The sequence below is a fragment of the Ptychodera flava genome, chromosome 15 (assembly GCF_041260155.1).
Source record: "Ptychodera flava strain L36383 chromosome 15, AS_Pfla_20210202, whole genome shotgun sequence".
Lineage (NCBI taxonomy): Eukaryota > Metazoa > Hemichordata > Enteropneusta > Ptychoderidae > Ptychodera > Ptychodera flava.
The window spans coordinates 22,996,863-23,068,951 of NC_091942.1; the positions used below are offsets into that span (position 1 = coordinate 22,996,863).

Sequence of the window (72,089 nt, forward strand, 5' to 3'; positions counted from 1 at the left end):
ACTTGAAAATTATGAAATTATAGAGCCTGTTTTCTACTTGTTTCCTGCGTACAAACCAAGCAGGTACACTAGGTAAAACATTGAAACTATGGTATGGTTGTCAAGACAGAAAGTTGTATTTGCCTTTTAAGATCAAGGTAAACAGATGCAGGCCACATCAGTTTCATTTTTTTCACAGCATTTTATTGCAATGATGAATGCAAGAATGGGTGAACAAGTAGAAACACGTCAATAATGATAAGACAACATATCAAGTCATTATGTATTATTTTGCTTTTAAAAAGGCATTTTCAATTCTTTTTTCTCAAAAAACAGCCTCAAAAAACAACAGCAACACATGTTTTAACATTCAACAATACACTACGTAGAATGCCATCTATCCAACAAATCCCAACACAAAAACACACAAAAGGGGTTGAACTTTGAAAGTTTCTCGATAGCAAATACTGAATAAATCTGCATGAATAATCGTTTTTGTGTAGCAAATTTCAAAGAAATTGGACAAGCCCTTTCAGAGAATACAGATTTTTTGACCATGAATGGCATAAATTGCCCTAAAAAGACAAATATTGAAATTTCAACACATCTATACACATCCAATCAATTTGGACATGCTGCTACAGAGAAATAGATGTTTTGATCAAAAAAGGGCAACAATTGCTCTAAAAACACAAATATGCAAATTTAACAATATTATTTAGCTTATTTTAGCTTCTCAGCTTGTCAAAATCAATTGTAAATCATGAGATATGCATGATGTTTGGTGGGGTGAATGTAGCCATTTCACCACGCAGTAGAAAGGGAAGCCAGGAAACCAAAATAGTCATTTTCAAAACTATAGGAAGCTACTGAGGAGCAAGAAGACCATGTTTCAGAGGAAGATGTGTAATCCGAAAGAATGCTCCCAAAGTGCCACCAAATAACACCATTTTTATCTCTATTTTTCAAAAGCTCCAACAGCAGGAGGGGGGACACCCCCCTCCTGACCACCCCCCGCAAAAATACTCCCCAAGTGCCACCAAATAACACCATGTTAATCTCTATTTTCAAAAGCTCCACGGCAGGAGGGGACACCCCCTCCTGACCACCCCCCGCAAAAATACTCCCCAAGTGCCACCAAATAACACCATTTTAATCTCTATTTTTCAAAAGCTCCAACGGCAGCAGGGGACACCCCTCTCCGAATCCCCCCCCCCCCGTGACCACTTGCGTGGCCGCTTGTGGTGCTTGGCACCACATCTTTGCCCTCTTTATCTTCAGACAGCGATGAACTAAAAAAAAATTATAAATCTGAAAATTTACTCTGAAAAAAAAAATGCACAGCTAATCTCAATTGGAAAAAAAAATTCAGAAATTTACAATAGTAAAAAAAATTTCACAATTTCATTGTGACCACCCCCCTCCCAAGGTCTAATGGTCCATCCCTTATGGTCTCCATGTTGGAATAAAACAGCAGCTATGGCGCTACTTACGAATACATGCTGGTTGTAGGGTACAGGCTGGCCAAAGGTTGCTGGCTGACCATAGGGTATTGGCTGAGCGTTGGCTGCATGCTGACCATAGGGTGGAGCGTTGGCTGCGTGCTGACCATAGAGTGCAGGCTGGCCTTTGACTTCAGCTTGGTCAAAGGGTGCAGGCTGGCCGTACGATGGGGGCTGGTCGTTGGCTTCAGGCTGATGAGAGGGTGCAGACTGGCCGTTGGCGGCAGGTTGGCCGTATTGTGTGGACTGACCATCGGCTTGTGACTGTTCGGGCAAATCTAAAACCGAACGAAATATGACGATCTCTTTTTAAGTTTGGAATATACTAGTACTAGAGTTGAATACTACTATGCAAAAAATAGTGTATTCCAACCTGCTGAATACAATGGGGTAAATGACCGTGTTTTGCAATGACTAAACAAGCCAGTACTATAATGATGTCAATGTACTTTCTAAGTTACATTCGAGCCGCTTGAGGAGTACATACATTTTTTCCAAAGTGTTTCGGCGTCGAGTGACGTCTACGGCACAATAAAATTTTAATATTGTGTGTGTTTGTGTTTATGCGTGTTTGTTGACAAATATGGCCTTCACTCTCATTTCTCAGGGGCCTTCGGAAAGAGAGTACAAAGAGTTTGCCTTTTTGGGGATACTTGATCAAGTCTTGATATCCACCCTAAGACCCTATATCAAACGGTCCTAAAGCTACAGGTAACTCTTTTCTCCTTAAAAAAGCGTATTCATGAAATGAAACTTCAATAGCAGATATGTCCACCATCAGCATAAAGTACACGATCAAATATATCTAAATAGATGAAGAACACACAGAGAATTTACGAATGAATGAGCTGAAAACAGAAAGAGTGAAAAGAAGTGGAAATGATTCGGACAATTTGACTAGCAGAAAGAGTTCAACACGCGTCCTCTGCGAGGCACCGTGGACCAGTGGTTAGGGTAACGGACTCACTATCGAAGGATGGTAAGTTCGAGACCCGGTTCAAGTCCCGATAGATCCAGAATAGCGGATTCACTGTCGGAGGACGGTGAATTCGAGACTCCAGCTAAGGTGAGTGTGTTTTCACACCACTTTTGGCCACTTACACTTTTCGCTTTATGCCATTTGATATATTACTACAGAAGCGTTTGGTATTAGGAAGTGTTTACCTTCTCCATATCGCTTGAATCCAGCGTTATATATTTCATTCTATCCAAACCCTCATGTGGGCGTTGCTTAAATGTTTGCCGAGTCATTCATTGCCAAGTTTTGGAAAAAGGGAACCAATCTAACAGAACGTTTTCAGCATTTATTTGCGTTAATCTAGGGTAGGTTTACTCATAGAACGACAATTCTCCATGTATATTTGATTACATTTTGACCATGACGATTCAGCAACCGGTGAAACCCAACAGAGATAAGCGTGTGTTCCAAGCTATTTTCAAAATTCAATATGATTGTAGATTGTACATTTCCAAACGCTTAAAAGGAACGATGGATGTAACTTATGATTGTGTTTTTATCATGTTTGTTTTATTATAAAGCAAACACATTTTCCTGTTTCTCTTCCTAAGGTATGTTGAAGTAAGCATATACGAGTTGGCGTCAAAGGGCATTGTTTACACAATATGTCATGTTATTCTTGATAAATGACTTCAAGTCAAGACTTAACACTTGACATTTTGACACGATTCTTTTGGGTATTACAAGGAACTAAATTTTACAAAAATACAGGGAAATCATCAACAAGCACATGTAATTTACTATTACAATTAAAACAAATCTAATATACAAAAATTATAAATTTTTCTACGCTGAATTAAATTTGTTAAGCATTTCATACAGAACTTATTTGTGATTCTTTTTTACTAATCCGATCATTTGTTTTATGACTACAAGTCAAGATAATTTCAAGTGTTGATCTGATTATATGCCTTATAATCAAATTAAATCGGTGAACCGGACCATTTTTCAACGGAGTAGATAATGTCAACTATAAAACATTTGACGGAGCTCCTTTTCCACGCTCATTCTACACATGTGACTACAGAGCGATCAACGTAGAAGCTAAAACTTAGGGCACTAACTCAATTTCATTGAAATCAGTTGTGGAAACGTTCGCGACATTCGCCTTCATTTGATCAGTGCCCTATGCATTCTCCCAAAGACAATCAGTCGAGGTATCGGTGAACAGCTGGCTTAAAGTGAGGTAGATAGATACTAAACCATTTCATGGAAATATTTCTTTGCGTTGGTAATCTCGCGCTGTCTCGCAGTTGTTCTTCGGTCTTGTTCATTAAAATACATAAGTTATCCCTTGTACAAACACAGAGGGCTCTCCTTGGCAGTTATTTTCTCTTCAGGTAGTACGCGCCTCGAAAGGGAACGGCTACAACTTTTGCTGAAACTTTTCTAAAAGAAACCCTCTACCTTTGTCTTTCAAAATCAAGAATAAAATCCATGGGTAGCCCTGCAAATGTTGATACCAGAGAAACAAAATGAAATCACCGATATTTGAATTCAAAATGGCCGTCATAATTGTGTTAAACTCTATTGGGAATGTCTTTACACATGATCTTCAAAATGATCCCAACAAGAGGTACACGTATACCAAACAGTAATGTACAAGTTTGAGACTCCGAATATCCGTCCCCGAGGTTCGTTCAACTTAAAAAAAATGTTTGCAGCAATATAATGCGTGAATACCAAGTGGTTTTTGTCAGAACGTGTACATACATTCTTTCTCTAGATAACGTAGCAAGCGTCATGAGAATCTAGCAACCGATTTGCGTTGTCATTAGGACATAAGTATTTCAATATCTTATTTGAAATATTCACTGTGATCAATTCTACTTTCTTGGAAGATCCAGTTTTCATTCTCCTTCTTTTTCTTGGTTGAATAACTATAGCAAGAATAACTTGGAAAGCAAGTGACTTGTATATTTCTGTTCGTATTTTGCCCATCTCATCATGTGTTATTGTGTATTTACCTCATGCTGACAGCTAAATCTCCATTTCTCAAGCGTTTCGAAAACAGTTTAGACGGAAGTTACTTACATTTTGCGGCGTCAGTCATTTTGAAGTGACTGTAGATATCAGAAACCGTCACGGTGTTGAAATCTTGGTGATAACCAAAGTTGCGGCAATGTACGTGGACAACATTCAACTGGCAATTTTCCGTTTATGAATGCCTTTCTCTATCGCCCTGACTATTTTCGTTATCTACTTCCCGGTAACAATGTCACAAAGCGGTAAAGTTAAGAGCCGTGAGGGGTAGGTGAGAAGGGCCTAGGGTATTGTGAGTGCCAGAGGTACGTATTTGCATATCATATATAAGCCGCTGACAACTTCAACAGAGGTGCTAACACACGTCCTCAGCGTTATATCGAGGTAAACTAGTAGTCATGACAAGATACCTACCCTATGGCCGTCTTTATAACTCTCATTTTTTAAAACAAGACTTACTTACATTGCTGACGATACACGTTCAGTTGCGACATTTGACTGCTCCTTGCACCAAAGCACACATTGTGGGACTCGCTCTTGTTAGTCGATGCAGTGTGGGCACCGTCAACGAAGCCGTAACCGGCCTTAGAAATCTAGGTCACATCAACAGTTGAGGATTTTTCTCGATAAATTTTGAAGATGCAACGCAGCACAGGTGTCTTCAATCGCATTTGTTGATGTGCGAAGCGAATTCATGAAGTTCATCAATGTTAACAATGCGAAATTGGTAGAGTGCTAACACGCTTTTCCTAATAATTGTACGTAATGAAAATATTATTCAGATATGCCATGTTGTCAACAAAAGTAAATACCTCTGTGACCTCGAGCTGAACTCTAAGACTCATGGTAGTCTGAATATCATTATTCGTTGAGACAGTTGCCTATCAGACAGTTTCACCGTCATTAAAGTGAGGAGTGTTATATCCGAAGCTCTTCAATGTGCATGATAATAATATAAGACTACCAAGACACGTCGAATTCAAAAGTTTATCTTCATAAATCACTCACTGTATACTGATACAGAGAGGTGAAGTGTCGTTGGTCTTTAATGTAAGATAAATTAAGAGAGAGGCTGTACTATGACATCAACTTAGTGATAACAATGACATGGGCTCTCGGAGGCATAGAGTCTGCTTCATTAGATGCTACGGTCGAATGAAAGAGCGAAGCAACAATCCGAAAGTGAAAAGTGGTTGAGACAGGTGTGAAATGAAAACTTACAAGGAACGGAGAGGTGTGAGCTTCCAGTGAATTCTCGATCTTCAGCAATTTGATGAATAGAATGTCCAACACTGAAAACAGTCTTGTAGGAATGGCAAGTGGTGTCCTGTAATTAAGCAATAAAGCACAACCGGCGACGGTATACCATGAGATTTTGACCAGTTCACGACATATATGCACGAGCGAGCGATGGCGAGTGCATATATGGAGTGAACTGGTCAACATCGAGTGGTATACCGTTGCGGGGTGTGCTTTATTGCCATTATATCATAACAGTATATTGAAAATTCGGCGAGGAACGACAAAAACAGATTTTTGCTCAAGCTGAGAGCGCATTCGATGCACGCCACAAGTACCACTGCGATATCACAGCCAGTCCTGTATATACAGTTCTGACGCGTCGTCTGTGGAGGAAGTCAGTCTTTCATTGATGTAAAGTAAATATGTATGGCTTGTCCATCAGTGCACAGCTATAACTTTCTTCCTCTTTTCACCATTTTCCTTATGTATGATTTATATGAACAAATATAGTCTAAATACAACAACAGAACAACAGATGTCACAATAATAAATCACTGGTGCAGAAGTAATTTCTCGAGCTCGCTATAAATGCATGATAGAAAACTTCGAATGGACTGACTGCGTTGTACACCTAGTACTCTTAATTTTTTAGAACAGATAGTAAATATTCTATTTCATAAATATTACATTTAAAAGGTTCCACAGATCGTTCACGAGAAAAGTACCACCAAAGACAACAGACTGTTCCCTCCTCTCTGGTTATGTGCAGCGTCTTGGAAACTTATAGAAGCTTCAGAGATGCTTCACGTTAAGCCCGTCAACTACATGCTTGCAGAAGTTGGTCTGACTGCCCTGTGATATTTCATATGAAATGCCGACGGTTCTTTGGAAAGCTCTTTGGTCGTTCAGTTGCATTGACGACACAGCAAACACTCGACATTGTACAGTCAATCAACGAAACATCAAGTCATTGCAAGATGAATGAGTCAGCCAAATATTACGAGTTTATCAAATCGCCAAAGCTTGGCAGTTCACTTATAAGGCTTATCAAAGTTGTTGAAAACCACCCATCTTATCGCTTATAGAGCAGCTGTCTCATTTAGGTCTGAAGTGGTAACCACGGTGTTTCACTTCCTACAATGGCGTCAATTACTCTACTGGATATATTGCCACTTGTCAGTCTCACTTGATTTCTATATTTTCCACACAAAACACCGTTGTCAGTCAACCTTTTTATTTTATTTTTGTTTTTGTTTTTGTTTTGTTTTGTTTTTGGGGGGTTGTTTACTTATTTAGGATTTGCTTCGGTATCCTGATTGTACCCAACGTCTCCACACAGGTAATGCAACAATCAAAGCGAATCTAATATGGCTGACTGTTGCGGAGGAACGCCTTCCTCTAGAATTTTCTCAATATACACGATACCAATTACAAGCCAGTGTGCATAATTTGATGCGGCATTCACAGAGACACCAAATGTATGTCTACATAGAGGCACCAGATGCACGTTTCGATGGTCGTCGTCGACACCATGTGAAGCGACTATACTCTTATAATTTCAATTGTTTTCGAAAGTGGTCAGTTATGAATAATTGTTACATTACATGTATATTGTAGCTCGCATGACCACTTTTTTAAAGTAATCCCTGTCCTCTGTTCGAGTTCAATTTTTATAAGATAGATATTTTTAATCATTTTTGTCTGAGAAGTTACTTCTGTAAATAGGATAAAACTCGAGTGTAGGTTGAAGTAGGAATTCAATCAGATGTACTAAGAGTATATAGAAAATGAAATCCAATCCCTTTGAAAGAATTTCCTCTGTTAAATCATCTCTTCCCATAGTTAACACGATTGGAACTAATTTGGGATAATTGGATTTTCATATTTTCAAATTTCTCAAAAGTGTTAGGTGCCATATAGCAGAATGTTGCAATATTGCAAATTACTCATAAAACAAGTGTGTAATGTAAAAAGAAAAGCAGATGAGATTACATTTGTACATGAAATCGACATTACTTCAACATCCAATTATCTCAGATTAGTTCGAATCGTGTTACTTGCAATGTTTAAAATTGTTTATTTCGTGACAGTGTATATGAAAAGACTTTTTTGTGACACGAATAAAGATGAAAGTTAACCGAAGATGTGTGTTTTGTTTGTTTGTATATATATATATATATATTATATATATATATATATATATATATATATATATATATATATATATATATATATATATATATATATATATATATATATATGGAACTTTAATACTCACTTGATTACAAGAATGTGATGGTATACTATAACACTGTATTGGCCAGCCTGCCTTAGGTAGTACTCGCCTTGAAATCAAAACACCTTTATCTTTTGCTCAAACTTTCCCCAAAGAAACTTTCAACCATTCTCTTCGAAAATCAAGAATAAAAATCGGGGATCATCGTGCAAATTTTGTGTTCTATGGTAACAAATTATCCGTTTGATATTTGAAGTTCTAATGGCCGCCATCCCTGTGTTAACGCTATAACGCACAAAAACAAGCCTAGTGAAAATTAAGTACTAGTAAGTCAATGAGCTTCAAAGTGACTCCCTCGCCACAATGGTGGACCAGAAATTTATTCTGAAAGTGTCCCAATATCTTGTCTCCGAGGAAAATTCTACCTAGCTCTAGGGGCCGGTGCTACGCAGCCAACAAGACGGCAGAAGCTAGCGCAAGGTCCGAAGGATACAATAAATGCAGCTACATTTTTTACAGTAATCATAAATCAAGGCATTTTTTTATGTTATCTTCACAACACGCTTAGCTTGGTCGTCATATCTGAGATAAACTGGATAAAGCATGATCCTTCCAAAGCTTCGCTGTTTGCGATGTAAATATACACTTTGACGTCACAGCCGACTGCAAATTGCACAGCTTGCAGTAGAGGAGTGTAGCAGTAAAATTCGGCCAATCCACGCATGTCAATATCGCAAAATTTTATCTCATACCTGTATTTCTGCATTTCCATGTGATAACAAAAGACCTCCTAAAACTGGACCCTATACACCTGTGCTCGGGTCTCCATTAGCACTCTAAGTATGGGTAGTTCACCTGAAATGGGATTTAAAGGGAACCTCACGTCAAGACTTTACTTGAAACACCTGGCTTATTGTGCATGGGTTACCATGCTCAGATGGTTAAGATAACCATCATTCGTAAAGCCTTGCCCCGTTGGTATCAGTTGCATAGGTTTTCTTCGGTGATAATTCATCCTGCTATTTATTATTGCATTATTCTTTTTCTCGGACCCAGTGTACTTTCGTTCCTGCTGGTTGTTGGTTTTTAGCAAACTTGAGAGCAGCCAGTAGGGAAGTTCATATCTCTATGAGCAGCATTCCTACCACGGTCTTTTCACACCTTTTTTATAAACCAATCAATGTTTGAGTATAGGCCTAATATTTTTAGTGCAAAACTCAAAATATTCAATTAGATCAGTTAAATAGCTTTCAATCTAAGATTATCTCAACATAGTGACGATCATGTCAGGGAAAGTCCTTCGGTTACGATGCCCGCACTGAAGGACAACACGGTGCAATTTTAAGCCCTGTAAACACGCGGTTCATCATTTTGGGCTGAAAATGTAACTTATTCGAATCGTGCTGCTTTTAAGGAATAGTGTTGGCTGCACTGGTACACTGTTCTGAGAAAACTGATGATTTATTTGGGTTGTGCAGTTTCTTGCTGCAAATGCGATAGTAGAGACTGTTTCTATGTTTGTCACAAATAGCAGAAGAACCCTTTGCCCTTTGTGAATTTATCTTCATCATATAGGCGTAAGTTAGGTATTGTTCTTTACAGAACAATTGCATGTGAAAGATAGCGCAGTATCCAAATATTCATTCTTATGAGTAAAATCATAGACAGGAGTCTCCCTTCTACTGTCTGTGGTAAAACGTTTGAAGCACAAACCCAGTAACGATTAAAATCACCCAGTTTTGACTATTAGATATTTCTTTGTCGACCTCAAATAAGTCTATTCGAAACTCGAAAAGAGGTGATAATGCAAAAAGGTTTTGTATAGCTGTAATTATCTTGGTCAAATAAATGGCACATTTGAAAAGTTCATCAGTTTTCACCTTTACTTATTTCATAGGGTGTGATTGCAGGTTAAATACAATCAGAATGCTGAAAATCCTGAATGGAAAATAAAATCAATAAAATATTCAAATATGATCAAATGCATCAAATGCAAACTATTGCAAAATGTCCGAGGAGTATTAAATCAAGATACTTCTTCGAAACATTAATATGGTCTGCGTAATGATTCGTCATTACATGCATTTATATTCAAAGAATGTACACGCCACTTTGATCGTGCATTGCATAACAGACATAGATTATGGAAAGCGTCGCTGCAAATGTTTACACATTTTCGAACGGAGCTTTTACAAATATCACAATTTCTTGGTGGCCGAGAATTGGGTTCTTTTCAAGTTACTGGCTACTTAATTGCAAAGACATCAATTTTAACGGAAAAGCAAGACGTTAGGCTATTCACAGGGCCTCGTGGAATAACCTTGCACAGTTATTTTTCCAATAGTCTTGACGTCTTCCTCGCTGCCTGTGTTCATCTTCAGCAGCAGGTCGCGCTCCGAGTCGCGAGGATGAAATATGTTTTCCTTGGACCGGGTGCGGTTTGGTGGTGGGCATGGTTGCCTATTGAAGTACTTGCAGCTTCCGTGTACCCTAATTTCAGGCTGCACGATTCCATATACGTCAATTCTCTCGCACAGAGGCAGCATAAGTTGCACTCCTTGGTAGGTCAAATGAAAACATGTACATATGAAATGTTAGACATCAAAAGAAAAATAAGTCTCGACGTTAAAGGTTTGCAGTCACCTGTAATCTAAATGTACCCATATATGGTCAAAGGGGCGTTTCTTGGTATTCAAAATGCCAATGTGAGAGCGCTGTTTCTAAAAAACGGCCACCCGCTTAAAATCTGCGATTGATTAGATTGTTTCTTTCCATGGTAACAGTTGCAAAATTGGAACAGGTGACAGTATACCTTTAATGCCAATAGCAGCTGGTGCGTTGTATATCAGAGGAACTAGTTAGCCTTACGTGTCTTGGCTCTTGTCGAGTCTTGAACGCATAATTAAGGAGAAAAGTGAGTGGATGACCGGATACATTGCCTGGAATATATTACTGATACAATTTTTTTCATTGATTTTCTAAGACAATTTAAGTACTTCTAAAAGCCCCATTTGGAGTAGAAATGTTTATTTATCATTTTTGAATTGTCTGAAAAAAATCCAGAGGACAAAACAAAGTACAATGAACACACAATTTAGCCATCGTCCGTTACAAAGTTGACAAAGTCATAATAAACCACCTGTGTCTTTTCCTCTGTGTAGCAGGTTATTGACAGCATTATGTATTCACTGAAGGTCACCATAAGCAAGACTTTTGACCATTTCCTACCACTCAGTTTTACTCACAAGGGCATTTAACCTTCAACTTTGTCCAATTTTTGACAAAAGTATGAAATTTAGTGGAAGAATATTTGTGGTACGATGCGATGTTCCACACTATACAGTCTTGCGTTGATTCTGATTTTCAAGTTTACAAATTGGAAAAATTGGGAAAAAGTGTCAATGGACTTTCATGTCTTAGTGACAACTCTCTGCGGCAGTTTTCGAATGACTGTTTGTGCCATAAGCTGCCTCATTTCCCTTTGTACCAGGTACGTGTGTTTCACATGGCTCTTGATTTTTTTTAAACCGATTTGAATTACCTTGAATGTATTATTATATCTGTTACTGTCAAGGTATAAAACAGAGTTCAAATTGACTACCAATGCTTATTGTAATTTAAATTTTGATATTGTGAAATGTTCGATACCTTATTCAGCCTTCTGATTCGACAACTTCTCAAATCAAATTGAACTTATGGCAGATAGTGTGATATCTCCAGATCGTTCCTTACAACGTTCCCTGATTTTGATCTTTAAGCCTCAGGCAATGATCTACGCACTTTCAACACGTGTGTTTAAGCGTGTTCACTCGTAAACATTCCAGCGATCATGACGCACTCTCAAATGTAGTCAGTGAGTGCAATCCGTTACATTGGGTCGGCCGACACTTACCGATAAATCCCGAAGTTGGTGTGTGGGGTGATATTCTTTCCTCAGAAAACTCCTCGATGACATCCCACCCCCTCCACTGGGAAACAGGGTTGATGAGGTACATGGGTCTGTCGGGATAGGTCACTGTCCAATTCAAATATCCTTTCAAATATTTTTGACACACTCTTATCATCTTCAAGGAGAAGTTCAAAATATTCGGTCATTTTCCATTCTATTGGAGGCTTTACAGTAAAATCGTGTAGTGCTTCATGTGAGTCTAACTTACTAGTATTTATTATTTGTTTGTGCGTGTTTGTTTGTTTGTTTGTTTGTTTACTCAAGAATCCGGAGTTAACCAAAATTACAGGTCCATAAGAAAAATAATCATAATAACTACAGATAACTCACGCAAACACAGGAAAACGATGTTAAATCTGAACAGATGAAAATTCAGAGTTAGTGCTTGCCTCGAAATTGAAAGCCTCAAATATTGGCTGTAACTCTCCATGTGCGAAATTATGACAGATATCCAGGCCGCGCTACAACTTCCGATTATTACATCCGCAGTCCGGTAACCATGTTACCCAAAACATGAGGTCAACGCATGTGGAAGTTGCCATGGCATTGTGCCCTGCGCATAACAAATCTTTCAATGATGGCCCCGATTGGCTAATATTTATGGTATTGCATCGCCGATGTTGGATATGACCCGGATTTCGAGCTCATTTTGAACGTTAATGTCAAGAGATGCAAAAGTTGGCGAAAGAGTAACCTTTTTCGTGCTTTATGAGAAAAGACTTTCCCTTCGGCACTCACCAAATATTTCGGGATTCGGCAGGCCAAAGGTGAGGGAAATCAGCACAGCAACTATTGTCGAAAACTAGTTTCGGGCAATAATCGGACAGGGAAAAGTATGGAATAATTGAAATACGTATTTTCATCCACAGATCTAATGATCCATTTCCACACATAACAAAGACTTTGTGAACATACGTGAAATACATTGCCATTGTAGGTTCCTCCTGTGCCCTTCCAGGACACAAGTATAGTGTCCCTTGACAAATCAGATTTGGCAAATTCTTCGGCCCAACCATCACTCTCGAGATAACGGTTGTTGAGGAGTCGCAATGTAGTCTTTGTACCGACGTCCTTCTCGAATGTTTTCGTTGGCGCGGAATTGAACCTCAAAACGGCATCGTGCGCATCTGGAAGCATGACACGAAAGGTAAAATTTGTAGAGTTCCATCTGAGTCATATTACATTTTTCATTTTGAAAATTCCACATGCTCTTTAGTCTAAGGAGTTTAATTTCTATGAGGGAGAACTACCAGTTATTATAGCCGAGGATGGGCCGGTGAGATCCAGGGGGTCCTTTGAAATTAGAAAACTGCAAAAGGATGGCCATTCTTTTTTCACAAAGTACAGATGGCGTGTCACTTGCTTTTCAAAAACGTTCAGTTTGCCAAAAAGCCGTGTTTAAGAGCACAAAAAATGTTCAGAGAAAGAAAATTAATTCTCTTCGTGTTTTCATTCAATGACGTCAGTACACCGTGATCTAAATAATGGTACATGCATTTTGTCTTCTTAACACCTTAACTACCTCGATCGCCGAAAACTTTAGGTGCCGTATTGTATTATTGTGTGCATCTACCTTGAGTGCCAAAAAATGCTAGCGAGATAGTATATGTGCATGCATTATCTTTGTTACAGGAGTCAAGGATTAAAAGGGAGGGAATCGTCGTAACTGCGCCTGTGCAACTTTCTCGTTTACAAACAATGTATGCCATGTACGTATGATATGTAGATGCATCACGTCAACATATAGCTGAAATATTTAAATTTTACGAGGCTTATTACGGCAAACATGTTTTAATTTTCATTAAAGGGACAAAGTCGGCCATTTTTCATGACTTTTGTTTGATACGAGATACTACTTATATTGTTTGACATGTTGAAAGATACTGAATGAATGGGTGACCATGCATATATTCGACCCCGATTTTAGACACGATACATGAAACCATTGCGATAATGAATTGATCATGGTCATGGTTCGCCATAATTTCATTTGATTTGTCTAAATCCGGGTTCGAATATATGCATGGTCACCCAATTATTCAGTATCTTTCAACATGTCAAACAATATAAGTAGTATCTTGCATCAAACAAAATTCATGAAAAATGGCCGACTTTGTCCCTTTAATGGATATCGGTGCAGTCGTCTATGAGTGGATTGTGTTTTTGCTTCGGTTGGTAAGAAATTGATTTCAATATCAGAATATTTGATAGTAAGAAATAACTGAATTTCAATAATTAAGCTTATCAGTGTTTCTCGTTAGAAAGCTTAGGGAGCGTTCAGTTATTAAGGCCAGGGTGGGCCGGCAAAATCCAGGGGGGTCACCTTAAATTTTAAAACTGCAAAGGGTGTCATGTATTTTTCAAACAGCTCAGAGGGGGTCACTTAATTTTCATAAGTATCCATCCCGTCCAAAAGCAGTTTCAGTGTTCAGAAATATTCTGGGAGATAAAAATGATACGCTGCATGATTTCATTCTCTGAAGTCATTTTACTGTAAATCTGAACAAAAGTATAATTATCTGTCACATCACGGTCCGGAGGGACCGTGGTCACATGAACATCTTGCCTTGGCAACTCTGAGGCTTGTCTTATTGTAAATCGAGCTCACTGAGGACAATGAACAATTCCTATTAATTATATATTAGAGATATAGCAAGTTTTGTCAGGGAAATTATTTAACAGTTACCTATAGCCTACTAGTACCATGAAAAGAGAAATTATACTTTAGTTGAAATTCAAATATCATATCATAATTGTTGTCAACATCTGAACTTTCAAATGCCCTATTTGAATCAATTACATTTGCATCAATTGTCAAACACCTATAAAAGCATAAATTAACTTAGTTTAGCATTGTAAAAAAATTATTCATAGTTTTCTCATGGACTCCAATGTATACTGAATCAACATTTTCGTGAAATTCCAAAATCCAACTTCTTGCACACATATCAACTTTTAACCATCCTAGTCTAACTAGGTCCTTTAAAATGAATTATCAAACGTCTATAAATACAGATTTAGATGGTTTTGTATTGGAAAAAAATTACTTCTAGTTTCCTCATAGACTAACATGTGTAGTGGATGAACATTTTCAGTGAAATTCCAAAATTAGATTTCTTGTACACATAATATGCACTTTTAACCATCATATTCTAATCAAGTAAAATTATGTTAATTATTCAAAGTCTGTATATGCATAAGTATAGCAAGTTTTTAATCGGAAAAAAAATTCACAGTTTTATCACATACTCCCTTGTATAGTGGATGAACAGTGTTTGTGAAATTCTTATGTCAATTTTTTTGTCCACATACCAGTTGTAACAGCCCTCTTCCAATTAAGTACATTTATGTCAAATATCAAATATCTATAAATGCATAGATATAGTTTTGTATTGAAAAAGTATTACACAGTTTTCTCATAGACTACCATGTATAGTGAGTCAACATTATTAATAGCTGATTATCAATTAAATCCAAATATCAAAATTTTGTACGTGTACACACTCTTGTGCAAAAATATTGCGATCCACCTGTAATTTCTGTCCAATCCCTTTGAGGGGTAATTTCAAATACTAGTAAGTCAAAAGGGGAAATTTAAACATAAACCTTGTGAGTTGTAAGGGGGAGTCATTCGAAAAAATCTGACAATCTTGTTTGTTTGTTTTTTATTATATCCCCCTCCAGAGGTGTTTGTGTGTGATGCTTTACTCAAGCAAAGTGGGGGGATCATGAAATTTTTGTCACCTTAAAAGGGGGGTCATGAATTTTTTGGTGCAATGGGTTCACTTATTTTGACTGATGTGCAGGAAGGATTTGCAGGCCCACCCCCGGCCATAATAACTGAACACTCCCCTATGTCACAAACATGTCGAATATGTCGAACGCCTGTCTCAGTGTTACTGCTCCAGACGCCAGGATATGTAGGGGACCTTTGGGCAAACCGTTGTAAAGGGCTTGGCGCGTTTTCTGCATCTATGCAAGTCCGCGCGCGCATGAGTGTGTGTGTGTGTGTGTGTGTGTGTGTGTGTGTGTGTGCGCATGAGTGTGTGTGTGCAGCTGGTCGGTAGCCAAGGGTCGAATGCCACGATTCCAATCAGGAATGCAAACTTCTGGAACTGAACACTCACCTATTTCGACGCCGCGACTAGAATTCAACACAGCCGGTGAGCTTCCCACCACGGCGCAAGAATTGTACCTCGGAACTTCACTCAGAAGCGGCTCTAATCGGAAATACTTTCCGAGTCCGATTTCCCGAATGGGACTTGTCTCGGCATCAAGAAGCTTGATGTATGCTTTGGTTTGCATGGTACATAAAATAGTCGTGGCACTAACGTTCGTGATTTTGTTTGAGTGGTCGAGTGTTTCAACACTGGAACCGATCACGAATGATTTGTTGAACATAGCTTCATACTGTCTGAGGTACGACATAAAAATGGGGTGTTTTTGGTACAAACTACTGATCTTTTTTATCATGGGCAGGTCGTCTGAGCCAGTCACTTCACCTCTCTCCAGTCTACCAGTCGATATGTTTGGTAATGGATATGTTGTTGTCACAGCCTCACGGGAACTGGCCACCGGTAGCAAGGGTCCAATGTTCGCATAGTCCACATAATTGACGAAGATGAACATGCAAATAATGCAAACGAGGAAGGAAAGTCTCTCCAAGTTTTGTGACATGGCGACGAAGTGAGTTGAGGGCTTCTCTTTATCGCCTGTCCGATGATTACGTAATAGAAATATTGACCAGTGACGTTGTCGTACACCTGTTCTAATGATACATGAAACCATCGCGAAAATGGATTAATGGTCATGACCATTTTCGCGATGGTTTCATTTAATTTGTCTGAAACCGGAGTCGAATGTATGCATGATCACCCATTTATTCGGTATCTTTCAGCATGTCAAACAATAGTAGTAGTATCTTGCATCAAACAAAATTCATGAAAAATGGCCGACTTTGTCCTTTTAAAGCCATAACAACACACAACAAGGCAAAGCAAACTTGCAGAAAACATGTATGCGTCACTGAATTTAATTTTACTGAAAATGAAACCACTTAATATCATACTGTAAAAGTCGATACAAACAGAAAGTGATGTGGTAGACTCAACGTTTGCGCAAGGGAGTGGACAATTAAAGGAAGGGGTGTTTGTGGAGTTTAGGGCGCTTTCGGTTCCTGTGGTGAAGATTTTGAGAATTTGAGGAAAATTTCTCTACATATATCGATGTCGTCACAATATTTAAAGTTAATACAGTTTTCATCAGTGTTATACAAAAGTTCCGAAGGAATAACAAGATTATTGATCAAATTATCACACTCCAAACGATACGTTTCAATAGTGTAATTAGCGATATGATACGCGCGGATCGACCAGAACATCAGAAGCAAAGTAACAAAAACATTCGAAGATAAGATAAGTTGAACCATTCGTCTGGTGATCACTACAGAGAATATGTGTAGCGTGAAACTCTTGAGTAACGCCCAAGTCCTGTTTTCCACTTGTTATCAATTTTTACCATATATATATATATATATATATATATATATATATATATATATATATATATATATATATATATATATATATATATATATATATATATATATATATATATATATCTTCAGTACAATGCAATCAATATCTGTTACTTAAGTTTCAAGCATCCTGCAATCTTCAGACACACACACACACACACACAAACACACACACACACACACACACATATATATATATATATATATATATATATATATATATATATAGGCCTATACATGATAACACAAAATTACTTCAAGTACAAAGTAATGATATCTGTTACTCAAGTTTCATGCATCCTGCAATCATCAGACAGCAGTGAAAGGATTCTGTATCTACTGTTCATAGCTGTCAATACTGTTTATTACTGTTATTATTAATAATAATATGTATATACCCGTGAATTACTGTTACCTACTGTATCTACTGTTCATAGCTGTTGATACTGTTTATTACTGTTATTATGAGTGATATATATATATAATATGTATATACCCGTGAATTACTGTTACCTACTGTATCTACTGTTCATAGCTGTTGATACTGTTTATAACTGTTATTATGAGTATTAGTACGTATACACCTGTGAATTACTGTCACCTCTCCATGGCCACAACCTCGAAAATAAAGTAAAACTGATGCACGAACGTGGGAAAAGGCGAAGATGATAAGGTCACGCCCAACCCTAAATTACTGTTAAACTTATCGGCCAATCATGGCTCGCCAACTAATTAATAACGAGGCTAAGTTACATACAACTGAGTACAGTTTACGGAATTTTCCTGTAGTTAAGTCGTACATTTCTTGCTTTCCTCCATATCTTTGTGACATGCTACTGCGCATGCTTGCATCAAATTGAAAATAGAAATTAGACTCTATTTCCTATTTCGAATTTACGCAGGTCATTGAATAAAGCGTGTGGCCTTAAACAGTAGTCTCATTTTTCTTTTTTTCTAAATCACTCACTGATATAGAATAATGAAAATAGAAAATAGAGTGCATTGAATCGTAAGAAACATGTTCTAACATACAAGGAAATAAACCAATAATCGAATTTTTAATTCCTATATGAAAATCTCATGATGGTTTTTTGGTTGGCCGCGATTTGTCACGGATTGTTACCAAGCCTAAAGCATTTCAGTATGATTTTAGAAACTAAGTACAAAAATTATCGGCACTCAATAAATGCTTTTTTTTTAAATATTATAACAATGAAATGAATCCGTTGCAAAATACGTCCAACGGTTTTCCTTTGTCCAAACATTTAAATTTACAATGGGATGAGGACAGCTTTTTATGTTTTTCATTGAAACGTGATCGAAAGATTTAGAGTTCATAAGCCCGATTTGATCACATTAATACGCATTCCGAGAAGGTTACAACAAAACGAGGGTACCCCTCCCCGGTACCCCTGTTTTGGTATTTTTACTTTCATTTTAATTCCAACTTTCAATTTTGGCATATTCCGTTCACTCCGCATGTATTGTGACAGCTAGGTTCGGTTTCAGTCGTACGCCCGAGGTCCAATATAAGCTTATCACGCATAAAACAATGTTACACTGTTACAACACATTTACAGGTAGAGTGTAAATTGCCAGACTAAATGGCACGGCTAGCCGCTGCTATCGCATACAGACGGAGATTTTGGCTTCCGGTTAAATTTTAGCTATAATGATCACCAGTGTGTTGGGTGAATCTGAACGTCGGTTTCAGTTTGTAGCGTAATTTCCATTTCAATTTGGCAAAGTGCTATGTTATCATCCTCACTGTCTGATATTCCGATTGCTCACAACTTCATGACTATTTTTTAAAATGAATTCATTAAATTTAACTATTCTCCTTTCTTTTCGAAAGTAAAATATATTTTTTTCTTGGATTTAATGCAACAATTTATCTGTGATTTTCTGTGTCCATTTCTTTCTTTTTTTTTTAATATGAACCCCGACAACCTTTAAAAAAGTTTCATGTACCCTCCTTCAAAGTCATAAACCCCTTTCAAAAATTGATTTTGCTTCTGTCTACAAAGTTCAAAGTGGTTAGTATGTGAAAGATAGTCGTGTGCGGGCGCTCCGTACCTCCGCAACAAAGTGTGCCTCACATACAGTCTAAGGGGCGAAGCATTTAATATTTAAGGGCGTCTGGCAGACGGATGAAGTGACATTATTTTTTCCCCACGTGCTTTGCTTCGAAGTTTTCAATTTTTTTCACGTCAAGCCATACGTAGCTGATTTTCTTTCATTGATCTCTGCTGGGAATATTTTTTCCCCAAAATCTTCCAGACCCAAAGGATATAATAGACCACCCCTAAGCCCGGGAGTCCAAGTGGTCAGCTTCATCGTTCGTTTTTTTTAATCAGTTATTACCATTAAATACTAATTCTATGCTGATCCCTAGCTAAACTTTATGCGAACAATGTAACGAGGAGTACTTGAAGATTTAGAAAATATATGATGAGTCTGAAGTGGCGTCATCATTATTTATATTGTATAGGCCTATTTGATACTGTGATGAAAACAGGAGTAGGGATGGTCACCTGGATGGTCATAATACAGTCCAAAGCCCTACCACAAGCATTGTGTGGTAGCTCTGTGTCTTTTTCGGGCTGATTTTTGCTCTTCGTGGAGCGAAAATGAGCGCTGGCTGGTCGCAGAATGAAAACACTACAAACTCGTCCGTCATAACCTTTCCCTTTTGTCGACCTCGACCTACTACTTCGGACTGGACAATCACATAGCACATAGTAGCACAGAGCGAACTGTCACAGGTTCGAATGCTGCTGTGTACGAGGATACAAAGCATCCAATCACAAACCACTTTTGACGTTGGCCCGCTACCTTCAGTCATTTTGGTAAGGTAAAGTTGTTGTGATTTCATAAATTCAACTGGAATGAGCGAAACATCATGTCCAGTAGCAGCAACGAGAGTGGCGCATGTGGTGGTGCCAGCGACGCCGACAGTGTACGTCATATGTTTGGCAAAGCTACACTGCACGATGATGAAGAAAATTACAGCTCAACAGAGGAAAGGGACATATGTCCCAATTATCTTCACGGCTCGTGCTTGAAATGCGATGTCGGTTATCGGCCACATGGGAAGCTGGAGTTTAAATCTGGTTGTAGGTGGAAGGATCGCGAACGAAACATCCTGAGAATTTTAAACTTTCCCGTTGGGATGTCGTTTCGGCGCTCAAACAGTGAAATAATCTCTGCTTGGTTAATCTGTCCGACGATTGAAGAAATTCCTGATAGCGACATAAGACGCACTCTACGTTCTCTGCAAACGCCACAGTTAAAGCGTCTTGTTGACACTGTCCTACGTGTAGAATGTAAGTATTACTATCTTTGCATCCCTCTCCTTATCTGATACAAAAGGTATTACACGCGCCAATGGGAAATAGTTCGTTTTCAGTTTTTTATCATCCCGAACATCGAACAGCAACTATGACCTCGCTGACCCCCAGCCTCGCCTCGCTCGGGGACAGATATTTGGACACTTTATTTTTGCAATTTTTTTCTGTTCTACGACCATAAGCAGATGTGTCATTATTTGCAAAGTTTATTGACACATATAACATGATTTTTAATTTTTAAGCAATACATAACTGCGGAGCTCTATTGGCTGCTACGTCACTTTTTGCATGTATAGTCAATTCTTAGACATTCAAACTATTTCATCCAAACATGGTACAAGACCAATCTACTTTGACATATACAATCATGTCAATTCTTGATGCCATCTGATCCAAATGGCTGCCAGCAAACTTTGCAGTTAGCACAGTTTTGCATACAAATTTAAGTCATCACTTTTTGATAAAAGATAATAAGAACAAAGTACAAAATATTTAAATAGTATTAAACTTGTGGGGACTGTGTCATAATTGATGACTTTTTCAATATCATTTGCACACTATTTGGCTAAAAAATGTGTCAAATCCTCATTGTCCAACTTTTCTTGTTTATTTACTGTGATTGTTTGTGCTAAGTTAGTACAATAAAGTAAACTTAAATTGTTATTTCTTATAGGGAGTGACATCATTGACAGAGATCCATTTCTTTGGCTTGTATATGACTTCAGTAAGAAGTATGACATGAAAAACACACCACATGGAAAACTTCTACGGTATGCAGAAACTGTAAGTATATATATATATATATATATATATATATATATATATATATATATATATATATATATATGCAGAAACTGTAAATATATATATATATATATATATATGCAGAAACTGTAAATATATATATATATATATATATATATATATATATATATATATATATATATATATATATATATATATATATATATATATAATCTGACTTCTCTGAAACCACTGGTCCCATTAATGTTGATCATAGATACCTCATTTGCATGCATAATCAGGATTTTTTTTTAAATAATCATATTAGTTTCCACCATACTATGATGATTGACAGAATTTGACAAATTGGTACCAAAATATCGATGTGTACTATATATGCTTAGAAATGCTGTGGTACCTTAGCATGCAAGCCTAACAGAAACACCAACCATTCTGGGTTTGACTTAAACTACTTTACAAATGCGTCATTTTCCATTAACAAAGGAACGTGTACCCATGCATCCATACCAAGTGTAGATACGCCCCTCATAGCTATGTTTCAAAAGGGTACAATACATGTCCTTTAACCTTGTTTTCAGAGTTCAATTATGGTCCTGGAAACCCCTGTAAGTTACGTACTCTGAAGAAATAACCCTCTGCCATACACACATGTATAGTAACAGAACAAATGCACTAACAGGCAAACGGTAGGCTTGCCTTAGGCCTACCCTGACTCACCTAGGCTTGCCTGGGTCTGCAACACAAATCTTTGATTTATATTAACAGAATGCATGGTCTGAAATTGTGTGTGATCTAAATTGTAAAATAACTTACACATTTACAATTTATTGTTAGGTATTTCTCTAAGGCAATGTTTAGCTGTTAATTGGCTCATCTGTAGAATTCCTAGGCTAGCTTAGGCTAGCCTGGAACAGATCTATAGAGCAAATAAGTCTTAAAGCCCCCACTCAATTATCAGATTTATCTAATATAAATATTATTTTTTGATAAAATATTCAATGGAAAACAAAAGAATGACAAACTGTTAATGGGCTGTTGACACATTTGCTAATGCAGAACCAGGGATTGAGAGGGGCGCCTTTAAACACACACCTTGATGGTGCATTAGTCCTACTGTGTACTGTACTATTTTTCAATATTTTGTGTATTGATGCCATGTGGACAATGCCATCAACAGAATCCGCAAAATAAATGTATGTGACTTTCATTGTATAGGACTATCGTGAAAATAAAGATTGCAAAGTCACCTACAATCAGCGAAGTGCTCTGTTCAGTTGGATTGAAACATGCAAACTTATGGAACTTGATGTTGTTAAACTTCCTGAATTGCATCTGGATGACTTGCTTTATGAACTTATACGGTGTGCAGCAGAAGAAGTTGACCTTCAGCTAGTTGTGAAGTACGTTCATTTTTTGTATTTTTATTTGATACATCACCTATTTACTTGTTTGTTCAGATGTGCCAAAAAGTGCATAAATGAATAATTGTCAAGTTTCAGTTTTGCAATGCCATTTCAACTTCCAACTTTGAAGAAGTTTCTGTCTTCCTGTATCTAATGATGCATGAACATTTACTTATAACAGCTTGCTTGGGACATTGGTGTTAAATCTCTATGAGAGAGAAGCAACTCATTACTTATTCAGGAGTTTTGTAATGTTTCATCAGGCCAAAGTAATTAATTTCTTGTTTTTGCTTATCAACCGCGTATATTTTTATGTTTTTCTTTAAAAAATGACTATACCTTTCGGAACTGAAAATTTTTTGTATAATTTTTTAATCACTCAAATCAAATTACATTAATTTTTATCTAACTTTTATAGTATAGAACAAAGAATTTAATTACTTTGGCCTAAACTTGAATCAGTAATTGGTCCAGAGAGCTCTGACACACTGCTTTGCTCTACTGCCTGCTTTCAAAGACATATGAGACTGCAATTATCAAGGAATGTATGTATGTATGTATCATGTATAGATTTATGTATATGTCCACACCCTTCAACAGCTGTAAAGTGCAGCACCTACTATCTTATATTATCTTCTTTGCTCGATCCACTGCAGGTTAAGAGAATCTTCTGAAAGACAGATTGTTGTGTGTTCGCAAACTGTCACAGTCCAGAGTAATATTAAAGTGTCAGCCTTAGCCAAAGACATTCTTCATGTTATTACTTATACAGAGGTATGTATGTTTGTAAATTTGTCTTTATTAGATTGGGTCCCGTCCGTCCGTCCACAACAGTTTCTCAGACACCTCTGAACCGATTTTGTTCAAACTTGGTACAAAGATAAACGTACATGTACCTACATACCGGTTATGCACGTCAATTTATTTTGCGATACGATCCAATATAGTGGCCACCAGGCGGCCATTTTGTTCGCGATTTCTTTATGTTTTGGGTTGTAATTCTACTATCCTTGAACTGATTTAGGCCAGTGTTATTACATAGATAAAATACTATGGTAATATATACGTCCAATGTTTTTGCGATATGATCCAATATGGCCGCCAGGCGGCCTTTTTATTACGATTTTTTCATATTTTGAACCGTTACTCATATGTCCCTGAATAGATTTCATTCAAACCTCGCACTAATTTTGTTTTGTAGTGTCAATGTGCATGTCCATTTTTTTTGCAATACGGTCCAATATGGCCGCCACGCGGCCATTTTGTTGTGAATTTTTCCTGTTTTCAGCTGTAATTCTACTATCCCTGAACTAATTTTGTTCAGTGTTGGTGCAAAGATAAAGTACAATGGTATATTAAGCACAACCAAATTTTTCCGCGATACGATCCAATATGGCCGTCGGGCGACCATTTTTTGCGATTTTTCCATGTTTTGAAACCATACATGTAACTCAACTTTCCCTGAACGTATTTTGTCACACCTGGCACACTAACATATAAATTGTATAGTGGCAAGATGGGTAAAACTTGTTTTGGGACAAGCAGGTATAAATGTATATCTAAATTTAAGGCTCATTCTAAGTGTCTATGTGCATGTCAATGTCTTTTGCCATACGATCCAATATGGCTGCCAGGCGGCCATTTTCTTGGCGATTTTTTTCATGTGTTTTGAACAATAACAAACTGTCCTTGAACAGATTTTGCTCAAACTTGGCACACAGACATTATGTATTGTAGTGTCCATGTGCATGTCAATTTATTTGTGGATATGATGTGATGGCCATTTTGTTGCGAAATTTTGTTGCCTTTGAGCCGTAAGTGTACTATCCCTGAACACATTTCATTCAAAGTTGGTACATGGGCATGTGTAATAGTGTGCATGAGAGTGACAGTTTATGGTCCAGTGTGGTCCAGTGTGATCCAATATGGCCGATGTGATGTGATCCAATATCCAGATGGCCATTAAGTTGCTTTTGCAACATAATACATGTCTGTTTTGCTACCTGTAGAACTATGAAAGAAAATGCATGATATACTGAGCCAGAGGGCATCTGTAATGGACAAATGTGACATATACCGGTACATATGATATATAGTTCAGTGCATCCAGCTAAATGAATAAGTATGGCCGCCCAGCAGCCATTTTATTGTGTAATTTTCACATTTTAAGCCCTAATTCAGATATGCCTAGTCAATATGCTTCAAACTTGTCACAAGCTAATGATCATGACAAAAATGTGTGATGCACCAGGTTGAAAGCCCTCAATTTATGTCAAAAATAATAATATCAAAGTTCGAAAGATTTAAACAGCATTGAACTTGGCGGGGACTGTGTCATTGACTGATGACTTGTTACATACAGAAATAGGTATTACTTTCTGGCATTCTTTGTCCTCAAAATTTAGTAAAAGTACGGGTCACAGTCCCTCAAACCACCAGCCTCCAAACGCCTGGCATTCTTTTTTCCTGATCTGTAGAACAGGTAAACAAAACAATAATGTCTACATCAGTTATTGGTAATGTTAGCTCAAAAAAAAAAAAGAAATGTTTCTGGTCATTGACATGTGGCAAAAATGATGCAGCAACGCGTTTTTTTTATTTGTTTTCTAATGGAATTTGATACATTCTTTCCTTTTTTTCCAAAAGGGCAAACGGAAAAAGGGAAAAAAAAACGGTTGACACGCACACATTAAGTGATGCGCGCAATGACCAGAAACAATTTTTTTTTGCCTAGTTTCTTTTCCTTATGGTACTTGATGAGAGGTCACGAAACATGAATATTATTGGACATCATGCTCAAATGTACAGTACTCAGCATGCCATATTGTATTACACGTACTTACAAATCACTTTAGAAACTGTACGGCAACTACATTGAATTTGATGATGATAAACATATCAAGTGCAGTTTCACTTTTAAAAATGAACAGACGATATTGAATGCCTTACTAATGATACAAAAGTAGTTTTATGTTAAGTCTTTTTAGTATCCCTTTGGTCTTCAAAATAAGTTAACTTTCCATGACATTTTGGCTTCTATCAATGACCATGTCTTGAACTTGTATGGCTTCACTAAACGCACTGAGGCCTGTGTATTGCTCAATCAGTACGACTGTAAACAAAATGCATAAACAAAATCAACACAATTAAAACACATATTGGGAAAGGACAAATGATAGAATGCATGACTGACCAATCGATGAATACTATAGTGTTTTGATGGGTAAAAATTCAACCAAGCTTTGTCTCTTAGGTTTCAAGTGAGGGGAAATCATACTTTGTATTCTGAACAAGTTGGTTCGATCGTCTGGTTTTTCTAGATGATGTCATCAAACTTACACGGTTATACGATACTGCAACTGTATTTTGGCCCTCAGTAGTGCTTGAAACAATTCAAGGTCAGAATTTGAAAACAACTGCCTTTTACCAATTACTGTATTTTTAGCTCACATTTGGTATACAAACCAATGTGAGCTTAAAAGCATAAGTTGGCGTCCGTCGTCTGTATGTATGTATGTCTGTTTGTATGTATGTAATGTATGTATGTATTACAGTGTTCGAAATAATCGGTGGCAATGGTGGCATTTGCCACCAAAAATTGTCAATCTGCCACCAAATTTTTTTTCTGGTGGTATTTTCTGCCACTAAATTTTGGGTCATCATGTCATCGATCCTACGGCTTGAATGAAGGAACACTGAAGGAACACGCGTTGTCGGACGGCGGAAAAAACTCATTAGCAAAAAAAAAACAACAAACTAATTGCGACATTTTGGCATGAATGAAAACATAGCGTGAATCCAAACTTGTGATTGGCTAATCTCCATATCGATGACAGCAGCTTTTGTACACTTGACATGCTGTTGTCCTCTGTGATAGCCGCATATGCAGTCACAGGGCACAAGATAAAAGCATGTTGTGACATTTTGAAAACAAAGCTAAACTGCAGCTGCGTGAATTAAATAATAATAAATACTTGCAATTCATTAGCCAGTACAGGCTCAAAAATTCCTATCGCCCGACGCCCGTTGCTAGTGAATTTTGAGGTCGGGCAATTAAAATCAATATGCTTCCCGTCCGACGGGCAAGTCCACCAGCGGTTGAATTAACTAAGCTCTGGACAATTCAAGCTTGAAAACGTATTTCATTAGGTCTGTACACGCCTACAATCATTGTAAGTCCTTCAACTCTCAGAAGTGTTTTCTGAAAACCCTTGAAAATCCGCCCGACATCGCAAAATAATCGTTCTTGCTGTTGTAAAACACAAAAAGTCGTAAAAATAGAGTTTTGCGACATGTTCTCTCCGACGACACGGAGTGAACTCACTGTTTTGTGTGTGTGCCGTAAAGTGGTATGCTCTTGACAGTCGTTGCCATTCTCTTTGTGCAAGCGTATGAGTTGTATGACAGTCGATCGGCTTCACGCGATAGTGTAATTGCACCGTGTGCTTTGTAAATGGATGTAAACTTATTCAAAGCCATAGATCTCGGCAATGCTTACTGTTCAACGTAAATCAACACCCAGATGAAAAAGTACAAGTTTACATCGTAGTCGAAACAGGCTCAGTCGACCAAGGAGGCCACATATTGCAGCTACGTAGTGCGTGAGATGCAGACAGTTTCAAATTACGTGACCTTGGTTTTTAGGGATCGGCTCTCACTTACAGAAAACAAATCTGCACTGAAGAGTAACGAAAACGAAACTTGAATCTGCTCTCTTGACGAATACATTTATCAATAAACTTTGAAAGACTGCTGTGCTCAGTGAGCAAACATGTAAACAGGTAAAAGAGTTGCAGATGTACATGTGCGTATGCATTGGCAGATAAACACTAGCAGAGCAGTTGTTTGTGATCTCAGCTTGATAATAAAGAGCAGCAGCCAGCCATGCACATTGTAAATCACACAATCTTATTACTCTTATGCAAAGATTTTAATTTGGACTAGGTTGTGGAAAAATTCCAAATTCAAAGATGTTTTCTAAATGGCCAAATCTACAGAAAAAACTAAAGTATTCTCACATTTCTTCTGGCGACATTTCAGATTTGGTAATAGTCCTTCATTTTAACAAGATGTAGTTCTTGTTTGAATCTGTTTTTTCCCTCTTTGAATTCACTTCATATGGCCAAACTCTTGCTCTCTGTTACAAATTACTGGTACAGTTATTAGAAATTTAGGGCAAGTACTTTTTCCTCTCGGGCAAGTAAAAATGAAATTCACGTGTCCCACGGTTAGTAAGTTTGAAAATTTTTTTCGAGGCATGCAGTATGGGTTGACTTTTTGTGACGTGTACTCACCATATTTTCAAGAATTTATAAATTAGAATGAGTATGTGGCAATGACAAAATGTTGTATTATACCGATCACATAATGTGTTAAACTGCCACCAGATTTTTCATAATTGCCACCAGATTTCATATCCGGTGGCAAACTTTTGCCACAAGAAATAAAAAAGTATTTCTATCCCTGATGTATGTATGTATGTGTGTATGTCCATTCACTGCAAAAACTTAAGAACCGCTGCTTATTTCAGCTTGGTATTTGGTGTGTTGATGCATCCTGGGCTGTAGATTGGGATTTTGTTCAGCTGAAGTTGACATTGGCCAAATTATGCAAATGAGCTTTAAAAATGTGAAAATTGTCAAAAATTAAAAACTAGAGAACCGCTATTCGAATTGCTTTGAAAATTAGTATGCATGTACCTTAGGTTGACCACATACTGTATTATGTATTTTTATGAAGATATCTTGAATTTTCTATTTTTGCTGAATTTTTTGGTGATTTTCCTCATTTTTGGTAAAATTTCTTCTTCTCTTAAACCGCTTGCCAAATTGTTTACAAATTTGAGTTGGATGTTTGCAAGGCTGTTACCTTTGTAATCTGTTGACATTATGATAAAAATTCGCAAAATTAACTTTTAGGGCAATTTTGAGAACTTTTGGTCAAAAATTTGTTTCTCTGAAAGTACACGTCCAAAGGCTTTGAAATTTAATTTTTAGGGCCTTAGAGTTATCCTTATTGTAACCAACCAATATCATGTCAAAAATATTAATATTATATTTTTGGGGCAGTTTTTCTCATTTTTTTATTTAAAAGTTGATTACATAATACACTGATCCAAATACTTTGAAATTTAGTTTTGGGGTTTCTTAGAGTATACTCATAATGTGTGAAAACTACATGAAAATATCAAAAGTGTAGTTTTTGGTTATTTTTATCCTTGATTATTTTAATTTTATGCAACTTAAAACAGTATTACTATTATATGCCGTTCATACACAGGCCATTGAAACGTCTCTGAAACGGTTCTGGGCCAATACTGACACAGAAAGTTATGTGTGGACACTCCGAAGTGGTTCTGAAGCATTTCAGATTTGAGACGGTTTAGTCGGCCCGACCAGAGCCGTTGTAGGGATTAACTCTATCCGCAAATCGCTGTGTGGACAGACTGAGCCGCTTCAGAAGCGTTTCAAACGCCCTCACGCGACAGGTATTTGTAACATAAAACAAACAACAACCAATATACAATATTCACTTTCGCCATGGCTGCCGAACACAGTACTACATCTCGCGGTATACTGGTCCGACGAAGAGATAAGCTTGCTACCAAAAACCCTATCAATTCGACCAGAAAAAATTCATTACGATTTGAAAACGTCGAATTAATAGGAAATTAAAACTGCCGAAATAATTAGTGGTCGAATTTAATTTGGAACGACGAGGATGAAATTTAAGCGAGACATGTTTGCCATGTTGAGACTGCTTCAAAGCATGGACTGTGAAATTTTGTGAGGTCGACAAATTTCGTACAAAAAAACCTCAACGCACCTGGGTGTCACATCAAAATCAAAGTGGCCGCGATTACAGACGGAACAATCTGTGACACTGCCACCGGCCGCTCGACGGACGACATAAGTTGACATCGTGTGCCAGCCCTTGGAAATATATTGTAACTCCTTGACAGGCAGATGAGATAGTCTTATAGCGTTTGATGCATTGAAAGTTTGTAAAAATAATAAAAAATGACATCACCGATCATAAGAAACGTGTGTGTTGAAGATAATAGTTTTTAAAAGAAGACTATGACGACCATATTTCTGTAAGTATTATCTAACTTTAGAAAACCAACATCTGAAGATTTACTTCAACCAACACTTTTGGATTTGTTCCACTCTTTATTATAAGATTAGTCGAATTTCTGGAAAGTAGGTGTACATTTTCGATGTCTGTGTATCGTCTACACCGAAGTCATATCCGAAAGAGTATAATCAGTTCGCGACAGCGTAAACCTCTCTCTCCCTCTCTCTCTCCGGCATTTCAATGTTTTATATTGTCGACATTTATATATCAGTCTGAAGTTTCAGGTCACTGCTCATTGCAAGTAGTTGATGTCAATTTTTCCGTATCGGGCATGGTCTCTATCGTCACTCTAATCGTTAGTGTTTTCCTGTTATATTCCATATCAAACTCAAAACACAACGTGAACAACGCTGATAATATATTGCATCTTTCGTATCGAAAACCGGTAAAGTTCGTAACTGGTGACATGTCACGGCCTGGAGAAAGTTCATCACCATCGATCGAATGTCCGTGGCGCTTTTGCTTCCAAATAGACATATTGAAATGCACAGGGAACTTCGCGGTATGGCAATTATATGAATTTTACCGTGAAGAAAGTCTGTGACTTTAAACTGGCCGTACAACCAACAATAAACATGGCGGAGCAATGATACCGATTTCAGAGACTTCGATTTTTTTTTCATTGCGACCTCGACCGCTGGTGAGAGCGAGTCGTCTATTTTTTTCCCACTGGCTATTTGGCTTTGAATTTTCAATTGCCATCATGTGCTAAGTTAAAGCTAAAACAAGACGGGCGTTCTCTGTAAATCAATAAGCCTTTTGAATATGAAAAAATCGGACATCTGAACCTCAACACGCAGCTTGAAAGTTGTTCTCCGAATCAGGACAGGGACATCGGCCCGGGACATCGGTGAGGCCGGATTTCACGTAGTAGCTATGGAAACCGACGGCTCGTTCGTTGTAAGAAACCATGCGATGTACAGATTACAGTCTTGGGCCGTGGAATTTCGCCGTATCGCCTCTACAGACTACACCGTCTATTACCTAACCATGCTATTAAACAATCACACGATAGTTCAGTAACATATATCTTCATTAATCTACCGATCATCCACCGTCGAACACTTCGAAAACAATGGTCGCGGTCACGGATTCAAGGACGTTCACAAGAAAAATTATCAATAAGTGGCGCGCAGAATTATTTTTACTGGTTTTGAGAACTTCTAAAATAACTTGTAATCTGTATATCTTCACACATCGAACCGATATTGTATACCTATCACCGTCGAAGTTTATGTCTTTCACTGTAGAGTTCTTTTATCCAAAACATATATTCAGAAGAGTCTGAGCCCACAGAGCAGTCAAATGAAAGGATAATTGCTTCAAGCGAATGAAATTGCACGAAAGAATGAAAATCAACAGCACACCATGGACGTGATTTAAAACAATAGCGCTTGTGATAGGACTATTCTATTTGAGTAAAAAGTGCCGTTTTTCTCGCAATTTTAGCAACTGTAACGACCCTTTATTCTTTAATACCTTTCCATAATTGAATTAAACTAGGTTTAGGCTTATACACACAGTGTACACTGATGTACAGAACTTTAAAAAGTATTCTGCTGGTAACGAACAGGGGTTTACACTCTAATGGGCGCAGTAAAACAATGGTCACGTCCATAGGTTCAAGGACGTTCACGGGGAGACACGATGGCAAATAGTGCAGTGTCGTAAAATTGCTTAGACTAGTTTTAAGAACGGTACAATATCTGGTCATCGGTGTACCGCTACCTGTGAATCGAAACGACAAGTGTAGACCTATAGCTTCGAAATTTTATGGGAGAGACACCACGACTGAGACCGACAGTAGCATAACAAACTATTCCCAATTGTGCGTCCGTGTTTTTTAATACAGACATCTCTGTAGGTGATTCTGGTTTCTCTTGAATCAAAAGTCCGACATTGACAAAATTGACATAAAATAAGTCCGAAAAGTTATGTTTTATTCAACTAACTGATCTATCTCTTTGATATCCCCTATTAGCTACATGTAAACAGTCCGGAAAGACTGACATCGATGTCTCCCGGGCCCCCATTTCTTCACCGTTTTGCAAAACATCTCATCAGCCGGACGCATGGGCAATGTCTTTGTACGTTGGTCAAAACTAATGACAGTATAGGTCAGGATGTAACATCGGTCAAAGTAATATTGAATATGGAAGACGAAAATGCTTTCATCGATTGACAAAAATGAGAGGGAACGAGTCAGTAAATATCGAACCATAAAGGGGAGATCGAGACTGCCATCCCCATGATTAATCAACTGGGAACAAAATATATATTTCGATCAACAGACTTACACAACCAGAGACAGCATTTTATTCAGCTTTAAAATAAGTCACCGCCTTTCCTATAATAACACCCCGTTTGCGTTTCGATCTACTCTGCTCTGTCCCCAATCGGTATGGCCGTCCGGGTTCGCTTGCCGTACTGACTGATACATGGTTATTTCTTCACATATTTTTTCATCGTTTGGCATAAAATACAGCATCTCTTTGGTGCACAAGGCAAATCAACGTTTAGAAGGAAAGTCACAGGAGGTTAGGATATTATATACCGTAGGTGAAATTAGAATGGAATGTTGAAGATGAAAAGACTTTTATCAGTCGACAAAAATTGCCATAAACCAGAATTGAGATTGTCTATGATTTATTAATTGGGAACAAAAATATTCGATTGAGTCATTAAGTTGTGTTTGATTCGTTTCAAAAATGTGTTCCTACATATTCTTATCCGATTGTTTGTGTAAATAAAATTTTTGTTTCGCCTCGGATATTTGTAGGGAAGTTTGGATTAGTGTGGACGGTAATGTTTTGTTTGTGTGAGGAAAGCTTATGGCGAGGCGAAACAAACATTTTTATTAACACAAACAATCGGATAAGAATGTAGGAACACATTTTAGAAACGAATAAAACACAAACTCGACACAAAAACATTTTGGATAGTTAGGTGGGGAGCCTCTTTCACATTCTTTACAGCCAGTACGACGTCGTCCATTTCAGCCATCTTGTTACAAACAATGCTTGGCCATACACACCTTTTGAACTCGAGAGGGCGCATTAAGACGTCTTAAACATCAAAACAATGGCTTAATTTTGTGTATGTGGACGCAAGCGGACTCAATCTATTAATCCCCTGTGTTTACAAATCACAAATAGTGTTGCAGAAGCGTTTCAATTTTTCCGTCTGAACATAGTATTAATCAGGTGGGCAGCTGTAAGCAATGTTTACACAGAAATTCCTTGGGATTGACTGCTGTGACAGTTAGGTAAACATAGATGAATTATCCCAAGCACAGGCTCCATCATAGGTATCAATGTGATGTGGTTTTGGACTAAGTTTGACTGTCATTACAAACTACATTCAGTAAACTAGCATTGTGATATTTTACAGAACAAGTCAATGCCAAGAGGTCAAACTCCATCAAAAATGGAAGAATTTCTGGGACAAGTGGCTGCCGAAGGCTTGGCCGTTGCACAACACAGTCCATATGGCAATGAATCCTACAAGACAGTGTACAATATGTCGTTATTTGCTGTCCACACTGACCATGCATGGAAATTGATTGCATATGCCATTCAGTGCCACTTCTCAAAGGAGATGATAGCAAATATGGCAAAATGTCCCATTCCCAATCCCCTTAAAAAGTCAGTGATACTCCACGATGATATAGAATTTACAGCAGACATGCATGGCAAAGAAATAATCACATTTCTGTATTCAGCCTTTAAAGGTTTCTTCACACTTTTCAAAATGCAAAGGAATGATGATGCATAAATCGAAAATACAATGCTGTACTTTCCGTCAAGATTTGTGTGAAGGTTGTACAGGGGGGATTTCAACTGCGTTGTTTATACCCTCAAAGGTGAGTTACTCTCAGCGAGGTTATGTAATGTAAAAGCTTATAAACCACGACTTAAATGCGTTTTTCCTCATGAAGAATTCTCTGTATGTCATTTATGAGACAATGAACAAAGTTGATGTTTGTAAATTTTCAAGAAAGGTGCAACAGGACAGTTAAGGTCAAGATAAAAATCAACAAAGAGATGAATACTTTATTTTAATTATTCACTTATTCATTAGCCTTGAACTCATAATTTAGTTATGTTTCTCTTTTTGCATTTCGTCTGCTTTTCAGAACATCGCTTTTGTTTGTTCTTGTGCATCACTTTTACAAGTAGATGTGATATGCTTCATGCGGACAATAGACGTATATGTTATGAAAGTTTTACACATGTATGTGCAAATCACTCTCGCTTTTAACAAAATTATGGTGGACTTTAGGGTTATCACGTTATCCTGGTTTCTGGTCTTACAGTTGAGGATACCCCATCCCTCAACACATGCCGTTTTGCATCTTCAGATGATTGGAGTGATATAAAACAGACAACTGTCAAGCTGATAGTTTTGTTAGATGTCTTTATCTGTAGAATGTATCAACAATGAGCATGAATAAAGGGACATATTTTGATATTTTCCATGATATTCTTGTTGTGATGTTTAGATAGGGGACATTCATTGAGACAATCAATTCCACTCCCGACTAAAATTCAGTTGTACCATTCAGTCGTAAAAATTTACACACGGAGTATGGGCTGTTTCAAATTCATGGCCTCCAGGACAAATTGAACACCATGCAGTACTCTGGATGATTTTGGGAGAAGATTAAAGTACTGCATTTTGCAAATAGGATTAAATTTCTTGGAAACTGAAAAAGTGACCGCTGATGGAGCATGTCCAAAAAAGCTGTGGACAAGGCAGATAAATTTAGTCTGTGAAAGTGGGAGGCAGTCAGAAATGTTAATCCTTCTCACTCAATTCTGATGGAATTGGCCATTGTCTCAGTAATTTGGAGAGTGTATTACTAAACTTGGCCAGTCTTTGGATCTAGCACAGTCCATCTGCCCATCATTAGCAAACATCCATCGTTGATGAATTACAAAGATGACCATTCTAGCAATTAAACTTGATTGAGCATTGTGCAAGGTCATGGTTCATCTGCTATGCACACCAATTGGGGATGTCGACGTAGGCCAAAAAAATATAAATTGTGCTGTTCAGATAACATGTTTTAAAAATAGGGTTGATAGGTGGGTAGGAATTTTTTTTTCCAAAATATTTTATTTTTATATATGCATTTTTCAGGGTTCAGGGCAGTCAAACACTGGCCACAACATTTCCAGAAAAATGTATCATACATATAAAAGGGAAAAAACATAAAAGACATCCTCGTTCAAGCAAAAATCAAATGCCAAGTAATGAACACGTGATTTTACTTTTTTTACTTCCATGTTTACGTAGCTCTAAAAAGTTTAGGGTCAGCAGGTAAAAAATAGGGTAGGTCAGGTTATCGGAACAGCACAATTGTTTTGTTAGGCCTTGTCAATGGTGAGAGTGGACCTATGATAGTACAGGGAAGTGGGGGCAAACTGGTTAAGAATAGCACAACTCGTAGTTGTGTGCGCATTGCAGAGAATAAATTTTATGCCAAAGGCTTCAAAAGTGTTATATTCAAATATGTGTACAATGGAAATTTCTTTTTTATGTACAGCATTACAGAAGTCAGTACTGGTAATTAAAATCATTCATTCACTTTCAAAACTTATTTGGTAGTAGAGCTGTAATGAATCAAGAGCAATATGTAGCAATAAATCATTGTCAAGAAAGGGCGCTTTATTTTATCAATAAACAAGAACTACACATTGATGTGTAACCTACATATTTTGCATTACAGCAGCAATAGTTAATAGTGTGGAAAAACATCTATGCTAGAAACTGATATAGAAAGTAATACTAAAGAAAAGTAAAGTTTGGGGGAAAAGTAACGTGTAAAAATATCCTTATTGCTGATGTAACTCTGTTATAATTTATGAGAAAATTTACTAAGATGATGTGTGTGTAAAATCAATAAGGCAAGGACACATGTTTTCAACGTATACAAATATTGCACAAACTTCTGGAAGAAAACGAAATCCGTTGGCGAGTAAAGTTTAAAAGTGGACTACATCAGGCTAGTTATCTGTATTCAACACAAATTTGTTCTTACGTTTTGCCATTCTCTCTCAAATAAAAATTGACTTGAAATTCAAAGCACCATCAGCTATAACTTCTGGTGTGCTTTCAGTATCTTTGTTCGGTTTATAAAATACAGTTTTACTTTCTACTTCTAAATCATGTGAAAATTCCTATTGTTCAGAGTGTCAACACGGCCTGTATGTAACATCAGATTTACTGTTGACAACAGAGTTTTCAGTCAGACTAGAATTCTTTTGTCAGCAATGACATTGTGTTTTGTACACAAAGCATTGTATTGGCTTGGCTGATAATTTTTCACTTCTCATTAAAGGCCCATGAGCAGAAACTGTTTGCATTAATTTCTTCTTTTGAACATAAATAGTCGTGTAAACGGGCTTAATGAGGGGTGTGTATAAGAATGTTATTCACCACTGGGTGGGACTGAATATGCAAGGTTGAAAGAGACAAATAATAGACAGGTGCCCAGATTAAGAATGGGTCGTCTCCATGCCAATATGCAACATAGAGATGGCCATGTAAGCTGGAATCTTTACATTGTCTTCACAGATACAACATGATGTCATACACTGCAACAAACAGCACAGAATATCTTCCACTGTGACATTGTAATCTCTGTTTTTCCTTTGCGCTATGACCACTTTTCAAAATGTCAGGAATTTTGAGATGAATTGAAAACTGTTTGTCTACAGTCACAACAAATAGCATTGTATTAAGCAGAAAAAGCTTAAACTGCTTACTGATTAGAATACAAGAATGTCCTAGAAGATATTTTGAGATCAATAAATTACGAAGATTTACAGTTCATGGGTCTTTAAGGAGATGTATAAAAAATGTGCTTGTTTTACAAAACAAAATTCTGTTTGACACAGAATTGTTCTTCAGTTTTGCAACACCCTCACAAAAGAAATAAAATTTAGTAGTAGTTTGATAAACTATTATTTGTGGACTTTTGAAAATGGTCTTCTTTTGATATCAATTTATGACATAAAAATTCAAGTCTTTGGAACAGTGACAGTGACCACAAAATGAACAATGGGCTTGATTCCATCAGAGTTCTTCCTGAGCGCGTTTTTGTTTGGCTTTTTCTTCCTGGGCCCGCTCTTTTCTGATTTGCTCTGCTATTTCTTCATCTGTCATGTCTGGTGGAATCTCTTCCAGTGACATTTGGACTCTGCCTTGGTCGTCAACTGGCAGTTCTTGTCTGTCGCCATCAAAATGTGTGGTGATCGTGTCCTGTATGGGGATAAAATCAACAAACGGATCAGAATGTCTTGTTTTCAATTGTTCACTAACACATCCAAGTGTGTGTTAATTCACTTGCCTTCTTACTCTACTATTTATTTTATCAGGGTTCAAAATTAGGTAGTCCCTGGTGCCAGGAAAACCAAACCTTGCCTTCGGACTACTAATTTATGGAAACAGTTGTCCAATGAGACTACCTCCTATTCATAGATGTCACTTTATTAATGAAAATCATGCACCATTTTACAAGTGGTATAGCCACAAACTGATGACGTCAAATTGCCGTACAAAATACATAGTGCCATAATTACAAGGCGTCTGTGTTTTGTGTACGGCAATTTGATGTCATCAGTTTGTGGCTATACCACTTGTAAAATGCTGCCAAAACTCATGCTAAACTCAAAACATCATCCTGATTAATCACTTGGTTTGACTGAAAAAGGTATGCCTAGCTGTGATTTAAATGGTTGGGCTGATGTGCACCGTCTCGGAAGCTGTTATCCAATTGGGTGGCTGAATCTTACCGTTATAATTGAATAATACAAATAGACTCCCTAAGTTGCTGTGAGTAGTGACAATTGACCAGTCAGGTATAACCTTCCAAGCACGCTGCATCAGCAGCATCAGTGGGAATGCTTGTATCAAATAAAATGAGTAACCTGGGGGGGTGTCATGTTAGTCAGTGGGTCAAAGGTCAACGAGACCTCTTCAAATAGACACTGAACTGAAATAACTGCAGACTGTCAATTGATGCTGAATAACACCAAATGAGACCCATCTCTCAATCATAGTACTGTCAGTCTAGGGAGTTCACATGCATGTGGAATTTGGTGCACTTAAACCTAAAGTACAGCACCTTTTTGTCTTGTATTTATTTATTGCACACTTTTTGATCAACTTATATCAAAAGAAAATTGACTACTGTAAAACAAGTCTTTTTAGCTAGCATCCCTTTTTAGCTAATTTAGCGAAGTGTTTAAATTTGCTAATTTAAGATGCTGCTAAATTAAACCTTTCCCCATATTTACTGTGGTCAAAACATCTTTTCAGCTAGATTAACAACCCGCTGATGCACTGAAAGTCCAAAATCGCTAAAAAAAGCATGCCACAAATTCAAAGTGTTTTACAGTATATGGTATAGGTTCATACATTTTGACTTGAAAGTGCTTTGATGCACTGTTACTGTGTTGCCTGGCTAACAGGATGAAAATTCAACAACATGAGAAATGAGGTTAGAGTATGATATTCATTTGTTTGTAAGATTTTCAGAAGTAGCAATCACATATACACTACAATTACCCACATGGCTGGGGTAAAAATGAACTGACAAATGTGTTCATGGGACTACGAATTTTCAGAAATGGTTGTAAACGTGGACAACCACTTAAAAACGTTAATTTCAAGTCTATGTATTCATTAAAGGTATACTGTCACCTGTTCCAATTTTGCCACAGTTACCATGGAAAGAGAAAATCTAACCAATCACAAATTGTAAGCTGGTGGCTGCTGTTTGAAAAATAGCGCCCTCACATGGGCATTTTGAATACCAAGGAATGCCCCTTTCACTATACATGGGCATATTTAGATTAGGTGACTGTATAACTTTAATTTGTCTATTTAATTCATTCATTCATTCATCTGTTTACTTATCTTTCTATCTATCTGTCTATCTCTGGGCACAATACATGATTGTATCACACTCTGAAGACCCTGATAGGATCCTCTATTCTTCCTGAAGGGTGTGTAATTGCTATTCAAGGATAAAGGTTTACTACAAATATATTAGAGTGTGTGAGTACTGGTACATATCAGAACATGTCTGACACAAATTATTTTATGAAAATTAATACAGTTCTCTGTATTCTTCTTTAACCCTCGAGCGCCAAAGTCAATTTTTGTCGCCCTTATAAAATATACCTCAGTCTATTTTTGTCAGATTTTTGCCAAAATTTGGATAAAAACTGTGGCTGATGAAATATTATGATCATTTAGTCCAAACTTATCAGAAAAATTACAGAAAAGTTCATAAAAATTGGTAAAATGTTGCACTAAAATTTTGGTGGGAAGAAATACAGCACTCAAAGAGTTAAAGTGTCCTGTAGCAGCTCCTTTAAAGTGACTTATAGCAGACTACCTTTCTCATAAATATCACAATCCAGATGTGAAACATACTCTGTAGCAGCATATTTTATCATCACTTTTTTGCACATATTTTTGATCAATTTCTGCTTTCACGTCGGAGAAGAGTGGGGTACAGGAAATATTAAGGAGGAATGGGGAATTTTTTCAACCCCAGTATTATGTTAATATTACCTGTCTATGGCAACACTGACTGCCGAATAGGAAAATCACCTGGCAAAGATTGTGACAAAACAATAGTGAAATAGCTAAAACCCAGCAAATTTGAGGCTCATACCCACATTTTTTACATGATTTTCTGTTGAAAGAGAGCCCCAATATTGATTCTGTCAACACTGGTATACCAGTAAAACACCCACTAAAGCTAAAATTACACAAAAAACTGTCGCTTTTCCTGAACACTATTAACACTGATATCTTGGCTGAAAAGCATGTGGGGGAAATGAGTTCTACTCACTGGCAGTGGTTTTGGCTTAGCTGAGCGGTCCACCCCTTCGCATGCCTTTGACAGCTCATAGCACAGGGTCTTTTCCATGTCCTCAAGCTTTGGGTGGGTCATCAGAAGCTTCTCCACGTCTTCATCAAATTCATCTGTAACAAAATCATACATGTTAGCAATTGTTGACAAGGTAGACAGTTTTAAAATTCACAGGTAAAGATATCAAGCAGTATTCCAAGTGGTATACCACTTTGCTCTTTGTACTGTTGTTTTCCCTGTCTTGTCTTTGTCTTTCTGTTGCTTGCTTGTCAACTGTACTTTTTCTTCTATCAAGAAAATTGTTTTGTTTATTGAAAAAGGGTCAAGCATTCAAGTATTCTTATATATCCATCCCTCTCTTGTATGTTCACAGAGGCTATAGTATAGTATATACATGCATTTGGAATTGTTTTCAAAATTGTTCACCACAGCAGCATGTGAAGATCTACTTCAAATTCATCCTTTACCATTTTCCAACTCATGTCCATTTTTCACATCCAACTGAACCGTCGTCCCACCTCTCTCCAACCATCTTCCCACCTCCCTTCAACAAAATCCATCTTCCCAGCCCTCTAGATCACCCACCATATAGAAACTGAACCATAAGCAATGACTGATTATGGAAAGGCTGACACAAAACTCTGCAGGAAAAATGCCACAGGACACATCAAGCAGTCACAAGTTTTTTAGTGTGTACTTACCCAATAGCATTCTGCAGGATTTGACCATCTTGGGTGGTATGTAGGCATAGGTACCGAAATGATCACGATGGCAGACTTCATCCATGGCGTTGATCACATGCATTTCAAAGGGATCTTCACTGTTATGAAGGTTGGACAACAGTTTGTCAAGTTCTGAAGAATGGAAAATACAGCATTATTCTCCATTAGAAAGTCAGCTGGTAAAAGTGAGCGAAACCAATGTTTACACATTGTTTCATATAGCAAAATGCAATATTCAAAGACAAACACATTCTGTTTAGTGAATGTGTGTACATGAGTATAAATGGTGTATGTACTGTACAGGGGTATTCATGACACTATGAGAGACTTGAAACTCAGTTGCAGTGTGTCAGACTTCCTTTCTTTGTCAAGAATAAAAATGCAAAACAGAATCTGCTTGTCATTTTGACCATTTCCTCGCCATCAAAATATTTTTATTGATCATTGCATGCCTATTTTAATGGACAATATATGTACTATTTCCATGACAGCATAGTCACTCAGTGTGAACTGAAAAACACAGACCCCAATCTTCACCATGAAAACAAGAGGGTTTGTTTAGGGGGTTCCCATAGTCTTTTGAAGTACCTGGACCCCCTAGCATCGTCTTCACTTGTAAAATTGTTTAGTATGGGCTAAGTTGTCTTAAAGGGAGAATGCACCTTGGAGACAGATATTCAGACTTAAATTTTTACAATTCTTTTCTGATCTACCACTTATGGGGGCTCATTCTAAAGCTGTCAGAGTAAGAACAATATTCAACATCTTAGTTTTTCAAAAATTTACTTTTATCTCCTGTAAATCACAAATTTCACTGCAACCACTGTATGTCCTTAGGATAATAGTCCACAGTCTATTGACATTATTAATTAGGTCTAATATTTGTGCATTACAATGACGGCATAAATGGTTTAAATTTGTACAAAAAAATTGCTGACAGCAAATATAAAATTTTTCAAGTTTAATGACATATACAATGTACTGTGACTGTAGGCTCTGCAAAACTATCATAACGATTGACAGTCTGCAATAATAAAATTGTAAAGCCAGAATATTGATCTTTTAAAATTACCAAAGTGGGAACCTGATATTTAAAATTATCAAAGTGGGAACACGTCCTTTCAAATTAATTTAATAACTGACATCTATTTTATAACCAAATTCAAACACTCTCTGAGAGGCATATTAAAGACTGAAATAGTAAGGTGGACATTTTGTATTTAAAAATAGAATATTTTTTCTATGATCAGGAAACACATGCTGAATATTGTCAGATTTGATGGTACATGTATGCTGCAATATGTTTACCAAGACAGTAAAAATGTCACTTAACCAATCAGAGACCGCCACATGTATAGTGGGCTGTCTCTACAAACACTCTACTAATCAACTGACCATGTTAATTATGTACACATGCATGGCCTTTCATTTGATACAAAAATAGCAATGCTAACTTGCTTCATTCATTTTATTCATTCATTCACAAGGCATGTTGCAACAACAACTGAAAAAACTTTCCTCTTCAAAGTTGAAGCTAATATTGAAGCAGTATTGTAGTTTTTTTCACAAAATGATTCCTAGTACAATTACATGCAGAAATGTATCAAAAAATTTACCTGTTTATATGTGCTAATTCTCACAAATATTTGGGAAATGATTATTCTTAAAACTTAAATAAATTATATCTTCAAATGTAATGTTCATGTAATTCCTTCAAAAAAGATATCTGCGACAATGTCATGCAAAAGTTTTAAAAAGAAGTTGACATCATGAAAATTTTACCTTTGTGTATTTGAATTTTGATACTAGTTATATTTTGAAAGTTCAATGAACAGTTGATGAAAGTACATTCAGTCTGTCAAACTTTTGAATTGTGTAATTCGCTGTGTTAGAACAAGACATAACAAAAGTGCAGTCAAAAGCAATAATGATCATGTGTTTGCCATTCATCAAAATCTTGTCATGCTACATGCTAAGTGACGGACCATTAGATCTTGGGAGGGGGGTGGTCAAAAACAGAAAAAAAAAAATTTTCAGAGCAAAAAGTTAGAAAAAAAAAATCTTCAAACTAGTTTGCAAAATAAAAAAAAAATAAACAAGAAGACAAAGGCGTAAAAAAAAATCTGCAAAAGTCTCTAAAATTTTGAATTGTTTTTAGATTTTACCGACACGAAGCAACTTTCTGTATTTTTCAGTACATCCTCCAGGCACATTTTTAATTTAATTTATACATTTAGAGTGACTGTATCCCTTATACTGGAAGTTGTGATTATCTTATCTTTTCAGGACTTTTGTATTCTGATCACTTGAAAATTATGAAATTATAGAGCCTGTTTTCTACTTGTTTCCTGCGTACAAACCAAGCAGGTACACTAGGTAAAACATTGAAACTATGGTATGGTTGTCAAGATGATAGTTGTATTTGCCTTTTAAGATCAAGGTAAACAGATGCAGGCCACATCAGTTTAATATTTTTCACAGCATTTTATTGCAATGATGAATGCAAGAATGGGTGAACAAGTAGAAACACGTCAATAATGATAAAACAACATATCAAGTCATTATGTATTATTTTGCTTTAAAAAGGCATTTTCAATTCTTTTTTCTCAAAAGACAGCATCAAAAAACAACAGCAACATATGTTTTAACGTTCATCAATACACTACGTAGAATGCCATCTATCCAACAAATCCCAACACAAAAACACACAAAAGGGTTTGAACTTTGAAAGTTTCTCGATAGCAAATACTGAATAAATCTGCATGAATAATCGTTTTTGTGTAGCAAATTTCAAAGAAATTGGACAAGCCCTTTCAGAGAATACAGATTTTTTGACCATTTTTTGGCATAAATTGCCCTAAAAAGACAAATATTGAAATGTCAACACATCTATACACATCCAATCAATTTGGACATGCTGCTACAGAGAAATAGATGTTTTGATCAAAAAAGGGCAACAATTGCTCTAAAAACACAAATATGCAAATTTAACTATATTTTTTGCTTATTTTAGCTTCTCAGCTTGTCAAAATCAATTGTAAATCATGAGATATGCATGATGTTTGGTGGGGTGAATGTAGGCATTTCACCATTCAGTAGAAAGGGAAGCCAGGAAACCAAAATAGTCAATTTTCAAAACTATAGGAAGCTACTGAGGAGCAAGAAGACCATGTTTCAGAGGAAGATGTGTAATCCGAAAAAAATGCTCCCAAAGTGCCACCAAATAACACCATTTTTATCTCTATTTTTCAAAAGCTCCAACAGCAGGAGGGGGGACACCCCCCTCATGACCTCCCCCCGCAAAAATACTCCCCAAGTGCCACCAAATAACACCATTTTTATCTCTATTTTTCAAAAGCTCCGACGGCAGGAGGGGGACACCCCCTCCTGACCTCCCCCCGCAAAAATACTCCCCAAGTGCCACCAAATAACACCATTTTATCTCTATTTTTCAAAAGCTCCAACGGCAGGAGGGGGACACCCCCCTCCTGACCTCCCCCGCAAAAATATCCCCAAGTGCCACCAAATAACACCATTTTAATCTCTATTTTTCAAAGCTCCAACGGCAGCAGGGGGACACCCCCTCCTGACCACCCCCCGCAAAAATACTCCCCAAGTGCCACCAAATAACACCATTTTAATCTCTATTTTTCAAAAGCTCCAACGGCAGGAGGGGGACACCCCCTCCTGACCTCCCCCCGCAAAAATACTCCCCCAGTGCCACCAAATAACACCATTTTAATCTCTATTTTTCAAAAGCTCCAATAGCAGCAGGGGGACACCCCTCTCCTGACCCCCCCCCCCCCCCTTGACCGCTTGCGTGGCCGCTTATGGTGCTTGGCACCACATCTTTGCCCTCTTTATCTTCAGACAGCGACGAACTAAAAAAAAATTATAAATCTGAAAATTTACTCTGAAAAAAAAATTTGCACAGCTAATCTCAATTGTGAAAAAAAAAATTTCAGAAATTTACAATAGTAAAAAAAAATTTTCACAATTTCATTGTGACCACCCCTCCCCTCCCAAGGTCTAATGGTCCATCCCTAAGTGATGTTGTGCACACATGACGGGTCAAAACTTTTAGTGATTATGTTCTTGAAGAATTAGACTTGTATAAAAAAAATTGCTATTTCACTGTGACAAAACATTGAAGAGAAAAAAATCTATTATTAACCCTTTTCCTGCCAGACAGTAATAACTGTATCACTTCCCCATCAGCCAAGTCAGTAAAAAGCGGTATTGAGCCAAAACATGACGTATTTTCACCCACTTGGCTTGGTATGTTATAGCATCTTTTGTCCAAAAACAATCAACTTTACAGTATTATGTTTTCAACAGCCTTCAAATGTACAGTATTATGTTAAAATACATCATATGGAATACGTTGTGTTTCATTAATTTTAACCATCTTGACCTGGTGGTGAAATATGGACTTGGCAGGAAAAGGGTTAATTATTCAATGCCAGAAACTCAACTATCCATTTCATAAAGCCTACATGAATGGATTCTGCAAACTTTCTTTGGGCAACACACATTTCAAACAAAATAAAAACATAGCCACTCGTAGCAGTCTTTCAAAAATGTTTTTAAAAAACAGTCGCAGTCAACCTAGAACACAAAAAACAGGCTATCATTAAAATTTCATGATTTGCATCAAACTTCTTTAAATGAATAGCAATTTGTCAAAATTGCTAACACAGCACCGACTACACACCTGTGAATGAAATCGCCCTATGAGGGATTCACACATCATGTACACGTAGCTTTTACATGTCGTGTTTAAATTTTTGCGTGAAATTTCAGGTTTCTCAAAGATGATGGTACCATGATGAACAGACACCGTTGCATGATAAATAATTCATACAGAATTCATACAGCTGTAATGCTTCAATGAATAAACTGAATCTATTCAAATTAAAACAAAAGAATTCTCTCAATTCAGGATTGTAAATGGAAAGCTTTTTACCTCAACATATGAAAAACCCTATAATTCTACCCTCACCAGGAAACACCACCCAGCGAACTCCCAACAACAAAATTGAATGGTACATAGCACATTAATGCACATAGGGACAAAATGAAAGTAGTTTCAAAAACGCAGATCAAATTTAGTATTATTCCCTTCCATTAATACTCATAAATTATGAATATCTTCATATGGAATTTTTCCATATTATTGATATTTTCAGACACTTGACAAAGGTACTGCATTTACAAATTCAGAGGAATGATGGCTTTCTTGACAGCCAGCCAAACAGTTTGATGTCGGAATTTTTTCATATTTTCTTTGAAATTTTTTGTACAGGTGTAGAAGGTATAGAATTCTTGTAAGTTCCAGAATCGATTCACGAGTTCACAGTGTACTGAAATGAGTTTGCAGGCAGGTAAACAATGACTTGGCACTGAACTCAGGTTTGATAAAATGGTTCTAATTGACTTTTACAGTGTATCCTAACTGCAAGGCCGTGTCCGTTTGTGAAAATTCATCAATACTAATTACGAATTGTGAATGTTGTATTTCTGATATCACTATACACTTTGTAAATCAGAAATGGTTACTTCTCATACTTGTATATTTAGAGAATACTTAATATTTCTGACATGGCTTGTTTTTGAGTTTTTTTTTTGTTTTTTTGTTTGCGTGTGAGTAATTTATATGAGGAACTATTAAGTTAATGTGCTGCCTGGCAGTAATGCCTGTCTGTGTGCCATGGCCATCAGCCATAAATATTCTGTTTTTTAAAGAGCTTGCATGTGCAGTAAATTAATACCTAAATGTCTTACATTCTGGTATATTACATACCAGTGTACTGCTTAGAAATATCATTTTTTTATTGGATATGAATATTTGTACATGTTACAGGTAAACATAGCACCTTTGATAATCATGTTAAGTGAGAACAAACTATCGCCTCTCATAGAAAACTAAAACAAACGAACTAATCCCATGACATCTCTGTCAGTTGAGGAAACATTCAGATCATATAACCTGCATTTGATCCATTGAATCATTCGAAAAAACATTATTGTGATCCCGACACCTTGGCTTTTTAGAAACAGGAACTGGACTGCCTCTAGGTATTCAGTATTTTTCAAATGCTAGCAAAAGAGTACTTACCCCTTCGAGTGCCGAAGTCAATTTTTTGTTTCCTTTATGAAATATAACCCAGCCAATTTTTTTCAGATCCAGGCAATTTTTTTTTAGATTTTTCCAAAATTTTGATAAGAAATGCAGCCCCTTAAACTTGATGTCAATGTTGTCTAAAATTATTTAAAAATTACAGAAAAATTCACAAAAATTGGTAAAATGTTGCACTAAAATTTTGGTGGGAACAATTACAGCACTCAAAAGGTTAATCACTCATGCACAAGATAAAAATTAATAATCCTGTTATTGCCACTGTTATTGGTATTCAGACGTCAATAAGTAGATTAAAAAGTGAGTTGATACAATTCTGCTATAAACAAAGAGAATACAGTATTCAAAGAGAATCACCACAATGAATTTTGACTCGCACTGGTGGCTGTTTGCCCTGAGTATAGTTGCCAAGGCCTGCCTGCCTGCACCAGTCATTCCAACAACTGTCCCCAAAAATAGACAGAAAAACTGAAACACACCAACCGTATTAACGGTGAAAATGAAAACAAAAGTCACATATGGTTTACAAAAATCAACTGATCTTGATTTCCAAACAACAAAAAAAACCTGATCTTTTTATAGTAGACTTTTCCGCTAAAACATGAAACATGGCAGATCTTAAACCAAGCTTTTATACATGCTACTCTGACACCAAACTAAAAATAACAGCATCTGGCATTACATTCATCAAAAAATAGACCATTGAAACCAACAGACACATTTTTTATGAAATGCAAATTCTCCATGAAATAATCAGGTCTACCAGTAGAAATTGTTGCATGTACCAATCAGTGAGCAGTTCTGACCCAGGGACATCTAAACTGCTACTCCTGGCGTTTCATGTAACGTTTTATTTCTACTCAAATTGGGAAAAGTAAATTTTAGTTATGCAGTGTCATCCACAGAATGTTTCCACCTATACTGCCAATATATGATTTTCCTATTTTTTCATAGTGTTTCATGGCCTCAGGCAATTATATATTTGAACTTGAAATTAAAATGCTTTTAGAGTTAAAGGTTGATTAAGAGGCTTATTAACAATGTTGCAATTCGACACATGATTAAATTACCAGCCACACAAAAGCCAATCAGTGGAAACAATAGCCATTGTCTACTTTTGCAGCCTGTGAACACAGCCTGGTCCACATCTCCCCAGCTGTTTAGAATACCATTAATTATATTTCACTTGGTAATGATCTCATAGGAGTGTTGATTGACTTTTCACCATTTCACCACCTGCACACACAACCAGTCAAACCATGGAGGAATTAAATTGGTGCATAATTAATTTAGCCACATTTTCTTTTTGATCAACATAATAAATGCGGTGATACTGGTAGGGGTGAAACATACCACAGGTGGGAAAATGCGTTTTGTAGGAAGATGTTATTGAAGCTCTCAGCTGAACGTTTTCAAAATTAAAAAACATTGTCAAGTAAGTAATTCTTTCCCTGTAAAACTATTCAATGGGTTGAAACATATAAGTACATGTGAAAGAAACTTTCAAGGTGAAAACATATTTAAAATAAACCAGCTGACTGTCTCTGTTCCTTCAACACTAAAAGCAAAAGAGACCACAGGTAGACACTGGGGATTTTAGGTCAATCAGGAAGGCAAAAACGGGTTTCTCAACTGTATGTGTCCCATTTGACAGAAATGCTTTTCAGCACAACACTTATACTGCTGTTACTGCAACAGTATATGGTTTGACTAGAGGTCATCCTAAATATAAAACAGCCAACTTTCCAAAACCAGGCAATTTTTTTTTCATTTTCGCTGCTTTAGAGACCAAATTGCACATACAAGCAATGCTACAATGATTTTTTTGCAATGCAACTGATAGATCCACCTCCATTGTCACTTAATTAAATATGTTGTTACCAGTGTGTTGAGGCCAAGTTCACAGCATGCATGAAGAGAACTATAACATACCTGAAATGCAAGTTGGTAATTCTACCCATGTGGCTAATGGAACAGTTATGTATCATTTTGTTTTGCAGACTGTGTGGCAAACTACCTTGTTTATACAAAACTTCCTGTACTAATATCATCCATGTGCAGATAAGCATATTTGGCATGATGCTCACTTCAAAACACTAGTTGATAATGCTGCCTCATCCTTTGGATATTTCGTGTTGGCATCTTTCATAATGCACGATTCGAGTGAAGTTTTTTCTTACCTGTAACAGTGGCCACACAACCTTCGCAGTACATAGCTGAAAAATAAATGGACCACCAAATTGAAAGAATTAATGACATTACCACATAAACTACTATTTACAAAACATCACATATGATACAAATACGCCTGTTATTGATTCACTTGTCGGCCACACATACAATTTCTGCACACTTGATTTTCACACAACGATTCTGGTTGTGTCATTTTCTAGAAAAAATTGGAAACGTGAACTTGCACATTGCTCAGCGATCAATAAAAATATCCCTTTATTCCTCGAAGCTTTTCACAAAGTGAAGTAACGTAAGTACACTTCCCCATATGCAATAATATTCCCTAGGAAGGAAATTGCTTTACTCGTAGTTGCCTGGCGGTTGTCTTGGAGACCTGATGTGTTCTTGATAACGGAATATTGCAGACTAAAAAATGTTCATCGCAATTTTACCGCTGGATGGCTAGGAAAGGTCTATAGCTTTCTCGACTGATTTTAATGAATACTTTTTGCTTGACATGAAAATTCAAAAATTGTAAGTGAAGGGTATAAAGACACGTCAGCCTTACGCCCGAGTATAAACGACCATGAAGTCGCCTGTTTCCACTTTTTAGAATATTCAAAATTTGAACAAAGACGCAGAAAGTGAAAATTACCAAAATAAATTTGTATGAACTTACCCTGGTCGAGGTCATCTGGCAAGGCGACAGTGAAGGGTAGAAAAAGTAAGAGTAGTTCAAAAATTCGAGCCATTTTTGAAAACTGGCGGCAGACTTTCGATCTGAACTTGTTGCTGTCTGCGCTGCTGATGGAAAGGGAGCACTAACATTGCCTGCCGTATTTATCTTCCGGGTAAGCACATGCGGGTTAACCTTTGACCTACCCAGCATTCATTGTAACAAGTCGTAGGAATATAGTAAACCAGGCAAATATGACTGATACATCTTGTTGGGTCACCGCTTTTGTTCTGTAGACATTTAAATCTTCTGTCGTAAAATCATTTAGAAGTAAACTGATAAATGACTTCTTTGATATTAGAACAGAATGAGTAATATTTCGTATTCCATAAACATGGACTGCAAGAAACAAGTTGTAAGCTACGAAGTATATAGGCTACTTAGGGAGCCGTCATTATTTACGGCCTGGGGGTCGGAAGAATTTCATCGGAAAGTCTAAAATTAAGGAAAGTCTAAAATTTCGAGTAACAACCCCCCTCCCCCCAACAAGATGAACTTGACTAACCCCCTCCCCACTTTGAAAAGTTACATATCAATACATGTATTTGTAAAATTTACAAAAATACAGCAGTAGTAAAGACCATTGAAATCCTGGTGTAAGCTTACCCTGCTCAGATTATCATCGATCTCATGACGGTTGAAAAATGTGAAACCAACAAAATGAAAGTCACAACAAACTATAGATGTAAAAGCTCACGCTATAGCCAGTATCCAACCATATGGTATTGTTTTTTAAATGGGTATCATATGAGGGTCCTCACTAGGATATCTGGCAGGGTAGTATTTGAAAGTACAGGAGGGAACACGTGGGAGGCAGAGGGGGAAGTGCCAAAAGGCGATGTCCCCCCTCTTGCGTGAAAAAATTTTAGAAGTTGATGTGTGCAATGGTGCAGTCTGGTGCAATCTGAGAGGTGTTTCAATGTGTTATTTCACTACGTAAAAACTGTTAGGAAATCCCAAGGGGGAGATCACGAGAGGGGTGTCCCCCTCTCACATCGAAAATTTTGCGAGATTGATGTGTGAAATAGTGCAATCTGAAAGGTGTTTCAATTCATTTTGCACCAAAAATCGAGTAACCCCCTTCTCTCTCACCACATTTTGAGCTTTCCATTTTTGAGTGACCCCCCCCCCCATATACCGCTGACCCCCAGATCGTAAATAATGACGGCTCCCTTAATTAACATGTAAAAATTGCTTTATGCTGTCGTGTCGTTCACACAACCCGCCGCGCATACGTACACACAATTTGAATACGCATTTTAAGCAAGAAACCTGGTCAAATATATATATACCCCAGTTGGATACGCAATATAAAATTTCTTCCGCTCTCCGTGCATTTGTTTGTTGAATGGGTAGTGTTTTCCAGTTGCGGTTTGGCTGCTGGCTAGCCATCGTCTGATCCGCACGGCTTGGTTAAGTCGACGTGAGGAAGGGTTGCTGACCGAAGAAACACGCTTGGTTTGCGTTGTGCTACTATGGCGTTCGAAAGAGGATTTCTATTCACAGTGCTTCGCTCTCTATTTTGTTTTGTATCGCTGAGAGCTCTCTGGATGTAAGATTTTCATGGAGTTATAGTATGCGGCGGTTTTGTTTGTGGTGTACAAATTATCTGACACTTTCACTTAACAGAATCAGTGAATGAATGTTCAAACGCTTTTCTATCGCACGTAGCCTAATAGAAATTGCACCACCTTTCTTTTTCTTTTTTTTTTTGATCCGTCTTGTTCACATCATGTATGTACGTCCCTGCTAAATCGTCAATTTTTAATACGCTGGGAATCTAACGGGTTGACTCTTAAGTCAGAGCCGAGCATGTGTTGCGAAAATTCTCAAAGAATGCTTTAAATCATAGACCCTCGAGAAAAACTCGAGGGTCAATTTTTAAATTAAGACCGTTCCATAGAGGGCGCTCGCCGGGACATCTTGCGTACCAAATACAGAATAGCATAATTTTAAAAAGGACAATAACCCCATACCAATAGCTCTAACTCTTCTTGTACGACAGAAAAACTGATTCTTCTCCCTCCCATTTACAGTAATATTGAAATACAGAGCATTTAGCTATGGCGATAGATCACATCGTGTACAATACGCAGTGTTATTGTTGAGAAATTTATTCCCATCTCAACTTAATTCAGTAGTCAACAAAGTGCGCAGCACATGACAAACACTACAAGATATGTTGACAAATCAATGCTGGGCGTTTAGACATGATTTTGGCAATAGAGCGAGATACTTTCACAAACAGGGCAAAAATAATGGGAAACATGTAAAAATGATAACGCTATAGTCGATAAGTGGATCTTTTCGTGAAACGTGCTACTTAAAAGTAACTACTCAGAGAAAAAGCTTTTATGACATCACACGGTCAACGAAGTGCAAGACAGGGCATCGCCCTGTAGACATTCTTGGTTTGTGTGTTGCCCTCGATATTCCAATTTTCAGTAAGCAACTGTCGTTCAGAACATGTAACATGATAACTTATAAGGCTCTATTCCATCATTCTCCAGAAAGCCTTAGTTACCTAACACATCGCAATGAAAGTGCAGATGATGGGAAAAAGAGAAACTAGAGTTTCTAGTGGTTCATCAATTTCGCAAAAACATGTTTTGAAGGCTGATGTACTGATTTTATTTATTTTTTCACCTTGACTTAAAATTGGAGGGGAAGTAGAGCTGTTCATAACTGCCCTCCCACTAGCACACACGGAAAATATGCCCTCCAGTTGAATTTTGATGCCCACTGCCCTTCAGTATCTATGGTCTGCCCGCTCCCAACTCCCCAGAGCAATAATCTCCCCACTGCCTTCTCCCCACTACTGAAATTCCCCGTTGCCCACTAGATGCTCTCTAGGCAACCCAGAACAACGCAAAACTGTGTGAGCAGTTAGTAGTATACCTTGGAACATTGCTCCCCTCTCAGTTAGGCCATAGCTTCATGGTTAGGCGCTCAAGTTCTATCAACAGCGGCTTTCCCCTCCCTCCATACGTATTTCCCGGTACCTACAGTCAAAAATTTTCACCCCGCCCACTGAAAAAATGAAATTTCTTCCCCGCCCACAGTAAATATCGGTTTTTTCTCCCCGCCCGCTGATTAGTTTTGAAATTTGTCTGCCCGCTGAAAACTGCGCACGAACACCCGTTTGCGCGAACAGCTTGGTTGGCGGCATCTGTTCAGGATGGACTTACTTAAATTTGTAAATCACAAATATCCCATGGACCTGGTAATGTATTACCTTGAATAGAAATGGTTATTAGACCAGTTTTATGTCATTTTGCTCTGTTGAGGGCGTGCAACAATAGGAGAAATCGACGGTTGACTAAAGAGGATCACATGGGTATGGATAAGTATTGGCATTCGGGAGACAGGGAAAGGGAACTCTTAAAGGTATACAGTCACCTGTAATCTGAATATGCACATATATGGTCAAAGGGCGTTCCTTGGTATTCAAAATACCAATATGAGGGCGCTGTTTTTAAAAAGCGGCCACCCGCTTAAAATCTGTGATTGGTTAGATTTCTCTTTCCATGGTAACTGTGGCAAAATTGGAACAGGTGACAGTATACCTTTAGGCCTAATGGGAGATCTGTAGGCCTATATTTTGTCATTTAATATCATTGTCGTTTGAAATAAGTGGGTGGTTCATAACATGGAGGGAATACCACATAACAGGGTTCATCAGGCCCAAAAAAACAAGGTTTGTTTCTGGTCATTGACATGTGGCAAAAATGATGCGGCGACGCGATTTTCTTTTCAATAATTTTTTTTATTTTTGGTGAAATTTGATACATCTTCCCCTTTTTTCCATAGGGGCAAAAAAGACACTGAAAAAACACAGAAAAAGAAAAAAGAAGAGTTAACGCGCTCACTTTGAAGTGATGCGGGCGGTGACCAGAAACACATCACTTTTTTTTTTTTTTTTTTTTTTTTTTTTTTTTTTTTTTTTTTTCCTTAAAAGTCGAAGGACAAAAATGAGAAATTTAATGCAATCTAAATTTGTTACAATACTTTTCGCAATTAACGCGAACAAGTCTGAGAACAGTCGGTCCATGTTTACTAGATACAACCCACCATACATTCAGAAAGGCATGCAGCGTACGTCTGTTAATCTATTCTCACATCGAGGCATCGTAGATTTTCGAGGCAATTCACGGATGACGAGGAGGAAGAAAGGTTCCTGGCGCAAACATAAATGTATTTTGAACTCTAGGGGGCCTAATGTATTACAAAAACACCAAATCTTCGCGTCTTGTCCCCAAAAAGCAGTTCTTTGAAAATACAGAACAGAAGTAATACAGTCAGGTCATCAGCTTCCCGATCGAGGCCAATGGAAGGTTTAATCCATTATATACCAGGTAGGGGGCAGCTATTATAACCCAGCAAATTGGCCTTCCATGTCCAGAATCAATTGTAGTACAATTATAGGCAATTATTGCAAGGATATCGTATGTTATGAAATTAATTACAAATGGCTTCAAACATGCAGTGGATAGAGGAAACGAGCGAAAATGCAGGCCTTGATGTTGATAATGGAAAAATAGTTTTCAAACCTGCCAGTTGCTAAAAAATTATAACACAAAATACATAAATCATTAATCATATACAATAACATTTCCTCAATATAATGCAGTAGCTTAACGAATCTCTCAGTCCAGACCGAATCCTCAAATATTCATATCTTCCTAATGGACTAACAGTCAGGGTTGAAATACATGGATCCATGGTGCTAAAGAAAGACATAAAAATAGTATATATACTGTTATATGCTATTTCGATATTTTTTTACTTTACTTTATTCATTCAACAGTGCTGGGCCTCAGCCCCTCGCACAGAATTTTACAGAGATAGACTCAAATGTGAGGTGGTCCGTAACTAAATTTGATGGAAAGTACAAAATTTCCAAGTAAATCGTGTGTTAACAATATGTGTGTTAACAATTGCTATTTTGATAGACGCTAAATGAAAAGTAATATGTCTCGGCTTTTTCACGTATCGGTGATTGTTTCCTTCTCTTGTTTGTTTGTTTATTTGTTTTTGTCCTCTGTTCATTTCAATATGTGAGAATCCATTGTCTTTAGTATCAGAACATGCGCAACAAGAAAGTTTGATTCACGGTGCACAGTCGGAGAACCGAAACCACAGGCGGATAAGGCATTTTAAGTAGTAAACGAACTATTAATTAAAATGTACGAGAACAAGCACATCAACCAGGATACTTGTAAGTATCTTGATCCAATAAACATAAAATCCGTACCCCGCAGTGGTACTTATTGCCTAAAACTTCACAAACCTCCGCAAAAATCTAAAAGACACACCAGTCAAAACAAAATTTACCGAAGTAAAGAAATTAGAACAAACAAACCGAACCACCAAACGGACTCACAACGTGACCAAAATTAATATACTTGCCTCGCTAATCGGAAAGCAAGACCACTAAAATGCACTAAAATAAATTTTCACAAACACAAACTAAGGAAAGAATCTACACTGCGACTGATGAGAAACCACACTCGGGTTTCGAAACGCAAGCGTCAAAGGGCGACTCTATCAACTTTTGTAACAACATAGGTCCGGCTGCGTCTCGCCATAAGCTTTCCCCACACAAACAAAACATTACCGTACACACTAATCCAAACTTCTCTACAAATATCCAAAGCGAAACAAACATTCCATTAACACAAACAATCGGATAAGAATGTAGGAACACATTTTCGAAACGAATCAAACACAAACTCGACACAAAAACATTTAGGATAGTTAGGTGGGGAGCCTGTTTCACATTTTTTACATCTCGCTATACTGTCTATGATTCTAAAAATAAAGTCATCTGCCACTTTTTCTGTATACGCGGTTTGGCAAAACTCATCTCTTCAATCGAAAGTCGGGCGATTTCATGGTTCTTTGGGGCACTTAAGTGTACGTCGAGCTTAAGGAATGTAGTTACATTCGCGATGTTTTATTCGAAAATTTATTTATTCTTCAAGGGCAAATGCACATAATTTATGCTGTTGGAATACTGGCCGCTCATAAACAAGACAATAAACTCAATATATGTGCATCTTTACTTATATTGTCAAAGTACCACCGACACCCACAAAAAACCAAATGGTTCAGTCCAGGTATTTGCAACTCTGCCATCCGACTGGTCAACAGGAAATCAACCATAGGTGTCTTTTGGCACGCGTATACGCCAGTCACCTAGGCGACGGTAATCTGCACCACTTATCACCATCGGGAAGGTACTCCTCCCCATATACCACTGGCGATCCCACCCTCAAGGCACTGCGTCATTCGACCAAGCATTGTTATTGTAATTTCCTGCATAAAATTAACAGCGAGGTCAACCGGTCAAAATGTCTTGGCATTTTCTGGCATGGAACCGAAACGACCACAGGCGGAGAAGGCATTTTAAGTCCAAATTGTTTCAGAGGTATGTTATACTGGGCTATTGTAGTTATGAGTGATCACCGAAAAGAGTACATTTGTACGGAATGAAAGTCTCTTGGATACGAAGAACATCGCAGTATAAGTAACTTGCAAAGGAAAGCAACTTGTGAGAGTTTCAATTTTCTTTCAGAAAGACAATGATCGCAGATTGAAACGGTGACGTAATCAAATTTGAATGACGTCACTCACGCACCATCGTGAAAACAACAGCGACGAATGGATGTGCAGGATGTGACACACTTCTCGACAAATGCCTCCTCGAATTCGAGGGCCCTCGCTATGACAACGCTTGCGTCCCCCCGTCTCAACTTTAGTAGATTTGAATATAGCCTGTACGAGTTTTGTTTCTTGAACAATCTCAACAAAGAGAACTCTGTCTATCTTTAGACCCCTGCAATAAGGACTACGGCGAGTTAAGGTGGGTCATTTACCGTAATCTTTCCATTTTGTAAGCAGGGTGCTTGTGTTTTTACAACCCTAACTTATCACTTTTGAAGAATTTTTCTTTGATTCGAACTGCTTTCCTAAATATTAAATAAAGCAGTAGTTGTTGTTGTTGTTAACATGGTTGTTGTTGTCGTCTTATATACTTTTGTACCTTCCACGCGACCCATCATACACGCGACTGTTAGAATCGTTTCCACGAAAATTAATGTGTGAAATGTTACACTGAGAATGATCATATGCAAGGTTTATATTTTATTATAACACGGCCTGCACATTCGATTGAAATAGCGCCCTCATAAAATGTCGTGATATAGAGTCACGGTCCTAACCGGTGTTTGAACTCCATTTCTCTTTCATTTGCTTTGTTTATTTTTTTCAGTGAATCATGTATTTTTTATTTAAATGGTACTTCATCCTGTGGTGAACCTTTTGTTATCGACATCATTTTCTGGTCAAACACTAAAAATACTTTGGCAAAATGTCAATATATTTTGAAATATATTGAAAGTAATTCCCTATTACCAATAAAAATAGTGTTTCCCGTATTGTACTCCATGTAAATGAAGGCACGTCGAATTGATCAAAGGGTTGGCCGTAACAACAGAATAAATGCCACAGGAAATATTATGGTTGTAGATTGAAAGAGAATCAAGTTCTATATTGTCTGTGGTTTCGCTTCTACTTCACACACCCTCGGCTGGCACTGAGTAGCGGTCACTGTGGTATTAACACGACCATCTTTTCGGACGACACAAATAAAACCAAAACGATGTGAGAAGCGAATATTTTGCTGTTTGCTCATGCACAGACCGATGGTGAGCCACACACTCCTTGGATGCGAGGCGACTGCCATGTGAATAATGGTCTACACATATGTACCGCGATTTTATCTCCCTCCAATCATCATTCAGAGTTTTGACAACGGAGAATGTTGGCAGAATAAGCTTTTGGCCCATAATTTTGACCTAAGCATTATTTTTTATTCCGCCTAGGTACTTTTAACCATCTTTTAGAGATACTGTATATTTTGACATCAGTATATGACCCAAATGTGGCTTTTGACCCCGAGTCCTTTAAAATCCCTTCAAACCAAACAACAGGCTACATAGCTTTACTAATTGTCGTTAAATATTTGAGCTCATTTCCAAGAAAATGACTACATCCAGCATAACATCGAATCATCATCATATCTTTGCGGACACCAATTACACACATTTCGGTGCTTGCTTTACTATATCACGAGACACTGCCAATTTTGTCATCAGAACGGGAATAGATAGGGCAAGACGAACGTCTAAGCTGATATTCCGCGCCATAATATTACGTCTATCACGTCAGCGTAACAAATACACGAGACAAAACACGCGATAGTCAACGGAAATTGCAAAAGTCACGAAAACGAGTTTTTATTCCATCCGTTGTATCGAGGTGACACTTCCTTATTTTGTCATTCTCGGCCTTTCTAGATGACGTTTTGGGTGTTTTATTTTGCTTTCAAGAAAACAACATGTCAGCCTACGTTGAGCTTTGGAAAAATTCCAAGGTTCTTGTGTGAAGTAATTATCGAATTTAACAGTGACTCAGATATCACCCACATCCGATACTTTCCTCACTCCCTGTAAACTTCACCTCCTGTGCTTCCCACGCATTTGTATTACGGGGAAACCTCATGTGCGCTGTGTTTATGCCTTTGGTCAATAGCCGTACCTGTAACTAGTAGGCGTCGAGAAAGCTTTTATCGGCATATTGCCGCTGATTAAGAAATAACCATTCGCGAAACTAAATCACTGCAATACTTTTGTCGACACCAATAATTACAGTAATACACATTTTAGCTACTTCTTGAAACATGTGACGAGATAGAAACTTCGCCAACTGATAGTGACGAATGTCTGATAACCTACATCATAACATCGAGACCCCTCATGTCATAATAACAAACAAACGAAAGCAAAACACTGCGATATCATCATCGGGAATTACGATAGAGGTCAGTAATACTGGAAGTTGATTGCATCCGCTTCACCAAGGTGCCCGCTTCCGTGTTTTGTATTCAGGGCCTACCGGGTGAAATTTTATTTGCCTTTAAAAAAAGAGCGACACGTCAGCGTAAAGTTGAACTCCAGAAAATCCAAAGGACCTTTTGTGAAGTAATTATGAAAATTAAATAGTGATTTTAACATCATCCACACTGTCTCTATTCCCGAGATATTTCACTGTAAGTACTTCCCACGTGTGATATGGGAAACACAATGTTGGACATATTAGTCACCTTCATTTAAAGGCCCGTATCTGTATGTGACTTTTCGCCAAATTTGTCATGGTGATGTAGTTATAAAAATATGTCAGCATGGTAGTACAGTTGTAAAAGTAGTTTATGGCTAAATATGAATATGCAAATGGTCCTGGGGATGCAACTAAAGCTATGGTCGCCAGTACACAGCTTCATAAAATATCTGGACAGTACATGTCTCCTTGGTGATACAAGATTAGATATTTATTCCACTGTGACAAACACCGCAGTGTGACTTATTAAGCCTGACTGCTATCATATAATGAAAGTATAGTAGTTCTGATGAATTTTCTGTTAAAGTGAAAGTCGGTATTTGAATCCATGTTTTCTTGTGACTTCTAGGTCAGAGGGTGGTTGACATGTCAACATTGACACAGCCCATAGCTTTCTAAATAAATGTAATTTGAAGCCAGTAGGAGTCAAATCGGATGGTATTTGTCGTCCAAAATAACGCCTTTGGTACCAGCAGCTAGGAAATACAATATTGAATTAAAACAGTGTTAATCTGTTGATTCGATTCAAAGTAACAGACAGAAATTACAGGAGGACATGTAATAAAATATTGAGGTATTCTTTGCCATGTTGTGTACGATTCGAGTAGATCTCTCGTTGCAACTTCGTTTTTAACATGATGCTGTCACTATATATTGCAATTGATAACTTGACGCCAAATAAATATCATCAAAATAAGACATCCAATGCTCGAAGAGCGATTTATTAGCATTCAGGTATGCGAAGCAAGCGTTCTAAAGAATATTGCTTCAATGTGCTTATGCGGAGATATTAAACTATGAGTCTCACGTTGCCAGATAGCTCTCTCTCTCTCTCTCTCTCTCTCTCTCTCTCATACTATAATACTATAAATTGATACCAACAGTACTAGTATTTTTAAAATTGCATGTATAAACAAAAAGTTTTTTTTTTCTCTGAGAGCGCCCTTCACACACAAGCTTAAGTTATATTGTAAGCTTACTGCATTACGTATATTTATACATACATACATACATACATACATACATACATACATACATACATACATACATACACGCGTATTGAGTTCTAGATCACCTGAAAGTAGGGCGCTCGATGCAGAGCTGAAAAGTCAGCAGCGCTGCCTACATTCGTCCGGTGGGGTGGTTGTGTTCGACTGATGAAATTCAAAGTAAGAGCTTGCACATTTCGTCCTTGGAAACGGATTATTGACAATAGCCACGGTGAATTCATTCAGCTCTGCTTCGGCATCGAGCGCTCCACTTCAGGTGATCTAGAACTCAACACGTATGTACGTATAAATATACGTAATGCAGTAAGTTTACAATATAAGCGGGGGGTGTGCGCGCTCTCAGACCCACCCTGGTGGATCTAAGCTATCTGCCTCATAGACAGTAAAGACACAATACACAAACTGAAGCTCCTATGCGTATATAGACGTATATCGTATAATTATCATGTAAGCATCTATATCTACTGGGTAGATCATTGCTGGTACCCTTTTATGTGATTGCAATATCACTTATTGAATTAAACTTCCCGTGAAGCTCTTTTATTTTCCCTACACAACTAATTTCGTGGTGATCTTTCCAAGAATTTATGCGCATTCTGCATAAAACTAAGAGAAATATTGGATGTCATAAAAGGGAGAGGAATGGAGAGAGTATTAGCAATTAAGAATGGAAAAGATGCGTTCAGGTTATGTACGTCATGTCTCCAATGCAACCTACGGTCTAATTGCACACTTCATTAAGTAATCGAAAATTGAAGTTTCACGTGATGTGAAAATAATGTTGAGAAAAAAAAAAATAATTGGGTTGCGTGTTCAGACTATCGAATTGGATTATACAATATGCCATAAGTGGGTTAGTATGAAGCTTGTACGTAAGTAAAAGGTGTGTGTGATATTTTTAAATATGGCAACCGACGCTCGACCAATAGGAAAATGTCACGTGTGAAATACGTGTCAATGGTTTACCTTATCAATCTAAGGGCAGCGTCGTTGCATCTTTGGAGGGGTGGTAGTGTAAGAATACACACTTTTTGTCGCCTTCAAAGAAGAGTGTGCATATAAGTATGCTAAACCTTTTTTGCAAAACACAATCCACTTTTAGACGATCCAGATATTAGATCTCTTCTGTAAAAGTGGCAAAGTTGAAGTTATTTGACAACTATCTATCGGTTGATTTTGTTTCATTTTTAATTCCTTCCTGCTTCGCTTCCTCTGTGTCCCGAATATGTTTATTCACCCGTTGCAATGGGCGATATTGTTGCAGTAGCCAAAAGCGCCCTCTAACGTATGTACTTTGCCCCTCCCCAGCTGTTTGCGATGTCATTATCAAAATTTCAAACTTACTCGAGTAATATAGATTGTAGACTGTTAACCCTGTTTTTTCAGGCTAGAAGTGGCATGCTGACGCAAGAAGACGGTAGTTACAATGCCCATTACGCTTCAAGCCATGCAGTTTGGTTACCATTACAATTAGCTTTGCTGGTGAATATTGTTTATGATGTTCGCAAAATTCGTAAGACTAAACCATATTCTATTCATTTTTTCAACTTTAGATTATTTTTTACTCACTTTAATTTCCGGTTCTATTTTGGTAATTTCATAGGTCTGTGTACTTTTTGTAAAATATACCCCCCCAAAAGCCGAAATGTGCATCGATAACAATATACGTAATTGAATGGTGCAAACTCAGCGGAGCACTTAAAATAATAGGATCATTGACAACGTTGCACAAGGCGACTGCCTTTAATTATTGCTGATGCATAATCAATATGAATTTAAATGGGTGCCCTGTAATGCTCAGCCTGCAATTAAAGGGACAAAGTCATCTATTTTTCATGAATTTTGTTTAATACGAGATACAACTTATATTGTTTGACATGTTGAAAGATACCGAATGAATGGGTGACCATGCATATATTCGACCCTGGTTTTAGACAAATTAAATGAAACCAGCGCGAAAATGAATTAATGGTCATGACCATTAATTCATTTTCGCGATGGTTTCATGTATCGTGTCTACAACTGGGATCGAATATGTGCATGGTCACCATTCATTCAGTATCATTCAACATGTCAAACAATATAAGTTGTATCTCGTATCAAACAAAATTCATGAATTATGGGCGATTTGTCCCTTTAACACAAAGGATATCAAAGAATTCACTTTGAAATTTAACAGATAGGCCTACTGGCGTATCATTGTTGTTTTATTACATTAAACAACTAGTCATTCTCAAAGAAATGACACCAAGCATTCGATGTCGTTTTGGATCAATCAAACTAATAATAATAATAGACTTATGCCCTCGCGAACACGTCAATTCAATTTGCCGAAACATGTTAACTCTGACATTGATAGGTCCGCTTTTTTATTGTTCCATATTCATGCTTGTAACATGTGTCGTGGGTTTTCATGACGTTGTTGATTATATGGCCGGGCTGATATCACTTTTAACACCACCTGTCACCCGCGTTATTCTCATTGATTGATCGCTTAAAACAACAATAAAAACTTTAGAAACACTCTGTGATAGGGTCTAGTTCTAAACTGGTTCGCAAGCTGTGTGCGGTTTAAACTCAAACAACCATCACAAATTGCCTGATGTTTAAATTCTGTCTTTTCAGTTTGTCACCCTGCTATTATTGTGCAAGACGGTGGAGCTACGGCGCGCCAAATGTTTCATAAATATTTATCGATTCAGTGCAAAAATAAACGTCTTTCTCGATTGAAATAAAATTCGATGTCATTACGGAAGGAAATAAGTAAGAAAAGTAAAATTAAAAAACAAAAGATAGAAATGTCATTTAATACTTCATTTTAACTTGAGAATATTCTTTAAAGCGTAATTAGGAAATAAACAATTGTCAACGATTTGAAAAAGTCATACATCAATACTTATCGACATACATACACGTATAATAGTTCCCGTAAAAGGTGCAATGAGTGCTGATTTTACAAAACAAAAAAGTAAAATATGTTATACAGTGGTACGTATACAAAAATCACAAGAAAATCACTAAAAACCACTACTACCACTCGGAAAAAATATTACAAAAAATTGAAATGTGAACCACATACAGAAAATCATTATAAAAGAATCAGACAAAAAAAGCCATGCATACATAAAATTATTTATGTACTTAAGAAAATTAAAAAGCAGTACGTCTCATAAAAAACGTATTATAGAAAATCAAAAATATAATATGAGCCACCAGCCGCTTTGACAGTAAAGAGAGAAAATCAGAGAAAAAATTCGGAAGTGATGGCTCTAGACAAAAGTGGACATCATCTACTAAAAAAATAAAAAAAAAAAAAATAATAATAAAAAAACGCCATGGACACAGCAAATACAAAAAAAGTGTGGGCCTGTGAAAAGAAAAAACAAATGAGCACTCGCCACAGCAAAACAAAAAAAAAAAAAAAAAAAAAGAAAAAAAAACGAGCACTCGCCACAGAAAAAACCCAAACGCGCGAAATTACTATTAATTTATTCAAAACACTCATCGTTCACGTTTCCTTCGATCGATGAATCCCCAACAGCTGGGAATCCGATCACCAGGTACTCTAATATTTGACGAAATATTAATTGAGCATTTCAGTGATAACTTTGACATCTTGAATCCTAGCCCTGCGTACGATGCTGTGTGTTCCGTTACAGCTAATCGCCCGCTCGGCGATTAGCTGTAGCGGAACACACAGCATCGTACGCAGGGCTACTTGAATCCTAGCTCTGTTTGGCTGGGCCCTGCCACGCAGAGCTACTTGAAACCGTACTTGATGAAGTGAAGTGGGCAATATCACCTAGAGAAAGTCCAGGTTAACAGCGAATAGTTCCAGAGAGTCAAGTTAACTGAGCCAATTTCAGACAGTCCACAGTTCAGATCATGAGCGAGATGTACAGCCGCAACCCATGACCCTTCATAGCAACACTGCAAACACATGGATGCCTTAGGTGCGGTATGGCAGGGAGCGAACTGCCACCGCTCTGTCATCACCGTTTATATGATTTCTTCACGGTTACGTGTGGCTCGATACATAGCGGCCGCCGCATGGTATGCATACCCGCGGCGGCTGCCATGTATCGAACCACATGTAAACCGTGGATTTCTACAATGGAATTAATTCAAATACGATGATAATAAACCACCTCGTTGTTTGGTAATTCCTCGTCCATGTCGTCTATCCTCAAAGATCACCCAAAGCATTAAAAATGAATAGTTTTGAAGAAATCTGCCGCGTGTTGAGAGAACGTCCATCGTTTTCCGTGTTCGACAAGACGAGCGACGCAACTTTAACATGCACTATGATGCAACCGCGATCCTGCAGGACCTCAGTGCCTTACGAGTATGGCGAGAGTGTCCGGCCTTCGCAACGCCAGGCACTCTCACTATACTCGCAGGGCTAGACCGCGTCGACCGGCACATACAAAATATGTCAATCCCCATTGCAGAAAGCTTCATCTCCACACCGTCCAATATATGGAGCTACGATATTTGTGCAGTAGCTTATAGATTGCTCTGGGTGGCAGGGCTGTGGAGTTACCGATATTTGTGCAGTAGCCTATAGATTGCTCTGGGTGGCAGGGCTGTGGAGTTACCGGCGTTATATACGGCCTGGCCGTGTAACGCCGGTAACTTACAGCTCTGCCACCCAGAGTTACAGTATACAGAGAAATAGCGTCAGCTTGATCAGTGTTTGTCAAGTCGGGCGCGTTCGCGTTCTACATGTAGGTCCTACTAGTGAAAACGTTGCCTCGAATCTAAACGGAGTGTTTTAGCCTGAGTATTTTTGCCTTTGCCACACTCCGTTCAGAGGCTAAACCCACGGTTACGTGTGGTTCGATACATAGCGGCCGCTGCGTGGTAGCAATTTTACTATGCATACACACGGCGGCCGCTATGTATCGAACCACACGTAACCGTGGGCTAGCGGCTAGCCATCGTATTGTTCGGGTAGGACTCCATGGTTTGGGCACAGACTGTCTATGGTTTGGGAGAGGAGGGCCTACACTGTACAGCGAGGGATCGCTGGTCGCCGGTGTGTACTGTACCAGCGACAGGACCGCCGGCCGCTGGCTAACAACCTCGAGTGTACATTGAGGCACGCCATGAGCGAGGGGACCGCTTGCAGCCGACGAACCACCACGAGTGTTTTGTCCACTTGTAACTGTTTAATATAGAATGGGACGTAACTTGGACGTCCATGAGATGATATTGAAGACTAGAAGCTCAGAGTTATCGCTGAAATACCCCAAATATCTTGTCCAACATCCGAGTGTGATGATCCAAAACCCTCTGGCATTAAACTGTAACAATCATGCCGTTGAGAATTATTCAATTTACACGTTGGGCTTTTTCTGCGGGGTGTCCCACTCTTGTTTTTTTCTCGAACGGGCCTCTTTTTTTTCTACTGTTTTTTTTTTTTTTTTTTTTTTTTTTTTTTTTTTTTGTTAACCTCGTTTTTTTTTTTTTTTTTTGGTAACCTCGTTTTGGGGATTTTTTTCAAGCTGACCTCGTTTTGGTTTCTTTTCAGCCTCAACGCCATGCCAGCGCGATCTCGGTCGACTTTTCAATTGTGATTCTCTTTCTTTTTTTAGTCAGACCTGATGGTGGTTCGTTTATTTTTTGTAGTAGTGAAAGTAATATTTTTTGGTTTTGTTTTTAATCATTTCAATATTTTTTGTGTGTGTGCTTGATTTTTTTGCTTTTTCCCTTATAATCAGCGTTCATTGCACCTTTATATCAAATACACGTGTATGTACGTCAATAAGTATGGGAGTGTGGTCACTTTTCCAATTTTTTGCAAACAGTTTATCTTCTCATTACGGTTTAAAGAGTATTTTACAATTATGTATTACATAACATTCTGCTCTTTTTTGCAGTTATACTTTTCTCGTTTATTTTCTTCCGTAATGCCATTGAATTTTTTTTCAATCGAGAAAAGACGGTTGCACGTCATCTTTATCTGTACAGACACATTAAAATATTTAATGACACATATTTTCAAATGAATGCTATTTTAATTTTACGAAAAGGTACATTAATAAAATGCAAGACGAAAGAACTTTTTTTTATTATTCATACACGTTTAAGACTTTATTTTGATTTGACAGTTTATTTTTACTCTATGACGATAAATATTTTTGAAACATTTGGCGCGCCGTAGTGGAGCCCTGTGAATAACACTAAAAGAAAAAAGCTATAAATTTTGATAATATTTTAAATGTTTTTCAAAGATGTATTTCCCTTGAATATTCGTCTTCCTAAAGTAGGTTGAAATACTGAGTATTAGGCTTGTCAACAACTATATTAAGGTAGAACGCACTCGGGGACAGAAATTCGGGCCTTCAATTTTATCAATTTCTTCTGACCTACCACTTGTGGGGGCTCATTTGAAGCTCTTGGCGAAAGAAAAGTTTTCACCGTCTTAGTTTTTCAAAAATCGAAAATTTTATTTTTTCCTATACAGTTAACACAGGGATGGCGGCCATTTTGAATTTCAAAATATCGAGAAATCTGAAGTTATTTGTCTCTCTAGTACCAAAGTTTGCACGGTGACCCCCGATTTTTTTTCTTGCCTTGGTAAGAGAATGGTTCAAAGTTTCACTGAGGAAAGTATGAGCAAAAGTTTAAGTCTTTCACTTTCGAGGTGCATATGTTGCTGTTTACCGTTAGGCCTAATGAATTCAAGTCCGGACTTAAATTCAGTCGTCATCGACAACGTTGGACGTTACACACATACAGGCTGTGTTGCCAAGTAAACAAGTTAAGTATATTGTCTTGAGTGTGGCAAGAAACTGCTTTTTACTGGCAAAGCAAAGATGCTCCTGAAAACGTTGAAAGTTGCGGCTAGTGGATCTGTGAAAATCGCAACTGGTTAGGCCTATTTCATTACCGAAGCACAGGTTCAAACCCTGAACTTTACAGGTCGTAAGTGTGGATGGCTCACCCATATGAAACAGATTGTAAATGTCACATGTATTCAAACGTTTTAGGGGAAAAACTCAAATCAGCCTGGTATATTTATGCTTTCTTGTAAATGCTCAACATCGACTCTTGTCGCGGTGACGCTTCACGTTTTCCTCATGCCCAGCCGTTGCCATGACAACCGTCAAGCGCCTGATCAGATTGCAATTTCTACCCTGTGTATCGAATTTCGTCTTATAGAAGGGTTCCTAGAATTATGCAATTTTTACTGAAATTTCCCCAGTGCAAGAGGATAGTTTAACTCCTCAAGACATTAGCTGAATTGTCCCACGGCGCCTTGTCTTCTGATCAAATAGTCCTGATCGTTTGATATTATTACAATGACCGTTTTCTGTCTGTTTACCCGATTGAAACTCGGCGGGTAACGATACTTGATGATATTTGCCTGGAACTGCAGCCAGGACAAGATGAACATTTTCTGTCTGTGTGTTCATATCGAAGCGTTGCCCCATTGTTCATTTGTATTTCACTATGCACATCTGGTATTTCCGCCATGATGGAAGGAATCCCACTGGATGTTAAGGTGAAGTACGCGCATCGAAATCGACAGTCTTAAACGCTTGCTCGAACTTGCCGCAAGGAAACTGTAAACCATTCTCTTCAGAAATCGAGAATACAAATGAAGAGTCCCAATGCAAAATTTGGTGCTACACAAACAAATTACCCATTCTTTGCCGACGCTGAAAATTTAAAATGGCGGCCATCCCTGGAGGAGTCAAATTTTCTATCACCACAACATTAATGAGGCCAAAACTTTATATACTCAGCAAGTTTCATTATGAGCCCCCAAGAGTTGTAGACCAAAAACTACTTATGGTGTGGGTATAAGTGTACTCCGCAACTTTTCGAAGCCAAGAACACGTTGACGACCTTGGAAAAATCAGTGAAAATTGCAAATTACAGAAATCAACCTTATGGGACTGAGTGTCTCCATTTTTAATTGTTTTTTCACTTTTATGCCGATGTGGAATGATTATGTTCACTCAGATCTTGGAGGGATAGGTCGAAAGTGAGGGAAAATGATAAGTGGAGCAAACACTGAATTTTAGCTTCATCGATATAAAAAAACACATATTCGCGTATTCTCATGAAAGCAGACTATGAAAGTAGGCCGACCGTTTAAAATTTGAGGGAAACTTTCAAAACTTTACTCCATGTACAAAATCCTAAAAAAAAATAGATTCACAAATTTTAGAACAGAAATGTTGCACGTCTGCATCCTGGCCAACACCCCTCCCAGGTCTGATGGTCCATCCTTGATAAAGTATATTCATTGAGTCAATTCATTGAAGTAATCACTGGAAATTAATATGCGCTAGGTTTTTCGTAAGTTCTTGCACCACAAGGCCATTATTATTCAGCCGCCATTTCTATTTTCTCCCAGTGTTCGGGGCCAAGTCGACAGCGTTAATGCATATTCTTATGTTATATTCCTCTGAACTGACTAATATAATGAGTTTTTCATTTTGGAAATTCAATTTTCCCGCGACTACGTCTGAAGACCCATACTGTAAATGTGCAACAGTCGAGGCGTCATGTCTTCTGCGATATCAAACTATGATTATATGCTTGCATGAACTGGAAATGTTGACTCATTTCCCGCGAAACTTTGTCTGGCCATTGTTGAAATTTGCTTTCCCAAAAGCAATTCGCAGCGCAATCAGAGAAGAAAAGGCGGGAAGATTCGTGTCTACCAAGTGTGGATAGTTAAAATCTGGGTCATGACCCTAGCTAGATAAGATTGGTAGCCCTAGTCTCCCTAAGATATTCGTGCATTGATAATAAAAATATGGATGTTTAATGCCAACGTTTTACTAAAATTTTTGACATTTTCATTTGTAATCAGGATAAATAGACAGGACTCTGAATGCATTTTTATCAGGTAAAAAATTACCGAGCACTGGACGCCCAGCAGCATACATGATATAATCCGATCGAAATCTAAAATTTCGTACCTGCTCCATATCTGCATTGTGGATAACAATGTGGTTCTGCTGGTTGTTGCATATTTAAACTCGTCACAAAGAATCATACAGGTCATTCCTTTCATCTTCTAAGTACGTCTCAAGGCGACGTCAGACAATGAAATGGAATACGGGATGAATCTGCATCATCTCCTGATTGTAGTCCGGTAATTTCGTGAGTGCTACTGTCACCGACTTGCACCGAACTCTCTTGTCATCACATTGATGTTTGCAAGACTTACTCAGGGCAGCCATACTCGAACTTGAAGTATGGCTGTCAACACGATGACGATTTCTGAAATGTAGTGCATGTATTTCTCAACATGAACGTGCTGAAAGGATAGCAGCTGATCCAAGTGGATATAGACTGTATAGATGGATTCCTTCACCCTTTGAGTGCTGTTATTTTTCCCCCCAAATTTTAGTGCAACATTTTACCATTTTTGTAAATTTTCCAAATTATTTTTTTATAATTTTGGACCGAATGGACATTACATTTCATGGGCTATAGTTTTTTATCAGAATTTCGGTGAAAATCTGAAAAAATTGACTAGGCTATATTCCATAAAGGTGACAAGAATTGACTTTGGCGCTCAAAGGGTTAATATTGGATGTGTATGTTAGATACAGGAAAAGTGTTGGCACTCTTGGAAAATACAATGAAAGTGTCCATGTTTTTTTATATTTATATTGTACTCAAAATTCCAAGTATTCAGATTGTAAGCCCCAATGTGGGCAGGTGTTGGATCCCACTTGTCACAAGATTCAAGGGTCAGAGACGTAAAAATGCTCGCAGGTAACACAACGACTCCCTTGGGGGCGCTGTTGAATTACCAGGGTTTTGATTTTGAATCTCTGAGGCATATTTCCAGGGTAGTGTTACGACGCCTTAGGGCTTCTGTCAAGGCGCCTTTTGCGTATCTATTACAGATGATCTTACATGTGTAGTAAATGCTAAGAAAGGTGTGAATGACAGATGAATATATATGTACTGTATAAACATGCATTCATATGTACGTTGACTCAGTACGCACATTTCAAGTGCATATTGAGGCAGACAGACAGACAGACACAGACAGACAGACAGGCAGACAGACAGACAGACAGACAGACAGACAAGAACGACATACACACTGTATGTCTTATATAAACTTGTGAGTGTGAAGATATATATATATAAATATATATATATATATATATTATATATATATATATATATATATATATTATATATATATATATATATATATATATATTTATTACGCTCTGCTTTTAGCATCGAGCACTGTAATTTCACACATATGTATACATATATATATATCTTCAGAACTTAAGGAAACCTTTCCGAAGATGACATGTGGCAAGCACATATTCATCAACTCTCGTTCCAACAGAGGCGCCCTTGGAACACTTTAATAACTTGGCGACTCGCTATAGAGGTGCGTGCGTGATGTATAGTGCTTCTAGTCGTTGTTTATGTATTCCATTTATGCATCAAATGATTGATGATGGCAGCTCGCAGAACGACGTCACCTGGTAATTACAGTATAAATAATCGTTGATGTGTTTTTTTAATTCGAAAATCCCCATTCATTTCGTGGTGAGGCAGAATATCTATCGTGCATTTCAGAGAAACCTTCTTTTACAGCATTTCAATTCTCCGTTCTAAAGTCAATTATTCACCTTTAGTCCTTTTAAAGGTGAAGAGTTCAAATGAGGACAATGGCAAACAGGATACGCTGAACCTCAATCACTTCAATGGCTTTTTCCCACCGTCGAGGTTTCCATCAGGGATTGATGCTCCATCCCTGCATTGTCGAGCTCAAATTATTCCGAGACGTTGGGACGCATATGGCAAAAAGCGGGGTAATATAAAAAGCATGTGATCGACACAACTTGCCCCCTTTTTACATATGTTGTCACGTGATCATTGCCTGACTATTAAGATATGCGGCACCGTCATGGAGTAGAGATGAACCCTGCTTCATACTTCACAGACTCTTTAACGTTAGAGAAGGGAGGACTCAGTGGATAATAGTACAGCAAATTGTACAGAGTGAATTTGTATCGAAAATTTCAGACCTAATTTCATGAAAAAAAATATTCACAGAAGGTAAAAGAATTGTTAACAAACGAGGACTTATTTGTGCTCTACTTGTCCTGAAAAATACTCCAAGCACTGGACGACAACATTCAAATTTACTTGTGTCCTCATTCTGGCAGTCAGTCGAACAACCAATGGTCCTGCCATGAATTTTATCTGCTATGAATAGCAATGTTGCCCTTTCACGCTAATCCTTTTAATGCATAGTTACCTACTTCGAGAAAGATATATTCGTTGAGGTGGGATTTACTATCTAGTACCGATCCAAAGGACGACGAAAAGGGCAAATGGACGCAATGCTAATTGCCACTGATCTGATATTACGTGTTAAACGACATCTGAGGATTTTTAATGAATAACTGATTAAATCATCGGTGACGTATTGACGTTGGAGAACAATTGTGTTTTTGGGTTAAGTCACGGTTTGAATTGCTATACGTAATAGTTGTAATGAGGAAACGACCTACATCACACGTTTTCAGGCAACCTAGCCGCCTCTGTCTTTTTATTCCTAATAATATCCCTACGCTCTCTCTCTCTCTCTCTCTCTCTCTCCTCTCTCTCTCTCTCTCTCTCTCTCTCTCTCTCTCTCTCTCCAAGACGCTTTCGTTTAGTGTGTTGGCTACCAATCCTGTGACTTGTTAGCTGTTTCTAGTGTGAAGTCAATATATGTGAAACCAAATTTCGACACTTAACATAAATATTTTTCTTATGCCCACATTAAAATGAAAAGTTGACATTTAATCATGCATCACGCGCACTGGGGACATAGCAACGCACGGTTATCTGTACGTCTGTATGTCTCCGACGCTGAAAAGCTAAGGTATGGCGCTATATCGGACTTAGCTTCCATGAGAGCCTTAGTAATATTTGTTTGTAAATTTACGTATGTGCCGTTCACCTCCCCCAATTCTTCTCTAAGCTGTGATGTTTGAAAACACTGAGATGGTTTGAAGGTATACAGATGACATACACAACGCGTTACGTTATGAAAGATATCACTACCTGGTCTATGGTATCTGCCAGCGCGTTTAATCGCCAATACTTTTAAGTTGTTTGATGTCATCGAGAATACATATTTTG

General features: G+C 37.7%; 4 protein-coding genes across 4 annotated transcripts in view; 1 reads left to right on the forward strand and 3 right to left on the reverse strand.

Annotated features, from left to right (window-relative positions):
- Positions 1 to 4,703, reverse strand: part of LOC139152376 (proline-rich transmembrane protein 1-like) — a 7,623-nt gene extending 2,920 nt beyond the window's left edge. The window contains exons 1-2 of the mRNA XM_070725506.1: positions 4,534 to 4,703; positions 1,473 to 1,759 (exon numbers count right to left, since the gene is read on the reverse strand). Of these exons, the coding sequence (XP_070581607.1) occupies positions 1,473 to 1,759; positions 4,534 to 4,552 (306 nt within the window). The 5' untranslated portion in view covers positions 4,553 to 4,703. The remainder of the gene's footprint in view (positions 1 to 1,472; positions 1,760 to 4,533) is intronic.
- Positions 4,704 to 10,156: 5,453 nt separating this feature from the next.
- LOC139152377 (beta-galactoside alpha-2,6-sialyltransferase 2-like) lies at positions 10,157 to 16,615 on the reverse strand. The gene is made up of 4 exons (XM_070725507.1): positions 16,037 to 16,615; positions 12,825 to 13,036; positions 11,853 to 12,024; positions 10,157 to 10,517 (listed from the first exon to the last, which is right to left on the reverse strand). Exons 1-4 carry the CDS (start codon positions 16,584 to 16,586, stop codon positions 10,255 to 10,257), a joined length of 1,197 nt encoding a protein of 398 aa, XP_070581608.1. The 5' UTR covers positions 16,587 to 16,615; the 3' UTR covers positions 10,157 to 10,254.
- Positions 16,616 to 20,291: 3,676 nt separating this feature from the next.
- Positions 20,292 to 34,574, forward strand: LOC139151575 (uncharacterized). Its single transcript, XM_070724470.1, has 5 exons — positions 20,292 to 20,771; positions 21,469 to 21,578; positions 22,776 to 22,960; positions 23,620 to 23,737; positions 33,491 to 34,574. The coding sequence occupies exons 1-5, from the start codon at positions 20,348 to 20,350 to the stop codon at positions 33,872 to 33,874; spliced, it is 1,221 nt and encodes a 406-aa protein (XP_070580571.1). The 5' UTR covers positions 20,292 to 20,347; the 3' UTR covers positions 33,875 to 34,574.
- A 1,175-nt stretch (positions 34,575 to 35,749) lies between these two features.
- Positions 35,750 to 49,908, reverse strand: LOC139151576 (uncharacterized). The gene is made up of 5 exons (XM_070724471.1): positions 49,705 to 49,908; positions 49,034 to 49,069; positions 40,694 to 40,846; positions 39,972 to 40,105; positions 35,750 to 37,366 (listed from the first exon to the last, which is right to left on the reverse strand). Exons 1-5 carry the CDS (start codon positions 49,775 to 49,777, stop codon positions 37,181 to 37,183), a joined length of 582 nt encoding a protein of 193 aa, XP_070580572.1. The 5' UTR covers positions 49,778 to 49,908; the 3' UTR covers positions 35,750 to 37,180.
- Between the last annotated feature and the right edge of the window lie 22,181 nt (positions 49,909 to 72,089).

What these genes read in the sequence shown, in the direction of transcription:
- LOC139152377 (XM_070725507.1), bottom strand. Translation starts at nt 16,586, where the DNA reads ATGTCACAAAACTTGGAGAGACTTTCCTTCCTCGTTTGCATTATTTGC. An exon ending in TAGTCGCGGCGTCGAAATAG is followed by an intron (nt 13,037 to 16,036) that starts GTGAGTGTTCAG and finishes TCATGCTTCCAG; the next exon opens with ATGCGCACGATGCCGTTTTG. An exon ending in ACAATGGCAATGTATTTCAC is followed by an intron (nt 12,025 to 12,824) that starts GTATGTTCACAA and finishes TTCTCCTTGAAG; the next exon opens with ATGATAAGAGTGTGTCAAAA.
- LOC139151575 (XM_070724470.1), top strand. Translation starts at nt 20,348, where the DNA reads ATGTCCAGTAGCAGCAACGAGAGTGGCGCATGTGGTGGTGCCAGCGAC. An exon ending in CACTGTCCTACGTGTAGAAT is followed by an intron (nt 20,772 to 21,468) that starts GTAAGTATTACT and finishes TATTTCTTATAG; the next exon opens with GGAGTGACATCATTGACAGA. An exon ending in GACCTTCAGCTAGTTGTGAA is followed by an intron (nt 22,961 to 23,619) that starts GTACGTTCATTT and finishes GATCCACTGCAG; the next exon opens with GTTAAGAGAATCTTCTGAAA.
- LOC139151576 (XM_070724471.1), bottom strand. Translation starts at nt 49,777, where the DNA reads ATGGCTCGAATTTTTGAACTACTCTTACTTTTTCTACCCTTCACTGTC. An exon ending in GCCAGATGACCTCGACCAGG is followed by an intron (nt 49,070 to 49,704) that starts GTAAGTTCATAC and finishes TTTATTTTTCAG; the next exon opens with CTATGTACTGCGAAGGTTGT. An exon ending in TTGTGTGGCCACTGTTACAG is followed by an intron (nt 40,847 to 49,033) that starts GTAAGAAAAAAC and finishes TCCATTCTTCAG; the next exon opens with AACTTGACAAACTGTTGTCC.